The sequence below is a fragment of the Ptychodera flava genome, assembly GCF_041260155.1.
Source record: "Ptychodera flava strain L36383 chromosome 3 unlocalized genomic scaffold, AS_Pfla_20210202 Scaffold_26__1_contigs__length_13983176_pilon, whole genome shotgun sequence".
Lineage (NCBI taxonomy): Eukaryota > Metazoa > Hemichordata > Enteropneusta > Ptychoderidae > Ptychodera > Ptychodera flava.
In genome coordinates, this window is record NW_027248280.1 from 6,273,057 (window position 1) to 6,345,145 (window position 72,089).

A 72,089-nucleotide genomic window follows, 5' to 3' on the forward strand; every position below is an offset into this window, starting at 1 on the left:
ATTTAATCTTTAAAAATCTTCTTCTCAAGAACCAAAACACCGATTCGACTGAAATTTCACATGTAACATCTTAAGTGTGATCTCTTTCAAGTTTGCGAAAGGCGTTTCGATCAGTCACGTGGTTTGGCCGCCATATTGGATTTTGAGAAAATCGTGATTTAATCTTCAAAAATCTTCTTCTCCAGAACCAACACACCGATTCGACTGAAATTTGACATGTAACATCTTAAGTGTGATGTCTTTCAAGTTTGCGAAAGGCGTTTTGATCGGTCACGTGGTTTGGCCGCCATATTGGATTTTGAGAAAATCGTGATTTAATCTTCAAAAATCTTCTTCTCCAGAACCAACACACTGATTCGACTGAAATTTGACATGTAACATCTTAAGTGTGATCTCTTTCAAGTTTGCGAAAGGCGTTTTGATCGGTCACGTGGTTTGGCCGCCATATTGGATTTTGCGAAAATCGTGATTAAATCTTTAAAAATATTCTTCTCCAGAACCAACACACCAATTCGACTGAAATTTGACATGTAACATAAAAAGTGTGATCTCTTTTAAGTTTGCGAAAGGCGTTATGATCGGTCACGTGGTTTGGCCGCCATATTGGATTTTAGGAAAATCATGATTTAATCTTTAAAAATTTTCCTCTCCACAACCAACACATTGATTGAGCTGAAAATTTTATGTGTAACATCTTAAGTGTGATCTCTTTCAAGTTTGCGAAAGGCATTTTGATCGGTCACGTGGTTTGGCCGCCATATTGGATTTTCCGTAAAATGTTAAATTCCAAGTGAAACGTACAGTAACTATTAGATGATGTTCAAAATCCTACTTTTTCAAGCTCGAATTTTGCACATAATATCATTAGTGCAAGATTTTTCAACCATGTTAACCGCTTGGGCCCGCCAACGCTGCTTGCAGCTTTATTCTTCTTCTTCTTCTTCCGCTCTTTTTTTGTCGACCTAGAACTCAAACACCGCTTACCGCAAACTTCTGAAACTTGCAGGGCTAATAGGTACCTATGAGATCTCGTGCACCTGGGTATACAAATTTCGATTGGTCACATGACCTGGCGCCATATTGGATTTTCCAAAAACCTAAAAATGGCTTCTCCAGAAGACCCAGGGGTCTAGTAGATTTGAAATTTTTTGTATAGCAAGCATGGCCTAAGGTCTTCAGAATTTGCCAATAAAATCGCATGCGGTCACGTGACCTTGGCCGCCATATTGGATTTTTGAAAAATACCCATTTAATCTTTAAAAATCTTCTTCTCCAGAACCAAAACACCGATTGGACTGAAATTTCACATGTAACATCTTAAGTGTGATCTCTTTCAAGTTTGCGAAAGGCGTTTTGATCGGTCACGTGGTTTGGCCGCCATATTGGATTTTGAGAAAATCGTGATTTAATCTTCAAAATCTTCTTCTCCAGAACCAACACCCTGATTCAACTGAAATTTGACATGTAACATCTTAAGTGTGATCTCTTTCAAGTTTGCGAAAGGCGTTTTGATCAGTCACATGGTCTGGCCGCCATATTGGATTTTGCGAAAATCGTTATTTAATCTTTAAAAATCTTCTTCTCCAGAACCAAAACACTGATTCGACTGAAATTTCACATGTAACATCTTAAGTGTGATCTCTTTCAAGTTTGCGAAAGGCGTTTTGATCGGTCACTTGGTTTGGCCGCCATATTGGATTTTGAGAAAATCGTGATTAATCTTTAAAAATCTTCTTCTCCAGAACCAACACCCCGATTCGACTGAAATTTGACATGTAACATCTTAAGTATGATCTCTTTCAAGTTTGCGAAAATCGTTTTGATCGGTCACGTGGTCTGGCCGCCATATTCGATTTTTGCGAAAATCATTATTTAATCTTTAAAAAATCTTCTTCTGCAGAACCAACACACCGATTCAACTGAATTTTGACATGTAACATCATAAGTGTGATCTCTTACAAGTTTGTGAAAGGCATTTTGATCGGTCACGTGGTTTGGCCGCCATATTGGATTTTACGTAAACATGCATTTCCCACTGACACATACAGTAACTATGAGATGATGTTCAAATCATACTTTTGCAAGATCGAATTTGCACATAATATCATTAGTGCAAGATCTTTCAACCATGTTATCCGCTTGGGCCCCGCCAACGCTGCTTGCAGCTTTAATTAGGGGCCCAAGCCTACCGGCTGGGCCCCTATTGGTTTTATAGGAGTTCAACTTTCTTCTTCTTCTTCTTCTTCTTCTTCTACTTCTTCTTCTTCTTCCGCTCTTTTTTGTCGACCTAGAACTCAAGCACCGCTTACCGCAAACTTCTGAAACTTGCAGGGCTAATAGGTACCTATGAGATCTCGTGCACCTGGGTATAGAAATTTCGAATAGTCGCGCGATGTGGCGGCCATATTGGATTTGTGAAAAATACCAATTTAATTTTAAAAATCTTCTTCTCCAGAACTAACCTACAGATTTAGCTCAAATTTTACTCATGTCATCCCTAGGAGGATCTCTTTCAAGTTTGCGAAAGGCGTTTGATCGGTCACGTGATTTGGCGGCCATCTTGGATTTTACGAAAATCACAATTTAATCATTGAAAATCTTCTTCTCCAGAACCAACGCACCGATTTAACTCAAATTTTACTCATGTCTTCCCTAGGAGGATCTCTTTCAAGTTTGCGAAAGGCGTTTCGATCGGTCACGTGATTTGGCCGCCATCTTGGAATTTACGAAAATCACAATTTAATCATTAAAAATCTTCTTCTCCAGAACCAACACACGATTTAACTGAAATTTGACTCATGTCATCCTTAGAGTGATCTGTTTCAAGTTTGGGAAAGACATTTGGATCGGTCACATGATTTGGCCGCCATCTTGGATTTTACGAAAATCGCAATTTAATCATTAAAAATCTTCTTGTCCAGAACAAACACACCGATTTAACTGAAATTTTACTCATGTCATCCTTAGAGTGACCTCTTTTAAGTTTGCGAAAAACATTTGGATCGGTCACATGATTTGGCCGCCATATTGGATTTTTGAAAAATACCAATTTAATCTTCAAAAATCTTCTTCTCCAGAACTAACACCAAAATCTTTTCGCAAACTTTATAGGCCATACTACTAGATGCTCTATAATAAATTTCAAGGAAATTAACTTGGCAGTTTTTGAGAAGAAGATTTTTAAAGTATATTTTTCTGATTTTTAAATGACCTTTGACCTCCAATATACCTCTGCAGCAAAGCTATACAAATGGCTTATTCTGGCCTATGTAAGAGTCATATCTAATATAGGCAATCTAATAGAGCAAGAGGTCAGATTTTTGGTATATAGGGATAACTACGAAAAACAATTTTTTTAACAAAATGTCACATGACTTCAATGACCTTTGACCTCAAATATACATATATGTCCATAACTTAGGAACCACAAGTGCTACATCCTTCATATTTGGTATGATGGGAGACCTTATGACACCACATCCTGTACCTCATTAATTATGCGCATATCTAATTCTGAGCCAGCCAATAGAGCTAGAGGTCTGATTTTTGGTATATATGGATAACTTAGCAATACCATTTTTTGACATAATGTCACGTGACCTCGATGACCTTTGACCTTGAATATACGTATATGTCCATAACTCAGTAACCACAAGTGCTACAGCCTTCATATTTGGTATGATGGGAGACCTTATGACACCACATCCTGTACCTCATTAATTATGCGCATATCTAATTCTGAGCCAGCCAATAGAGCTAGAGGTCTGATTTTTGGTATATATGGATAACTTAGCAATACAATTTTTTTGACATGTCACGTGACCTCGATGACCTTTGACCTTGAATATACGTATATGTCCATAACTCAGTAACCACAAGTGCTACAGCCTTCATATTTGGTATGATGGGAGACCTTATGACACCACATCCTGTACCTCATTAATTATGCGCATATCTAATTCTGAGCCAGCCAATAGAGCTAGAGGTCTGATTTTTGGTATGTAGGGATAACTTAGCAATACCATTTTTTTGACATAATGTCACGTGACCTCGATGACCTTTGACCTTGAATATACGTATATGTCCATAACTCAGTAACCAGAAGTGCTATAGCCTTCATATTTGGTATGATGGGAGACCTTATGACACCACATCCTGTACCTCATTAATTATGCGCATATCTAATTCTGAGCCAGCCAATAGAGCTAGAGGTCTGATTTTTGGTATATATGGATAACTTAGCAATACAATTTTTTTGACATAATATCACGTGACCTCGATGACATTTGACCTTGAATATACGTATATGTCCTAACTCAGTAACCACAAGTGCTACAGCCTTCATATTTGGTATGATGGGAGACCTTATGACACCACATCCTGTACCTCATTAATTATGCGCATATCTAATTCTGAGCCAGCCAATAGAGCTAGAGGTCTGATTTTTGGTATATAGGGATAACTTAGCAATACCATTTTTTTGACATAATGTCCCGTGACCTTGATGACCTTTGACCTTGAATATACGTATATGTCAATAACTCAGTACCCACAAGTGCTACAGCCTTCATATTTGGTATGATGGGAGACCTTATGACACCACATCCTGTACCTCATTAATTATGGCATATCTAATTCTGAGCCAGCCAATAGAGCTAGAGGTCTGATTTTTGGTATATAGGGATAACTTAGCATTACAATTTTTTTGACAAAATGTCACGTGACCTCGATGACCTTTGCCCTTAAATATGAGTATATTTCCATAACTCAGTAACCACAAGTGCTACATCCTTCATATTTGGCCGCCATATTGGATTTTACGTGCAATTCCCACTGACACGTACAGTAACTATGAGATGATGTTCAAAATCATACTTTTCCAAGATCGAATTTTGCACATAATATCATTAGTGCAAGATCTTTCAACCATGTTATCCGCTTGGGCCCCGCCAACGCTGCTTGCAGCTTTAATCTTCTTCTTCTTCTCCTTCCGCTCTTTTTTTGTCGACCTAGAACTCAAACACCGCTTACCGCAAACTTCTGAAACTTGCAGGGCTAATAGGTACCTATGAGATCTCGTGCACCTGGGTATACAAATTTCGATCGGTCACGTGACCTGGCGGCCATATTGGATTTTCCAAAAACCTAAAAATGGCTTCTTTAGAAGACCCAGGGGTCTAGTCGATTTGAAATTTTTTGTATAGCAACCATAGCCTAAGGTCTTTAGAATTTGCCAATAAAATCGCATGCGGTCACGTGACCTTGGCCGCCATATTGGATTTTTGAAAAATACCCATTTAATCTTTAAAAATCTTCTTCTCCAGAACCAAAACACCGATTCAACTGAAATTTCACATGTAACATCTTATGTGTGATCTCTTTCAAGTTTGCGAAAGGCGTTTTGATCGGTCACGTGGTTTGGCCGCCATATTGGATTTTGCAAAAATCGTGATTTAATCTTCAAAAATCTTCTTCTCCAGAACAAACACACTGATTCAACTAAAATTTGACATGTAACATCTTAAGTGTGATCTCTTTCAAGTTTGCGAAAGGCGTTTTAATCGGTCACGTGGTCTGGCCGCCATATTGGATTTTTGCGAAAATCGTGATTTAATCTTTAAAAATCTTCTTCTCCAGAACCAACACACCGATTCGACTGAAATTTGACATATAACATCTTAAGTGTGATCTCTTTCAAGTTTGCGAAACGCGTTTTGATCGGTCACTTGGTCTGGCCGCCATATTGGATTTTGCAAAAAATCTGATTTAATTGTTGAAAATCTTCTTCTCCAGAACCAACACACCGATTCGACTGAAATTTGACATGTAACATCTTAAGTGTAATCTCTTTCGAGTTTGCGAAAGGCGTTTTGATCGGTCACATGGTTTGGCCGCCATATTGGATTTTGCGAAAATTGTGATTTAATCTTTAAAAATCTTCTACTCCAGAACCAATACACAGATTCAATTGAAATTTGACATGTAACATCTTTAGTGTGATCTCTTTCAAGTTTGCGAAAGGCTTTTGATCGGTCACGTGGTTTGGCCGCCATATTGGATTTTTCGAAAATCGTGATTTAATCTTTAAAAATCTTCTTCTCCCGAACAAACATCTCATTGACTGAAATTTTGCATATACCATCTTTAAAGTGATGTGTTTCAAGTTTGTGAAATAGGTTTTGATCGGTCTCGTGGTTTGGCCGCCATATTGGATTTTCCGTAAAATATTAAATTCCAAGTGAAACGTACAGTAACTATTAGATGATGTTCAAAATCCTACTTTTTCAAGCTCGAATTTTGCACATAATATCATTATTGCAAGATTTTTCAACCATGTTCACCGCTTGGGCCCCGCCAACGCTGCTTGCAGCTTTAATTAGGGGCCCAAGCCAACCGGCTGGGCCCCTATTGGTTTCGTAGGAGTTCAATATTCTTCTTCTTCTTCTTCTTCTTCTTCTTCCGCTCTTTTTTTGTCGACCTAGAACTCAATCACCGCTTACCGCAAACTTCTGAAACTTGCAGGGCTAATAGGTACCTATGAGATCTCGTGCACCTGGGTATACAAATTTCGATTGGTCACGTGACCTGGCGGCCATATTGGATTTTCCAAAAACCTAAAAATGGCTTCTCCAGAAGACCCAGGGGTCTAGTCGATTTGAAATTTTTTGTATAGCAAGCATGGCCTAAGGTCTTAAGAATTTGCTAATAAAATCGCATGCGGTCACGTGACCTTGGCCGCCATATTGGATTTTGCAAAAATCGTGATTTAATCTTTAAAAATCTTCTTCTCCAGAACCAAAACACCGATTTGACTGAAATTTCACATGTAACATCTTAAGTGTGATCTCTTTCAAGTTTGCGAAAGGCGTTTTGATCGGTCACGTGGTTTGGCCGCCATATTGGATTTTGCAAAAATCGTGATTTAATCTTCAAAAATCTTCTTCTCCAGAACGAACACACCGATTCAACTGAAATTTGACATGTAGCATCTTAAGTGTGATCTCTTTCAAGTTTGCGAAAGGCGTTTTAATCGGTCACGTGGTCTGGCCGCCATATTGGATTTTTGCAAAAATCCTCATTTAATCTTTAAAAATCTTCTTCTCCAGAAGCAACTCACCGATTTGACTTAAATTTGACATGTAACATCTTAAGTGTTGTCTCTTTCAAGTTTGCAAAAGGCGTTTTGATCGGTCACGTGGTTTGGCCGCCATATTGGATTTTGTGAAAATCATGATACATCTTTAAAAATCTTCTACTCCAGAACCAACACACCGATTCGACTGAAATTTGACATGTAACATTAAAATGTGATCTCTTTCAAGTTTGCGAAAGGCGTTTTGATCGGTCACGTGGTTTGGCCGCCATATTGGATTTTGTGAAAATCGTGATTAAATCTTTAAAAATTTTCCTCTTCAGAACCAAAACACCGATTCGACTCTAATTTGACATGTAACATCTTAAGTGTGATCTCTTTCAAGTTTGCGAAAGGCGTTTTGATCGGTCACGTGGTTTGGCCGCCATATTGGATTTTAGGAAAATCATGATTTAATCTTTAAAAATTTTCCTCTCCACAACCAACACACCGATTGAGCTGAAATTTTATGTGTAACATCTTAAGTGTGATCTCTTTCAAGTTTGCGAAAGGCATTTTGATCGGTCACATGGTTTTGCCGCCATATTGGATTTTCCGTAAAATATTAAATTCCAAGTGAAACGTACAGTAACTATTAGATGATGTTCAAAATCCTACTTTTGCAAGCTCGAATTTTGCACATAATATCATTAGTGCAAGATTTTTCAACCATGTTAACCGCTTGGGCCCCGCCAACGCTGCTTGCAGCTTTAATTCTACTTCTTCTTCTTCTTCCGCTCTTTTTTTGTCGACCTAGAACTCAAACACCGCTTACCGCAAACTTCTGAAACTTGCAGGGCTAATAGGTAACTATGAGATCTCGTGCACCTGGGTATACAAATTTTGATTGGTCACGTGACCTGGCGGCCATATTGGATTTTCCAAAAACCTAAAAATGGCTTTTCAGAATCCCAGGGGTCTAGTCGATTTGAAATTTTTTGTATAGCAAGCATGGCCTAAGGTCTTAAGAATTTGCCGATAAAATCGCATGCGGTCACGTGACCTTGGCCGCCATATTGGATTTTCGAAAATATCAATTTAATCTTTAAAAATCTTCTTCTCCAGAACCAATACACCGATTCGACTGAAATTTCACATGTAACATCTTAAGTGTGATCTCTTCAAAGTTTGCGAAAGGCGTTTGGATCGGTCACGTGGTTTGGCCGCCATATTGGATTTTGAGAAAATCGTGTTTAATCTTCAAAAAATCTTCTTCTCCAGAACCAATACACCGATTTGACTGAAATTTGACATGTAACATCTTAAGTGTGATCTCTTTCAAGTTTGCGAAAGGCGTTTTGATCGGTCACGTGGTCTGGCCGCCATATTGGATTTTTGCGAAAATCATGATTTAATCTTTAAAAATCTTCTTCTCCAGAACCAACACACCGATTCGACTGAAATTTCACATGTTACATCTTAAGTGTGATATCTTTCAAGTTGCGAAAGGCGTTTTAATCGGTCACGTGACCTGGCGGCCATATTGGATTTTGCTAAAATCATGATTTAATCTTTAAAATCTTCTTCTCCAGAACCAATACGCCACTTCGACTGAAATTTGACATGTAACATCTTAAGTGTGATCTCTTTCAAGTTTGCGAAAGGCGTTTTTGATCGGTCATGTGGTTTGGCCACCATATTGGATTTTAGGAAAATCATGATTTAATCTTTAAAAATTTTCTTCTCCCTAACCAACGCACCGATTGAGCTGAAATTTTATGTGTAACATCTTAAGTGTGATCTCTTTCAAGTTTGCGAAAGGCGTTTGGATCGGTCACGTAGTTTGGCCGCCATATTGGATTTTGCGAAAATCGTGATTTAATCTTTAAAAATCTTCTTCTCCAGAATCAACATACCGATTCGACTGAAATTTGACATCTAACATCTTAAGTGTGATCTCTTTCAAGTTTGCGAAAGGCATCTTGATCGGTCACGTGGTTTGGCCGCCATATTGGATTTTAGGAAAATCATGATTTAATCTTTAAAAATCTTCTTCTCCAGAACCAACACACCGATTCAACTGAAATTTCACATGTAACATCTTATGTGTGATCTCTTTCAAGTTTGCGAAAGGCATCTTGATCGGTCACGTGGTTTGGCCGCCATATTGGATTTTAGGAAAATCATGATTTAATCTATAAAAATTTTCTTCTCCACAACAAACACACTGATTGAGCTGAAATTTTATGTGTAACATCTTAAGTGTGATCTCTTTCAAGTTTGCAAAAGTGAAAGGCATTTGGATCGGTCACGTGGTTTGGCTGCCATATTGGATTTTCCGTAAAATATTAAATTCCAAGTGAAACGTACAGTAACTATTAGATGATGTTCAAAATCCTACTTTTTAAAGCTCGAATTTTGCACATAATATCATTAGTGCAAGATTTTTCAACCTTGTTAACCGCTTGGGCCCCGCCAACGCTGCTTGCAGCTTTAATTCTAACAATAATTTTATTTAACCTTCACAGACCTCCAAAGATAGTGAACCTCACACTCTGGAAGATACGTGTAACACCAGCGAAGAAGTTTGGGATGACAATGATATCACTGAAGCAGTAAATATGAATGATATTGGTCCATACATGAAGAAAGCAAGTTACCAGAATCGAAATTTCAACCTCTGCTGATTGCGTCTTTACTGTTCATCATGATGTGGCAGAACCTTTATGGTGTTTCAGACAGAGGAATAACTTTGCTACTGAAATTTATGGAAGCCTTTGTTTCCATGTTAGCTTCCCTCCTAGAAGTACCTATGCTGACAGAATTTGCAAAGATTTTCCCAACATCTCTGTACAAGGTCAGAAAACTACTAGGTCTGAATAGAGATAAATTTGTGAAGTATGTTGCTTGTCCCAAGTGCCATACAGTTTACAAATTTGAGGACTGCTACAGAGTCAATTCACGCGGTGAAAAACATCCATTGAAGTGTTCAGCAGTGAAATTCCCAAACCACCCACAGAAAAAAAGAAGGAAGCCATGTCATGCAGCTCTTCTGAAGAAGGTGATTTCAAAGGATGGACATGGGTACGTGTACCCAATCAATGTGTACTGTTACAAAAGTGTTAGGGAAACATTGGAAACCTTTGTCAGACGGCCAGACTTTCTAAAAAAGTGTAATGCTTGGCGGTTCAGAAATGTTCCAAATGGTGTATTACATGATATCTATGATGGACAAGTGTGGAAGGACTTCACAGATAACGGATTCTTCAAAACTGACTATGACCTTTCTTTCACTCTAAATGTGGACTGGTTTCAACCTTTTGAACACAGCCCCTACTCTGCTGGTGCATTGTACATGATTATCAATAATTTACCCAGAGAAGAACGATTTAATCCAGAAAATGTTATACTGGTTGGATTGATGCCAGGTCCCAAGGAAGCAAAAAAGAATATCAATTCATACCTGCAGCCATTGGTAGATGAATTGGAACAACTTTTACAAGGTGTCCATATTAATGATGGGACATTGTTTGGGAATAACTACAGAGGAGCACTTATGTGCCTGTCATCCGATATACCAGCATGCAGAAAGTGTGGAGGATTTGTTGGCCATGGTGCTATGCGAGGTAGGTGTAAACAGATTAAGAAGCTAGCGTCCCCTTATTGTGAAACCTTTTTATCAGTTTTCTCATAGATTGTAGCAAAAATGATGGGCAACTGATGGCGCACATGAAATCGTAATTTGTGTTACTTCTGCTCCACAGAGTGGGTTGAAATGCATGACAAGCAAGTATGTGTAGAATCACAACTTTCTTCCCATCATGCAACAGCACTTGACATGAGTTTTTTTCACTGTACTTCAGTTCAGTGTGCATTATGTGTAGTGACAGTTCAAATTGGCCACTCAAAAATAAAGGATTGTGGCTGACTAAGTTGTCACAGTGGAAAGACAAATGTTAGCCACTAATTGACTGGATAATTAGTAGGAATTTTGTAGAGCCAATACTATAGTAAATTTTACGGGGATTAAACAGAAACTTCCCTATAGTATAAAAGCTTGATTATCACAAATCTATGCAAATGTAAAAAAGTATCGCTACTGATCGGACATGCCGCACAGTAAGTGAGTCTACTCACAATTCTTCATGATCTGTACACATGGACATCACTCACTGAACTGAAGCAAATTTCTTTTGTACATGGAACAACTCGGTTCATATTTCAAAATTCTGGCAACATAGTTCTGATAATCATAATATTCTGATTTCTCACTGTGAATAATGAGAAGATCAACCCCTTTTCCGCGGAGGAGATAGCAATTTAGTAACTTTGTTGACATAGATTTTTGACAGCCATACACAATATTTTCAAGGAGACTAAGGGAATAATGTTGGCAAAAGAAAGGGTATTGATTTTTTTAATGTTTGTAACAAAGGAAATTTGTATGTCTGATAGGTGGTATGATGAGAACGTCTTAGTTGCTGATAACTTTATCTTGACAAGTGTGCAATTTTTAGCACCTCAAAAGTTTCAGGCGTTCATTGTCATTGAATCTTGCATATAAAGTCTGTGAATATAAAGCGACTAAACTTGTGTCGAAACTAAACTGAAAATTTGTTCCTTTTATGTCGGAGAACGAATATGTTTTAAAATGTGTTCACTGTACAATCATTTGACCCTTCTCTGCATATGTCATGAAAGTGCCCATTATGATTATTCCAATTTATCATACGGTCAAAGTGATGCTATTAGAATTCAAAAATTCCTGCCCAGTGTATGCAAATAGTTGCATCATCAGTTATCCCTTTATTTTGCGCCCACAGTCCTGTAACTTCCCGTTTAACCCTAAAAATATCAAAATAATTAGATAACAGGACAGAAGGTATTGTACTTGGGTCCCCACACCATTTTAAGATTTTAAGAACAGTAGAAATTGTACCGGGATTCCCACACCATTACCTTGTCATCAATCTCTTGTTTCTGAGTTTTTGTCCTTTGTATTATCAACACCTTGTTCAACTTCCTCGAATATTTTGAGATATGTAATCAAAATACCTTTGTTTCTGTTTCTTAGGTTGCAGTAAATGCTTACATGCATTCCCAAGAGCTGCTTTTGGAAAGAAAGCTGATTACAGTAATTTCTGTATGGAAAACATCGAACCAAGGACTGATGAAGATCACATATTCTTTGCATCACAAGTTCGTAATGCCTCGACGCCTGCAGAACAGAAAAAATTTGAATACGAGTATGGTGCACGGTGGACTGAACTCAACAGACTTCCATATTATCTTCCTGTGAGATTCCATGTCATTGACCCTATGCATAATTTGTTGCTTGGGACAGCAAAACATGTCGTGGAGGTATGGAAGAAGCAGAAAATTCTGACAAGTGAACATTTTGAGACTATACAAAGTAGGGTTGACAAGTTAAAAGTTCCAGGTAATGTTGGCAGAATTCCACGCAAGATAGCTTCAGGATTTTCGGATTCACTGCAGAGCAGTGGAAAAACTGGGTGATACTATTTTCTAGTTATGCTCTGAAGGGCATTATTGGAAATGACCACTATAATTGCTGGAACTTGTATGTCAAGGCTTGTAAGATATTGTGCTCAAAAGTAATCACATGTAGTGAACTTGAGAAAGCTCATACTTTTCTGTATCAGTTTTGCACATTTTCCAGTAGGCTGTATGGACCTGAATTCTGCACCATTAACATGCACCTCCACCTTCATTTGAAAGAATGTATATTTGACTATGGCCCAGTGTACAGCTTTTGGTGTTTTTCGTTTGAACGGTATAATGGGATTCTTGGTAATTTTCACACAAATAATCAGTCCATTACAGTACAGCTCATGAGAAAATTTATACAAGGTCAACAGTTAGATGATATTCAGTGGCCACAGAATTTCACAGAATTGCAAGGGCTTCTAACATCAGATAGAGTACACGCAGGGCAAGGCACTGTAGGTGAAAGTTTTGTTGAAGTCCATGACATTTGTCACAGTCATGAAATGAAAGTATCCCAAGACATGGAGAAAATAAATTTCGCAGAAAGTGAAAGCGTTGTAGCATTGCCCCCAGAAAGGAGGATGTATTTTGAATGTGATGATATTAATCAGTTGGCTGACATGTACTCACACCTGTATCCATCAAACAGAATCATTAGTGTCATTCCCATTGCAGAGTCTTATAATAAAGTCTTATATATGGGGAACATGATCGGCAAAGAGGATTCGAGAAACAGTCGTTCAGCTTGTATTCAGGCCAAATGGATAGGTGATGAGAATAGGTTTGGTTACTGCCCTGTTGACATTGAAAGTGAGCTTCGCCCAGGTATTGTCCAAGATATTGTGAGAAGTGAGATTATCATAGACATGGAAGGGAAGGCCAAGAAGGTTTCATTTATCCTTGCCAGAGTTTGTTTGTTGAAAAAGCATCCCATGAAACCACACTTTGGTAACCATGCGGAAGTATGGGGCACTGATGTTGAGTGTGTTAAGGGTGCAGATTCATCCCGATTCAAAGAATAAAGAACATGTGCATATGTGTGCAAGACAAGGTGAAATTTCATTACTGCCAAAATACTGGGGAAACTGTATCAATCATTGTGCCTCTTAACAATATGTCACTACCTGTTGATTTTATTTTGTGATCACAGAATGAGTGCCTCAATGATTGTTAATCTTTGACAATTTCAGTAGCAAGTGGCTTTTTTCTTAGGGGAAATAAATAAAAGCTGACGCAAAATGAATGTAATTCATTTGTATTACCCAAGACCCCATCCCTCTCCTCCAAATAGTGGGAAATCAATGATGTCATGTGATGTCGTTTTTGACAAATATGTACCTCTCCAATTTTGTGCATATACAAAACACCGAAAGTGCAGATTAATTAATCCCCATTTTAGGCATTTCACTTTTTAGGTACAGAACATTTTAATGTATTTCTCATGTAGGAAATTGTTTCACATGTTTCACGTTGAAATGATATGCCAGTTCTTGTTCTCACACTCATGTTTTTTGATAAATCTGCTTTTTTGTCTCCTTTTGGTCTCGCTCTGACACATACTCAAAATGTCGGTTGAATGTATGCACCGCACATGTCACTGCTCTGCTCAATACAGACAATTGTATCAATGTCAATTCAAAAACATAATTTTGTACTTCATTTTTTCAACTTTTTTTTTACTCCACGACCCTGCAGTAAATTGACTTCTGCATTTATACTATTTTCCCTACAAGTTCAAGTGGCCATTGTTTAAAAAAGAATAGATGAAAATCCGTATTGTTCATCAGCACTTCTACTTTTGCGGATGTAGAATTGTTTTGAAAAGTGGTTTGCCAGAGGGTATTTTGAAGCCTGCTCTGTAGCAAATGTGCATTATTATTGCTTGTGTCCACCATTTTGTGTGAAACATGTTCTTCCTGCTGCATCCCTGCACACAATTCACTCTGTTGTTAGAGAGAGTTGTAAATTCTTGACCAGGTTATCAGTATCGCCGAAAGAAGCGGTAGGTTTTGCTGTTTTGAAAGAAATAAATTAATTGCTTTTCTTGAAACTTGGTCAAAAAATCTGATGAACAATTTTTTTATCTCTGGCCTATTGTTAAAATTATTAGTGTTCAGAATTATTCCTTATTTCTAGACAGACATGTAGTCATCAACATTGACAATTCACAGAGAATACATGCTATTTCAACACAATATTTGAAGTGGAATAAATGTGTTCAATTTCTCCGAATTATGCAGGTTTTGTGCTGCTTGTACATATTGATTTCCTGGTTCATTTCACAGCATAACAGTCCATCTTTGTAAATACATGAATGTATTTTTGTAATCTCTTTCTTTGAAGATGCAAATAAACAGTTTTTAATTGTAATTTTACTAAGTTGCACTATTATTTTATCTTCCAAACATCAATCATCATGTCTCTGCACATGTCAAAGTCTTTCAATGTAAAGTTAGGTCTTCAACTTGATTGAAAATGTAGTTCATCATAACAACATGATTTAGACACTGACTTGGCTTTTGAGTGGCTACTAGAAAATCAAAATGTTAAAAAAGTTCTTGGAAAAAAGACAACAAAAAGAAAATCCCTTTCACATCACTTTTTGAAGAGACTGAAAACAGGACCCCTCCCTTATTTTGTTCCTATTTGTACTTTTCAACAGATAAGACCACATTTGCTGAACTGAAATTTTTCAGACCCACCACACTTTTTCTACTGTAAATAGGGCTCCTTTTTGTCACCTTTTGATGATTTCAACAAATTAAACCCCTAGAACTTGTCAGTAAAATTAATGTAGCCACTTCAGCCCCATTTGGTGTACCAAAGAGTTTGAAGCATAAATCTGCGCATGTCATCTGTAGGTATATATGTATCCATGCATGTGTGTGGGTAGGTTTGTGTGTATGTATGTAGTATGTAATAGAATCGCTGCACAGTTCATCTTGGTATTTGGTGTGTAGATACATCCTGGGCTATAGATGGATTGTGTACAAAAGAAGTTGTCATTGCCAAATTTCTGCAAATGAGACAAATAATGTAAAATGATCAAAAATAAATAACTCAAGAACCACAAGTGTAAGAATTCATGAAAACTTTGTGTGCAGTACAAAAGGTGGACCTCGTATAGTTATATTATTTTCAGTTGGATATCTTGGATTTTCAATTTTCATGAATTTTGGGGATTCTCAACAGATTTCTGGTAAAATATCCTTCCTTTTGTACACTCGCCAGTTCCTTTCCATGATGGGGAGCAGTGTACGAAACTCACGCGAAATCTCTACTGGCTAAGCGGGCCACAACTTTCAAAAAATCACTGGTCCTGAAGGAAATAACTAGTACTGGTTCGATCATCGGGTCAAATCCAAATATAGTAGAGATTTTTTACCCGCACTCAGTATAGAGGCCAAGAACATGCGATTGCAAAAAATAAAAAACACCTGGTCCACTTCAAAATCTTCACATCAAAGTTTTTTGTGTCTTTTAATTTTTTTATTCTTTTCTAATTCTTCAAATGAAGATGATTATCAAAACCAAGAGTTAGGGCAACTTATCTCAGTGTTTAAGAAAACATGAAGTCATTGAAAGGTTAAGCACAAGTCTAACACATAAGCGTTCTGTTTCCTAAATAGCCTTTCAAAACAATATTTCTAACATTGAAAAAAGAGCACAATCATGGGCTTGAAATATGTCCCACCACGGAAAGGCTATAAGCGTCCAGAACTCCAATCAAGGATGGGTAAGTTTTGGCAGCCGCAGAAGCACCGGATCACACACAAATGGAGCCGATACAACACTTGACTCTTCAAATACGATTCTGGCTTCTCCCCTTTGAGGGACTCGTCATCAAATTCAAGGAAGGGAATACAAAAAATGATGATGATGAAGAGATATAATACTTAAGTGTCCAAACCCACGTCAAAAGACGAATCATAAATTTATAATGTAAGCGTAATCTTTACAGTGACCAAGGCAAATGGCCATCAAGGTCAAAATACAATGAAGACGGTACTTTGCACAATGTTTAAATATCGGACATTTTTTTTCTAGTATTGAAGTTTGACGTCCGACATATTTCCGTCATAAATAAAACAGTCTCGGGTCTTATATCGATACTAGACAATACAAAAATGGCTTGCCTCCTATCGCGGCACGCCGGGTTTGAGAAATTGCCGATACCCCAGGCTAATAATACATATCGGCGATTTTGGGACTCTTCATAGTAAACGATACAAGGCAAATGTCTTGCCTTGCGTCTCGACACGCCGGATCTGTGAAATCACAGATATTTACTCGATATTATCGGCGATTGGGACTCTAATATCGTCACTAGAATGACTCGCCTTGTGTCCCCGACACGTCTGATCTATGTAAAATCACCGATGTTTAACGCGATTTCGGGGCAAATGTCTGATTTAAATATCGGAGATTTGCCACCTCAAAGATCTTGCCAAGCCTGACTTCATCATTTCGGCTCTAACTTCGATACTAGACGATACTATACTCTATACTTGTCAAATCGCGAGCAAATATAGACGTATATCTGGGAGATCACTACATCACAGGTTTGGCCACGCGGTCTTTAGCCAAGCCCGACTTCCGTAGTTCGACTCTAACTTAAATTATACGATACTAGACTTGCCTAAAACGATGGGTAAATATCCAATATCGGAGATTTCGCCATCTCACATTTTTGACCATATTTTTTGTCGAGGGTCTATGATCTGGCCAAACTATTCTAATTTCCGAGTCGATACTGTGTTGTCCAGCTATACATATCCGATATCATACAAAAGTGCAATGTTGAAGTGTCCTCGAAAGCAAGTTTACCTCGACACATGCAATACTGTCGATACGCTAAACCATTACTCTTTCATGACCACGACGAGATCTGGGGCGACTTGCAGCGAGTCAGCCGCGAGATCTCTATAATTCTAATTAACAAATGGGGAGCATTATTGAACAGTGCCACTACTCTCGCGAGGAAACGTGAGGTACTTCGCTTTGATGCAGTACCTATCAGTCTGTTCACTTTTCATTTGCGAATTTCATGTTATGCAAATTTCTTGACAGAATAAATTTCGTATCTTTGAATATTTTTTGTCAGGTATTTAGCTTAGCAAAACATTTAGGAACAGCAGGACATATTTCAAGAGTTACTGATCTGGCATGAAAACTGTTGATCCCGGGCCATCGGGTTAGCCTGAATTTCGCACGCTGATGGGGAGACTGGGATACTATTCAAAGTTAAAACGATTTTTTCTTGCAGTAAACGACCCCGGACCCGGCATTTATTGAAATGTTTGCCTGTTGTTAGATTAGCCAAGATACGAAGCCCTTCTACCTACAGTTTGTATGCAATGTTCTTTGGAAGGAATGTTTTGCGTATAGGGCCCGAAACAGTTTTCTTTTTGCAGATATTTGATTAATCAACCCGATAATATATACGATAGCCTATCAAGAACTCCAGTCACTCAAGTTTGTACGTCCGTCCTTGTTTTTTTATTCGAACGTCAGTGTCTTTTGTACTAAAAACAAGTGACATCGTATCACGGAGGTACCTCCATGATCCGAGTTGTATTTTAATAGAGCAGCCAGTGTTCGCTGTTTGAGCGATTGACGCAGTGACTATGCAATTTCTAAAATGTGAATGAGAGATCGACCGATGCAAAATAGACGACGTGGAGCAAAGCCATCGTGCCGACAACGGTGTCCGGCGCGGCAGGCTTATGATTAGCTGACCACAAGTAAAATTGACCGTTATGGCTACTTATTAAATTTGACTCTAGTTTTTTCAGGGCTGTTTCATCTTTTGTGAATTGAAATATCATCCGATATAACAATTTTACCAGCATTAACAAGTGACAGTGTAACTGAGAAGCCACGATCCCTGTCCGATTTTCCCCGACGTTTGAATCGTGTCTATTCGAGCATGAATAATACCTTGTGCCTATGGGTAACCGAATATTACCGAACAATGCCGAAGATCAACCGAGAAACATTCCCGGTGTGGCAAGGTTGGGTAATCACGGAAAAAGGGCTTGCGTTGAAAACGTTGTTTTCGTGCAGCGTTGTCGAACTAGGTCCGGTTCGCAGCGTTGTCGAACTATGTCCGGTTCGTAGGCAAGCCATAGAGTTTTGAACGAAGGCATTTTGCGTTTTCTCATTATTTCGGTCATAACGTCCCCATTGTTGCACATTTTCAACACGATCTTGTAGTCGCCAACATCACAATCACGTATATAGTAGTCACACGTAGAAATTTGCAAATCAAAAGAAACAAGCTGCAGTCGAAGACTATATCTCAGGTGACTGAATGGTTATGTCGCTTTCGGATATAGTTTTCATAATGGCACAACCTTGGCAAAATACAACTACACCCTAGTGGACTTCTAAGACACGGATAAAAAAGAATCGGCAGTTCCGATCGCAAATACATTTGTATGGTCCCTTCCAATGTTTTCTCTGAGATCGAATGAACGGCAATTTTCATAGCAATCCCTCCTCCAAAAAGAAAACTACGTATCACATTGATTCCCCACGTCATCCCAAACTTTGATGAATAATCACGAATCTGAAACGGAGGGGGAGGGGTGTAAAAACCCCTTAGTCCACTCACAGTCCTAGAGGGACTGTGGTCCACAATTTTGTTTTTTACAAAAGAGTGAACCCAAATTTTACAAAGCGCTGTGAAGTACGGAATAAAGTTGAAAAGCGAATTTAAAAGAAATAATTTGTTGTGCAATCAATGTGTTTTTAAGTGGACAGAACTAGTAAGGAGAGAAATTTGGCGTCAGTTTTGGCTTGTGTTTTGGTATTGCGGATCAATTGACCAAACGCACCCATATTGCAGCCGCATTTGATGTGTACTTGGCATTTTTTTCTAGCATTTTAAATTATATCTGTCATATGATCGTCGGAAAATTTTGTATTTTGTGCGTGTCGGCACTTGTGTGCAAGGGCAAATCAGAAATAGATAAGTCAACAATTCCCCTGCATGTGTATACAGCTACCTATTCGGATATCACTGATACTTGTCTTCTGTAGTCATCAAAGTATATAGTCACTCACATGAGTGACAGCTTGTTGTTTGCCTATTTGCATCAAATCTCAACGACGTCATCAAAAATTCATGCATAAATGCTTATCAAATAAGCTGGTTACCCGTGATTTTCACGGGTTGAAAGGGTCTCCAGCCGGTCAATGTATAGAACGTGACATGTATAGAACGACGCATTCTATTACAAAAAATGTATCACTGTTTTACGTACTTGTGAAGCCAAAACAAATTACTTTTATAGGCCTAATTGTTTGAGGTTCGTGCCTGAATCGGTTTATTGCAGTTTTTCATCGACCGCTACTCATTCTGTTTACGTAGAAAATCGTTTTAGATCATACTAGCTATTGTCTGGTGTTATATTTACAGGGCTTTGCAGCTTACCTTCCCGTTTGGATGTCTGGTATGCACACATTGTGTGCACAGAGCACATGATGTTTGTATCTAACACAAACAACAGGGTCTCTTTTCTGGATCTGGTTTCTCCTCAGATTACATTAGACTCATTAGAGTATGTGGCTGTGTTTGTTTATCGAGTAGGCTGTTGATGGAATCGGTAGTGACTAAAATGTAAGGACTAGTGAATACACCACCTTTTTGTACGGTACCCTGTGGTTTGTGTAAGATAGGGAACCCATGCGTTCTGTGCACACAATGTGTGCATACCAGACATTGAAACGGGAAGGAAGCCTGCATAGCCCTGTAGTTTAGCCTTACGATGGGCTCTATAACCTGGCCCAACAGAGTTTATTCAGGTGCATCCAACGGAGCTATTCATCGAAAAGCTATTCCAGGATCAATTTTCGAGGGCAGGGGAGATATTAATTTTGCATGGGCAGGGGACATATTTTTAGGTTGCAGGGGAGAAAATTTTAGTCTTTTTTGTCGGGCAAGGCTGAAATATCGGTTGATTGTCAGGGGACAGGGCTTCGCAAAAAACGAGGAGAGTGTAACTTGGCGCCACGTTGACGGATTAGCCTTATCTTTGCATAGGTAGTGTTCAGTGACTATTAATGTTCCGAAAACAAAAGATACGGTGACAAACGTGGACAAAAGCCGTTAATTTATTCAGAATCTACCACTTATCGCTTTCAAGGCTAATTGTCCAAAAAAAGTATCAAAAATCCAAGACACGTTTTTTTACACTTTACTCTCCTGTCGATTGCCGTAAACAGCTCACCCATGGTCATCACTCCCTCGCACTTGAGTGAAAGATCTCAAAACACACATTTTTGAGCAAAACAAACGCACGTACGCAAGTTTTGAAACATTCTCACAATTTTAGTATCTTCAATTGATGAGCTACCAAACAATACTGCATGTCGGGTGTATAAATTCATTTTAGGCCTAATGGTGAAAAATCAGTTTAAAGATAAGTGGCTTGCGATCATTTGGCTACTTTATGGCCACTCATCCATAAAAGGACCCGGAGGGTAACTCCCATAGATGGCTATACGGGGAGGGTCCGCGCGAAAGGGGTCGTTTTTTTGCACTGTTTGGTATCAGAAAGGGTATACTTTTCACGAGGTGCTGGTATGAGAAAGGGTCCGGTTTTAAACACAAACTGACATTTGTTAAAAAATCATGCTGTCAACACTGGAAACCCATGTATCTACATCCCAGATATACTATCAAAATTTCCGATCTGTCGGTTGGACTGTTGGTACCCCTGGTACGCAATGCGAGTAAGTCGTATCTGTATACGTAAGATAAACGCCATTTGTATTTTATTGTATGGTATCAGAAAGGGTAGGTTTTTTGCTCAAAACTGGTATCACAACAGTTTGGGTTTCCATGTTCATGAGGAGCCCCCCCCCCGTACTATTAGCCATGGAGTTACCCCCCCCCCCGGGTACAAGGTACATGCAAATAAACATAAACACTACACACGGCAAGGCCATGTCAAACATTCCTGCGTACATAATCCCGTGATAAAACCTTTTGGAGCTCTGATTCACAATATTAGGTCTTGCTTTTTCTTATTTTAACTGGAGCATGATACAGATAACTCATGCTGTACATTCTGAGAGCACCGGAAAAGTAAACAACACCGTAGCATTTGGAGAGCGAGCCACTCACATGACATGACGTTTCATTCGCTGTATCACGTGATACAGGGACTTAGTTCTGGCCCCGGGTCGGCTTTTCTATATTTACAGTGTTGTCGAGTTTGTAATTGTTGGCTGCAAATAATTAAATGAAATTTTAATTTTAAAGGGGGTGAGAAAGTTTTGTGGACGTAGCGATGACCATGAAATAATAAATGCTCAGTTGTGAGTTGCACAAAGGGGGATTCCAAACACTAGTATTTTTACTGTATGTCAATTTGCAGGCGACTGTCATTAGTAAGCATTTTTTAAGCCAAACACTCCTCTATTTTGCAGACAAAAGTGCTCGTTATGTTGTATAATAAGTAATGCGCAGTTAGCACATGAAAAAAATAAAGTGAAATTGGTTGTGACACCCCATATACCCATTCTAAAGTACCCAACAATCATAGAAGCCAAGTTCTGTACTTTTGCAGGTCTCCATGCACCACATGCCCACGTTTTTTTAACCGTTCGAAGGATAAGATCAGTGGCCATTTTCGATAGGGAATTCTACTGAAATTGAAATAAATCTATATATTTTGTTTAAGGTAAGGAAGATTTTGTCAACACTCAAAAGTCAATGGCTAGCCCAGCACATTTGAGGAAGACATTTAGCCGATAACAACATGACCATGATTTAGCTGAATTGTCTGGGCCTGACATGACGCGGTACACTTTGACAACTCACAGTATAGTTTTATCTCGATCTGGCACTTTCTCCTATGTTTTAATAACAAACAGCTGTTTGTTTTACCTTATGAAACATCTCACATTTTTTCCCAGTGGTGCTTCACTTCAGTCGGATTGAGTGGATTTGGACCGAAATACTCAAATAGTTGCAGTTGGGCTTATTTCTGCATCGGGCGGTCTCCCGTAGTCCCCGGGCACGTATTAGGAGTATTTAGTGGGATCGATATCATGAGGAGTTACCTAGTCAGTAGCATTTGTTGCATTGTTGTCAGAGTGCACGCTCGTAGTTGTAATACAACAACTGTGTAGGCTATGCTTTTTCACACTCTAATTGTCGCAATTCCTGGCTTTGACAACATCCACTCTCATTTTGTCAAGTTTGGGACCCGATAACATATTTTTATATGCAGTGCATATCATTGCTATATAATTCAACAGTATCCATAATGGATAAGTGTATTTTCTATACCTGCACTTCTTACACCCCCGCAGATCTGCAATGCATTATGGTTAGGGAATCCAGCAATATCCATAAAGGATTACGAAATGTATTCCTAAAATCAACTTTAGAGAATGATTAACTAGATACTAAGGGAATCCATTGTGTATTCTACAACTATATTCTCTAAACTGGATAGCAATGGATTCGCTTAAGGATTCCGCTGTATACTGATAGAATCCACCGAACTATATTCTGGTGGATTTTGATAGATACGGAACATTTGGCACAGTGAGGTCAGCAGTCAGGTAAACTCTGTTAAAGCAAGCCTGGCTATTCGCATTATAGTTCGTTGCGGATCCAGCAAAGACAGTCAATTTCAATAATAAGTTATTGTTTTCAAATAGTTTTTAGCCTTTTGGGCCGTTTACAACGACGCAGTTACATGAAGGGTTGTCTCCACTGATAGACTGGGCTATAATAACGTACGAAACGCCGTGAATTACTGGAGAAATGGTGCTGCCAAAATAATCACAGTAATCTTGTCAGTTGTGACAAGTCGATACATCTTGTCGTATTGTAACAAGGAATAATACAAATTGTTTTCTCTCCGCCTGGTAAAATATATGGAATTGTGCAACACACACGGTAAGCGAAGACACTATAATGGCGATATTTTATGTGGAAGTCAAGGTCTTTGGGACCACTTTCTGCAGTCAGCAGTCGATTCCTTAAACTTGATTGTTATGATTTACTTATGAGTGGTTTCAAAAATTAGATTATGTATCTTTGTATCTTCCACTGTGGCAATACGACTATTATGATGCTTTTACTTTCAAACAGTAAAGACCTGGTATTTCAGAAGTACGCTTTCTACCTTCTCGTCACTCCAAACATCCAATACGAAATATGTTCTATCGATGCACAAAATATTACTTTGGGCTACAATAAGAAGTCAATTTATTCGCCATCACTTCTTCAAAATTACTTTCTTCCTTCATACTGCAAGCAGTTTGAGTCATCATTTTTCAGTCAGCGAGTCAAAATGACTGTGGTTTTGGTTTGTTCCAATATGTAACATTTGGTGTTTATTTTGGTTTGCACGGACCATTGACTTCCCGCATGTACACACTCATTATTAATCCTTAAATTACGCTTTCGGGTGGTTTGACAAAATTCGCGTGCAATAGTTTTTTTTTGCTCTTAGTATTCTATTCTCATCAAAAGAACTCGCTAGGTTGTAGCCGCATGTTAAATCATAGACCCTTAAAAGAGGGTCCACGGATAAAACCTTGAACGTATAATGTGAATGGGAGCAGATTTCGACAGGAGTGAACGACACTTACAGTCAAAGATGTGAATAGGCAGCTTTATGCTGGCCGGCTTTTGTCTGGATTGTGTCAGTCTGAGGTCAGACCCAACATGATAAGACGGACTGTTGCGGGCGTGATCTGACTTCAAAGTAGTCAACATAATGCGACGAATTCCCAGTCACCCAATGAAAGTAAACCATGTCGTATTGGAACTACTGAATACTGCACAAAACCTCGTTTTTGCGCGTGCAGGTTCATTGTATAATTCACTTGAGACACTGGGGAAGCTGTCATTTCGAAAAAAATACAGGACTGGCGTCGCATTATTGAATCTTGATGTACTTTGTACAGTGTGTTTTCTCTCTACAACACAAATGGGTGGTGGGTTTATTTGCTGCACAAACCGTCGCTCTCAGTATAAATGGCCAAATACACCAGTTAAGGGATATCAATTGAGTGCCTGAGCCTGATTAGCTTCAGATAATGGCGATTTTTCTATACTGTTATTGTGAAGAGGAAAATGTACGTATATGAAGCTTTTATTTTTACTCGTAGAAACCCTTGTATTGACATCGCCTTATGGGCGTCAATGCACATGACGTGTTTAATTTTAACCCGAATGATATATGTTCACATGGAAAAAACTTATTTTTCACGAATAAATGTGTTACGCTCCCTTCACGAAAAAATCATTACGGTTGTTTCTTTTTTAGATAAGTTTATTTGGCACCACCTTTGGTCCAGAAAGCACGCAGGAAAATAAAGTCTGTGGTAATTTATAAAACATGGCAACAAATATTGTAAGTCCGTATAATCGATCTGACACCTCTACATCCACGGAGGAGGAACCTGTGCAAACCAAGAGAAGAGGTACACAATTTAAATATAATGTTTCTTATATGGTGCGGCGTATATTTCTGTGTCTATGAAAACACAATGGTACTGTATCTGTATTAATTATTGAGGAGTGTAGAGCCAGGGACGTATATTTTGCACATTAAGAGGATATTTGTGCAAATTAATGGTCAATTTGTTACGAAAATGTCTAATTAGTCATGTATAAATTAAATGCTTGCTTTAAACTGAAACCTTAGTGATTTTTAAATTTAGAACAAACAGTCAATTTCATGCTGCAGAGAGTAAATTTCGTCAATCGTTACATACGCCTGCAATTAAAGGTACCTTATCCTGTTTTTATGACATTTTATGTGATTTGGTATCAACAACTTCATAACACATATTTTCAGATCAAGGGCCCGTTAAGATTTTTTTCCCTAGATTAGAAAGATTTGTGGGTTTCGTATAAAAACTCGCCACGAAATGTTCTGACGCAAGCTCGGCTGGCTATGATTTACATCCAGTGAACAATTTCAATTGATTTTTAGTTTGATAATGGTCAACATAGAGTATGTACAACCTATCATAGACAAGAAGATACACTTGTATTTGTTGCCAATAAAAAAATCTTCATTTGCTCTGACAGAATTGCCGTTTGTGTTGAGACAGCCATCTCAAACATTCACCGGTTCTGGCCACAACACACAACTAAGAGACATAGCTTCCAACTTCGAAGCTCATATTCAAAAATACCTGGAAAACCACCTATGTTCGTACAGGTAATGCATCTTTTGTTTCTCATAATATTGATTTTGGTGACATTCTCTTTGCTTAGTGTCACAAATTATTATTATTACTAAGTAAATCTATCTTGATTTTGAAGATATTATGCGGACTCGGCGGATGTGGGAAAACGGAAATAGTGACACAGTATGTGTGGAATAACTGGCGAATGTACGATCATGTGTTCATCATAAGAGGGTTATCAAACGCGTATATCAATTATGGTCTTCAAGAACTGATCGAGGTAAGTGTGCCTGATCGAGTGACTTCGAGTATAGTTATGTGAATGCGTGCGTGTGAGTAACAAGTAATGTATACATGCATGCATGCATGCATGCATGCATGCATGCATGCATGCATGTATGTATGCATGTATGTATGCATGTATGTATGTATGTATGTATGTATGTATGTATGTATGTATGTATGTATGTATGTATGTATGTATGTATGTATGTATGTATGTATGTATGTATGTATGTATGTATGTATGTATGTATGTATGTATGTATGTGTGTGTGAATATCTGTCTGTATCTAGTCAAATATGTGTATAAAAGTATCTACGTCTGTATGCCACTCAAAAAATCTTATAATAATATTTTTGTCAGAATTGCTTTTTCATCGTCTTTTGATCACAATTTTTTTCCTGCACAGTGTTTTTCCGGTACCCTTATTGACCTTTTGGTTTCAGCGTTGGTTAAAACAGATACTTGTCTTAAATAATATATTCGTCATAAAAGAAACAAAAATAGAAACTGACTGACGATTGTGTTAATGACAAGAAAATACGTGAATATACCAATTTGGATGTAAACGAAGTTCGCATATGGACTCTCGTAATACAAAAAAATAACAGAGACAGCAAAGACATTATTTGCGTTTCATTAAGAGTAGAACCCAGATAGTGTACCCCGATGATATCATCTGTTGTTGTACGATGAGCAAAGGACATTCCTGGTTAGAGTTATTTGGTATATTGCTAAGTCCCGGGCGTGGCCGGTTTTCTACTCTCGTTGTAACAATTCGGTTTTGAGACTCTCATAAAAATGGTACAATAGTTCTATTTTTTCCAGCGTGGCACAAATATGCGACGATTGGACTTCTTTTGCTTCCTTTTGTTCAATCCAACAAGCCATCACCCTGTTGTAGGATAAGGTATCCACTACTCATTACAAATGAAGCAATGTAGTGCCCTAGTCAGGTGCACAGCACCATATTCGAGTCTAAATGACAGTATCTATACTTTGTACTTACTTTGCACTTACCATCAGACTGGTACCTTAACCACTTCCCCATGATACCTTCTTTGCTGAGATTATACTGTGTAGCATTTGATGACGTGGTGTGACGTAATCACTTGAAAGGAATGGCGGGGTCTACCATGTACAAAGTTTATGTCACCTCCTTTTAAGGTATATTTATAAAGCTTTTGACAAAAGAAGATCACAGCACCTCCTGCTTTGGAAATTCTGGACTGCGATGTATTTTATATTAGGAATTTTCTCTGTATTTCATCTTTCCATAATGACAGCTAACAGGGCAGGTTGGCTATCCAGGACAAAGCAGCACAGGCTGCATTTCAAAAAGGTTTTCGTATTGTCAGTTCATTGATTGCCGTGGCAACATCTTTCCTAATGAATTTTCTGTTATGATCACAATCACATGAAGACAGTTGCCTTTTCTACAACTTTTAAGTGGAACGTTTAGTAAATACTCTATCTTTTGAACTGTGACCCTGTGGTTCAAAATACTAATTTGCCGGTAGATTCACCTCGCTAACTCTGACTCTATTGTTCGGATAACTCCGGAAAACACCTGTTTATTTCTTCCTACATCCCACAGTCAATTGTAAACATATGTTCCGAAATTCTATGGTGGAAGGCAATACCTATTCCCCATTCTTAATCGCTAGGGCTGGTAATTGTCGTAAAGCACTGTAACCGACTAAAATCTGATTGTACAATATTTCTACAAAATGCTCGTTATATGTAGTGTTCACTTTCTGCTACCTACCTGTACAATACTTCCAGTTTTTCGTTTTCACCCCTTGAGATTAAAGTGTAATAAAACGTAGGCTATGATATTAAACTAATCGGGCAGTTCAAAGGCCACATAGATATCTTTCAGTCAAGTCATATTCATGTGTTAATGCTTTATTATGTAAGTTATGTGTGTAAGTTTTGATTGATTTTTTGAAAAGAAATATCCATTTAAAAATGAATAGATTTGACACATGGATTTGAGGATAGAACGACGTACACATCATCTATTAATGAATAATAAAAAATACAAACCAACCTGTCATAGGCAACACTGATGGTAGAATTTCGCCAGTCTCTGTTTGAGGTAACAGGATCGGAGTTAGCGTCAGAATGCCAGGTATTTGTTGTGCAGTGATTATATCAAGAGGCGAAACAGCTACTAGTTGGAGGAGATATGTCAATAGGTCTGCATGATAGCATGTGTTACGTGCAGAGAAACGAACAAGAGGGTGAACTCAGCAGTTTCAGTTTAAACAAAATTTATTTCGAAAATAAAACTAATTGCTATACTAAGTCAGGATAGAATACAAGCTTTAAAAGTGTACAGGCTATTTATCTCAGCTGGGACGGCAAAGCCCCAGTCTCAGAGTTGTAACAATCAGTCTGATGAATGGACAGTCCTTTGGCTTGCAGGCTTGAAGTTGCACAAAGTCCACAGTATAAAATCCAGCGTTGGCAGTGAAGGTCTTGAAAAGTCTTGAAAATTACTACTGCTGGAGTTTCCAAAGACTTGAAGTAACACACAAGAGACACAATCCCAAATGTCTGACTGGAAGCTGTGCACGTCCCTTCTATACCCATGTGCTTACATAAGGGCATATAAGAACAATCTAGAACTTTTATTGACATGCTAATTACTGTTCTAAAATTATCTCTCTTGCACAACTCAGTAAATTTCCAGAACATTCCAAACATGTAATTGAATTCAAGGTTGTGAGGTCATTAAGGGCAGTGACCTTGAGAATGTTCTAGACTAATCGAACTCAGGTCATGATGAGTGTGTGAAAATGACCTACAGAACAGTATGCTAATTACCATTTGAGTGCAAAAATTATGCGTCAGACCGATCATAACCAACTGGCCAAGGTTGACACGAGGAGTGCACTTATATGAACTTGTATAGGTGCTTGTATAGTGAATTTGATATTGAAAGTTCAAGCAGACTGTCCTAACAAGTTCATCTTCGAGGAACCGCAGAAGCAAACAATGTAATAAAAAGGTTTTGTCACTGTTAGGGAATGTTATCTCTATTCAGAGTGGTTGACCTAAAAGTGACAGAACCAGGAGACATTAAACTATAGCTCTTGCCATCAGAAACCTTTTTATGTGCCTCAGGTTTATACATTCACGAAATGGGCAACTACTGTAATGTTTTCTTGCAACAGAAAATGATTGAAATGTTTATGAATTTGGTAACTGTATTGGGTACCTTGTAGTCGCATTATACATTTTCCATCTGTGCCATTCATTCACACAACGTGACATTTATAGTACTCGTACCATATATCACGACCTGCGTGTTTATTTGTTGGAAACTATTAGTTTATGAAGATATCGAAGATGTCTACATTTCTGTATAATTCCCACCAACAATTTCACACTATATTTTACACCCTCTTCATGAAAGAAAACTACAGAAAATCCCGATGAAATCATTGACCTTTCACCAAATGAAGTCCGCAACCGATCATTAGAATGGCTTAGGACTCACGAGAAATGGCTGCTTGTGATAGAAGATGCTGACGATCCTTCGCTGATCAAACACATACTGCCTAACAACCCTCTCGTTTACCATGGCCACGTCCTGATTACAACACGACTGTCTAATGGATGGGGTGACTGGTATACCGACTGGCGTCGGAAAACTAGGGTGAATGTGTTGTCTACGTATGACTCAGCAATATTTTTGCTACGAGCGAAGAGATCGAGCAATGGATTTGAACAAATTTCTGTTGATGAAGCAGAAAGAAATCTTGAGAATCTAGAAACAGATGATAAGGAAGAGTATGATGCTTTGATGTGGCTGGGTGATAGTGGTGGCTTGCATGGTTTACCTATTGCATTACTTCAAGCCATACAATACATTTCAGCATTGCAAATAACATTTGCAAAGTATAAGGAACTGTATGAAATGTGTGACACGGAGGTTCTCAGGCATGTCCTCAGTGACCCGTTGGAAGGATGGTTGAAAACAACAGATTAGATCCTGGATTCGCACCAGTACTTCGAAGCGAGTTCAAGGGAGACTTACTGGCACTGAAAACCTTACAAGATGACGTTTCCCTCGAGGAGCGCCTAAGGCAGGGACATATCCATATGTCTGAAAAGGATATCGAACTTTTGAAAAATGCCTGTAAAGTAACAAAGGAAAGTGTGTTTTCTCAGATGGAAAACCCAGATAAAGGCCATGTTTTAACGACATGGAAGTTGTCTTATGAAGCTCTTTGTGAAGAAAAAGTGGTCGCTGAGTTCCTTCATCTCTGTTGCTGTTTATCACCATGCATCGACATTGCAATGTTGGTAGAAGGAGCCAGACACTTTCATCCTGGAGACCTAAGAAGTTTCTGCATAGGTAGGAGATCATTCAGAATGACACAGGAAGAACATATGCCCTGAAAGCCATCCATGAGCTAATCAGCAAATTGAGCAAGTATTCATTTTCTTCAATGATGATTGGTCAATCATCTGTAAGCAGAGAAACTCATCAACGAAGTTTGGCACGTCTCGGTACATTTTCTGTGCACCATATTGTGCAAGTTGTAATATTCAAACTTGCGAAGACAGAAGAGAAAATACACAGCTTAAATAATGCTATAAGCATGCTAGAAAATTTATTTCCCAAACTAGAGGAAGTACAAGCTGATCAAATTGAAGTGCTTTGTGATGATACCTTTGGAGGTCGACACTCTGTTATAGCTTCTCACACCTTAGCATTGGCCAGACAGATCCAGGCCCTTGAAGAGGATGATGTCCAGGGCCTCGACGATGTCAATAAATTGTTCTCTGTTGTGGCTGTATACTTTCGTCGAATGGAACTTACAGACGAAGCTAAAGTCCTCTATAGAGTGCTGGCGAGGCTGAGTATGTGGCAAAAACCGATACGTGAAGATTACCTAGCTGAGGGTATGTTTATATTTAATACATACCCTGCATTTATAGAACGCATTATTCGGCAATTGTCATAACTAGCATGGAATCGCTCACGTTCAGCGGTTTTAAAGTAGTCTTCTCTTATTATCTAGCTTATAAGCTCTGAAGCAGAAGATATTTTTTCTGAATAATGATTCATGTTATTGTTATAATTATTCCCCTATGTTGTAATTGTTACATTTAAAGAGCTTTTTTGTATATTTTTATTTTCGGTCTGCCGGAATTGATTGCGCAACATTTAAATTTCAAATCACCATTCACTGCAATAGTTCTCGTCAATACCTTCCAAGTGCTCAAAAGGATGGAAAATGCTTATAATTCAAAGAGTGCCCAGAACACATGAGCTTCTTCAAAACAAAAGTGAAAATTTAAAAAAAATCATTATTTTGAACACTCAGAGTAGCTAGGACATATACAAAATAATACTGAAGGTCGTTGAAACCATAGACCCTCGAGAAAAACGTTTTTCTCGAGGGTCTATGTTGAAACTCACATACGAAAGAAAAAGCCCTGTTATCCCACTAGTGAGCATCTACTACGTTATCTTGAAATGACAACTTTAAAACATAAAGTCAACTCCTACTTTTTTCAGTAATGAGGAACATTGGAAAAGTCAATTTTGATATGAAGAACTTTGAAGAAGCAAAGAGTAACTTTGAGAAAAGCATCGAGCTATTCACGAAGGTGTATGGTAAAGATGATCCTCACGTATTTTATGGTACAGTTGGTATTTCTTTCATTCTAGTAAATTAATAATGTCAACTTGCTCGTACTGAACATATGAATTCCTCAGTCGTTCATCGTTGTTCTTACTGTCCCCAAACGAAAGCCAAACATGTTCTTAGGTGATTTCAACGCTCTTATTATATTGAAACTTGTACGGTCTATCATATATAGATTGTACATTCGTGTTTATACATTTTTCTATTTTGTAAAGTTAATGACATCTCTTGATTCGGTCCCTTTAGCCATGCAAGGCCTTGGAAGAGTACTACACTATGCCATGGAAACTGAAGCTCAGAGCAAAGAAGTAGAGAAACACTTGCTTGAAACTCTAAGACGGAAGGAGAAGTACTTTCGAAATAGAGAACCAGGAGAGCTGGATAACTACAGCATTGCCCATGGTAAGACAACGTTTGAAAATTATCAGGGAGCAGGCAGTAGGATTTCACCTTAAAATTCCGTATTTTGACCCGTACTTTACTCCAATAAGGTGCATATTAAAAGATAGATCTCTTAATGACGCAACCGAAATTCTAAACTCTGCGATCACGTAATTAACGCTATTGTGATACAGTCTTGTCATGAATAGTAGAACCGTGACGTGCTGTATTTGCTGTCTCGAAGCTTCGTGAATTGCATGGAGAGTTATACAAAACACCTAAACAAACAAATATGGTGAAAAAGAGACTTGGAGAGACAACATAACCATCAAGAATCAAAGAACAATTACTAACTATATGACGAATCGTTATTATTTCGAATAGATCTAGCAATGAAATAAAGAAAGTGACCATAATTACCAGAAATTCGGTCAGGCTGTATGGATTAGAAAAAAAGAAACTGGGTTTTCCTTCCTTTAGCGAACACGCTGCACGATTACGGTTGAAATTCATGCATTGACAAGCCTTATCAATACCTTACAAATCCGTGTCTGCGATTTTTCTCCCAGACCCGGATTTGAAGGGTATTACCGAAGGGTATTACCAGAAGGGTAATTTGTATTCACAAATTTTAACCGGAAATCGTGCAGCATGTTCGCTAAAGGGAGGAGAAACCAATTTCTGGAAGGTTCCGCAAAACGCTTTTCACGTGAATATTATGCAAATAATGACTATGTACTGTACACGGTCGGATTTCCAAAAATCAGGGCTTTATTGGGGGTTTGGACTTCTATAACAGAGAAAAAATAAAAATCTGAATGTGTCTATAAGGTATCTAGCTACCTTAAATAACGTTATTTTCCATTCCCCTTTATTCTCCCTAGCAATGCAACAGCTTGGGCGCTACTACCAAAAGGTCGAGGACTACGAAAAAGCCCACCATTACTTTAATGAATCACTGGAAAAAAAGAAAAGGAATTGGCAGCGAAAATACGGTACAACCAAAACTGTAGATATAGCAGTTGATATGACTAATTTAGCCCGTAATTACCTAGTCAAAGACGGGGTAAACCGGGACCTCCATGAGGCTGAGAAGTTGCTGGAGGAAGCTTACGACATTAAAAGAGGCAAGATGTTACCAAAAAATGAATCATGTCAACTAGGTGAGTTTCTTACAGTTGGCTTTCCATGAGATGTTTTGACTTATAATTCTCAATTATTTACACGCACAAGCCGTTCAAATTACATGATGATAATAAGGTAAACACTTTTTATGCTTCTGATTCCCTGAAGAATCAAAACCATTTTAAAGATATGTGCTGAGAATTTGTACGATCAACTTATCCAAAGGGTTTCCATAATTTTTATGTAAAACATAAAAGTCTTCCTAAGAGTTAGAGGCTTGTGTCTATTGGCAGTAAAATCATGCAAATGCGACGATGATATGCATTTACTAGGCATTTAGAAAAATATGTACACTAACCTTTCAACATTTGTAATTAAGAGTGTTAAATATTTTTCAAACCGAGCAAAGTACACGTACATCCCTCGGCAAAACCCTTACAATTGATTGTTTTTTAGATCGCTCAGGCAGAAAATGTCTACTTGAATGTAAGTAAGCGAGTAATTATGCCCGGATCTATAGCAAATGGGTAACTAGTGGCATTTGCTCCAAGGTTTCTAATGTGTATTGTTGACCTTAAGTGAGGACGTTACTACAAACACTGCATAAAAAAAACCTATAATACTTACTGTATTAACATGGATTATTGCCTGTATTTAGCTGAAGAGTGCATATACAGATGTACAGTCAAGAATCCATTTTTTTGTATTCAGCAAGCCTGTATTCACGTAGATTCATGTGAATTCACGTGTATTATACTATAATACAGGCAACTCATTAATGTGAATTTATCTGAATTATTGGGTTTTCATGCAGTTAAACGCCCCCAGGAAGAATACTGAAATTGCAAATATGGCAAGTTGTATTCATAAAACTGCAACACATATATTATTGCTTCCAAGATGCATACTTGATTATGTTCTCTTCATCTCAGCTATGTACTACCTGGCAGTTCTCTACCATGAAAAACAAGATACTGAAAAGTCTAAAAAATACCAAGGCGAGATTGTGTTGCCATATCTTAAGGAGCTCTATGAGACTTTGAAGCTAACACCGATGTGCCATAAGAAAGGTGAGAAATTCAATATGATCTATTCCAGACTTTCTACGTTGTTTAACAAACGGCAGATTAGTTGAACCATTACTGTGTGGAGCTTATTTACTAGCACGAGGAAAACCACGTTTCTTTTGCCAATGATTTGTTCTGCATATTCTCTTAAAACGTGCAAAAATTAATAAGGAATGTTAGCATAGAAATATGTAAGGGTGAAACGATTCGCTTTTTAATTTGTATGTAAAGATTTTATTTTAAGCAAGCATTTTGTTTAGGCATGATGATGATAATGATAATGATAATGTTGTTGCTGTTGGTGTTGTTGTATTTATTATATTATTTTTCTCTCTTCTCTTTGTGAACAAACTTCTTTGCAATCGAAGTGTACCCTCCTGAGAAAACGTTTTGGCTGTGATTTTATAAAAAGTGACGCTACCAAGTCTGCAAGCAAGAAAAGGACTCCACTACACAACACGATATTGAGTGGTGCTGCGAAATAAAAAAAAATATTTTACTTGCTCTCTGCTATTGTATTATGAAACTGTAATTATCGACAAAGTTTTGGTACGTTAAATTTTGATGTAAACCAAGTTACGTAAACAATATAATAGGAAAGAGTTGTCAAAATGTAAAATATCTTCCCAATATTTTAATGAGTCGATGGTTTTAAAGCGTACTGTTAATAGCCCTTGCTTTGTAGCATACCATACATAGCGGTATGGTGATCTTTATATTAGCAACGAATGTTAATTTAACGGATGATTCGTTTAGGTTGAAAGGGTATGGAGGACAAGTTTAAAAATTTAAAACAGGGGTGGTATCGGTACCTTGGAGATTTTCACGGAGTTGACACGTTATCAAATATGCAACAGCTGATCACAAATGACCGTAGAGGCGTCAACATAGAGCATAGTGGACTTTATTCCCGAAGGGTTACAAGTGACCCCATTTAAAAAAATAACTACAATAGTACTTGAACGGGGATATCATTGTATAACAAGGAATGCAATAACATGTTCTAAGGTTTCCCTGTGAAAGATAATGTGTAACATTTTAGAAAGCAATTGTGATGCTTTGATACGTATATCAATATAATCTCTTTATAGCCTTCAGAGTGTAATGTTCAGTATTTAGCAGATATGGTATGTTCTATTTTCTTCAAATCATCCATTCATACATTCAAAGTCTTTACGGTAAACATGACATTATGACCAATGGTGTATAATCTTGTGTAGATCACATTTTCTATTAAGAAGTATATGTTATATAGCTTTCGTGATGGCATTATCATTGTATTGATATTATTTCGGGTTTTTTTGAATGGTATTCCGGGAATAGTTCAAGTTTAGTGTTGTGAAAATCAGAAGAAAAATGCTTTACATTGACAATACTTCAACATGTTTATAAGACATTTGTGTGCACTGTAATAGTTTATAAGTGTTTGGACATGTATAACAAAATTTATTACACTGAGTCTGTTGAATTTCATATTTTTTTCCGGCATAACAGGTATAGAAGTTTTGTGTATCGTATTTGTAAGGGACGATGTGTGGCGACCGTCAATCACGAATAATTATTTAGATACATGGCAAAAGATTATTGTTGTAATCAAAATAACCCTTGGGTACTTTTTTGGTGTAGAGTAGGAATGAAACATTTATTTTACCATGAAAAGACAAGATTTCAAGTATAACAACATTTTTGTAAGCTTTGTATATTATAGTGTGAACCACAGTCCCTCTATGTCTTTATTTTAAACACTTCATTTGAGACCGAATGTACTGTATCAATTACATTTGCATAATATTTTCCAGCTCACCGATCATTAATCACTAAATTGTAATCTTAACGGTTGTATATCAATTTACATATATACATAAAATCCTTATCAGAACGTTCAGAGCAATTTGAAAGTGTTCCATGCACTGCTGCCACACAGTAATAATTGATGACCTTTAAGCTTACTGCCCTCACCTCCAATTATATAAAAATTGCGTTTTTTTCGGTGAATAATTACGATATAAGTAATGCAAGTTGTTGCTGTCTTTTGTCCCGGTTTTCGACTTTCCCGTACAGACATGTTTTCAGTTATGAGGAATGGGAACTTTTTTATTGGTCTCAAGTTAACGGGATTGGAACTAATTTGGGATAGTTCGATCTTCATATTTTTCAAATTTCTCAAAAGTGTTAGGTGTCACATAGCTGAATGTTGCAATATTACAAATTACTCATAAAAACAAGTGTGTAACTTAAAAAGAAAAGCAGATGACCTTATATTTGCAGGTTAAAACGACCTTACTTCACCATCCAATTATCCCAAATTAGTTTCAATATCGTGTTAGTTATATTTGAATCTTTACCCACGACTACAAAAAAGAAGGTAAAGTTTCTTGTCCTTGCATTTCGAGAAAGACTACTAGGTCTCTTTTGCATTTCACATTCATACAGAGATGAACAGAGCTTCCGTTAGGATTTTCAAACCTGCGTAAGGCTGTACGCAAATGACTTTTTTATTTCAGTTAAATGTCTCAAAAAAGCGTACATTGACAACTACATGTGAGTATCTATACAATAGCTGTATACGCGATATCGAAAACCGATTCAAAGTCAATGAATAAAGTGTTTTTTCTTTGATGAGTTTTACAATCTGTGATACTGTTCTATTGTATTATATTCTCTATCGACGGTATTCATTTCTTTACTTTTTTCTGTCTACTAATTCCGACGATGTCTTTTCTGCCTGAACTCGCTGCTCTAAAGTCAATTCGCCAAGTCTTGGGCCTTCCATGGTTATCACCATTAGATCATTTACGACATCTTTACGCGGTAAAAGTTCACGATATTCGTAAAGAAGCGTACAGACCGCCATAAAATATTATTCCTGAGTCCGCGTAGCATTAGCTTGAAGTTGTTGACATTCTACGTGAAGGAAATAACTTACTCGACGTAACTGACAAGATGTAGGACAAGATGTTTCAAAATAATGAACAATTTTTCAAGCAAACATTTTTTTTCCAGTCATGGATAAACTACGCATTGGAGGAAAACCACGTGTGCTCATGTCTTTGTTACGGAGACTGTGTTCTTTTCAATGCGTATTGGATGTCAATCTAGTTTGCCAATCTGATTAAAATCAGATGTAGAGTACGGCGACGTCTGTACTTTCGCGGTATTCTCTTGCTGTCGCCTATATGCGTGAAATACGCAGGATTTTGCTTAAACGGAAGCTCTGGATGAAAAAGAAAAAAAACACAACGATGCACACAGTTAAGGAGAAAATGATAATGTTGAGGAATTACAATTACAAAGTGTATATGCACATGTACAATTTAATGCTGCACAATCATTTGTCAACGTCTTTCTCCTTCAGGTTGTCGCTTTTTTAAAAGTTAACAGTCATACTAAAATTAATATAATCAAAGTTAATGTTTTCAAAAAACGCATTTATACGACGTGTGTGCCGCATGCTTTGGTTATTGAATAAAACGGATTTAAGATCAATTACAAGGAGATTGAACTAAATTTAATCACCGTCCCTCCGGGCGGTGATTTAATGAAACAAGCTGGTCCATTTTTGTCGCCATACAATCAATGTAAGCGTTTCTTCAATTTCCCATTAGTGTTATCAACGGAATCATCAGTCATGTTTTTCGTTGCTGTGTTACTATTAGAAAACTTGAAGTACTATAGTCTACGTGGCTTAGAAAAATCATACCCACCATTTACTTTCTGTGGCAAAAATGCAGTCTCAATTATCCTGCCACGTGAAAAATGTGTTCAAAAGTTGGCAAGCTTTCTGAAAGCACAAATTAACAAATCTAACCAAACCTTTGCATGCAAACAGCCATCAGAGATTGACATAGAGACATTAGGTAACCTATTAACACAGGGCATAATTAGGTCAACTTTACAAAACATTCAGATAATAAGTGGTAGGCAGTGTAACTTTTCAAAATGCAAGTAGAGGTGTAGAACCAACACGACGACTTCTAAATGGATGCCAATAAAGAAATCTGGCATGACAAAGCCGGCCTGGGGAATCCTCATGATATCCTGAAGAAATGTTCATGTTTGAGTATCAAGTAGGAAGAAGATGTCCCTTGTCCCCATTCTAATTAATCCAAAGGACATAATGTCAGTCGTATAGAAGGTAATTCATGCAAGGGATGCAGTGCGCATTTGTAAGGCAATCTACACATATACCGTGTATGCCGGGCTCAATGTACATTGGAGTCACTGCATGCAGTGGAAGCTTCCGTCACAGATCTATAATGACTATCACACGTGAAAGAAATATTCGCAAAACAAAGCAATCATACATTTCGTATGCACATTACTAGAGATACAATATTTTACATATATCACATATTTCCAGTATTACATGGTATTGCATTGGCATGTTGAAAACAAATGCAGTGTTGGTGTTTCTTCAGTTCTCGCCGATATTGCGATGTGCAAATTACAATTTCGACCGCTTTTGACATTTCATATCACCATGGACTCGTATTGGTAGCGATGAACCGATCCGTCATATCAGAAAACCACTTATGTAAACCTCTGACGTCAGGGTTTGATTTGAAATAGACGTAGGCAATTATGGTATCATCTCCAATGATACGGACATAAACGAAATGAATGCCGATCTGTTCTGTGATGTCAGTGATTTAAGGTACGCCATTTTATTTTCTATAAATAATGGAATTCGGAAATATTGCAAAATCAGTCCCCAGCCTTTCAAGTGAACACTTTCCTGAAGATGGAAAGGATGGGTTACTGGACAGATAGCATAGTTGGAGACGCCATTTATTATATGAATGAGCAAACTTCTACCGCATATTGAAGTTCACATGTGGCACTGCGGGAGGTGAAGACGAATACAATGACAGGTCTAAGATAGGAGCTCAAAGTACAATAATTTGGGATACGTGAAAAAGCCAGATAAAAATAATGCTTTTCACCATAAAAGTGAGAAAATGGAGATTTAGGCCTATAGTTCGAGGAAGTGAAACGTGGAAGTGGCGTAAAATGGCAGAATAATTTACGTTAAAAGTTCGATGTGGGAAAGATGAAAACATGATTTTGTCAATTATGTTTCTTTCAAATGCATCCACAAAGGCAGTAAGGTTGCACTGGTCTGCTAAAGAGAATGACCATAAGACATAGGCACTCTGCACTGCTCATTCACTGAACTTGGACATGCTGCTACTGGTAGTAATGGAAACGCTGAGAGAATTGAGTGAAGTCTGAGGTATGGTATGAAATTAATTGAATCGAGGGTACAGTGCCCTCATTTATGAGTTTACAGCGGTGATTCACATACCTCTTATCGAGCTGCAGGAAGACAGGGATAATCTCCCAGTCTAGTCCCTAATGGAACAGGTGGGCAGCTATTACCGGAGCTCGAAAATACATTTGTTAAAGATTAATGATAGGAATGAACTTAACACAGAAAGCTTGATAGCAAGCGCAAAATGCTGCGCAAACACAACTATTCAAGATGTATACAGCGACAGACAGCAGTTGTAACCTCCATATAATAATTTCCACAAATGTAATATTAACCACAATTGTAATAAAATCAACCACAAATGTAATAAGCAGTCATTGAAGGTGAAAATTGCTGTATTCTTTCACAAGAGGGTATGATGATTGGCGCTCTTCTAACAACTCGAATAGCAATGTAAGTTATGGTACTTGCACTCAGGAATAGTAGCCCTCCATATATGGACAAGTAATACACAAAATGTTGTAAACTTTCATTATGTACTCACCAATTTATTTCACAAGGCCGACCAACTGACATATAACGGATTTCAAAGTAGTAAAGACGTGACGGGGAAATTATGAAACGTACTCATATAGAAATGTGAAGCTATTTGACCCCAGAATAATAATAATCATGGCAATTAGTAAGTTGTAAAGTGAAAATGGCTATGGACATGAACAGTTAGCGACACAAGACGGACAAACGTCTGCTAATACAAACCATCTATAGTACAAATCTCAAAATCCCATTTGCAATACCTTGCTCTATGTATGCTCATGTACCAGACCGCTGCCATTCTGCTTTAGACAGACACTTTATTAAAAGGTTAAGTCATATGTAAAACTTTCATTTTCATAACATCCAATAGAAATATAAAATGTCATTTTTGTCAATTAGCAGTCCGTACTCCGCACATTGCTACATGGTAAAGTTATCACCGATGACTCCCGACTGACGCGTCTCCCATACTGGTACAAGTAAGATACCGGAGAGAAAGTACAGGGGGGAGGGCCGTGGTGTATGAATGACGCATGAAAAATAGTGACCCTTCAAAGTGTTTGCCAGAAACTAAGGGCCTTCCCGAATTTCCATGCGCAAAAAAGTGACCCTACCCCTTGCAACTCACAACCGAAATCATTGAGATCTTAATTGACATATTAATGCTCATTTGAACCTTGAACTTTCAAAGAATACTATCTAATCTTCACAATTAATCACTAATAGAAGATTTCAAATAATTTGATGAAAAAGAGATCACATTTCACATTAAGTAATGCTATCAACTATTTGAAGTACAATTGGTCATTTAAAACTAAAAACAATAGCTGTAATGTTTTCGTTAATTTAGGCTCATTGTACAGAGAGCAGCATTATTGTATGTCAAGAATCTTCGTACAGCCTAAAAGTCAATATTTAACAACATATAAATATAATAATCCACAAATATACAAGTTTGTTGGGGAAAATCGTTAACATTTTACGTGTAGGCTAGCATGGGAAGTGAATCACCATTTTTTGGTCAAATTCAAATATAAAATATGTTTTTCACATTTGCATTCTCTAACATTTTATTACAATCAAGCACATCAATTGTCAAACAATTTACATCCGTTGTCAAACAGTTATGAAGATACAAATGACAGTTATAAAGATACAAATAACTAGTTTGTATTGCAAAAAATGTATTCGTATTTTTTTCGTATACTAGTGGAATAACATTATCTGTGAAATTCAGAAAACAAATTTGTTGTACACGTATGCATTTGTAACCATCTACATCTGTTCCGTCAAGTACATTGATATCAATTGTCAAACATCTCTAAATGCACAGATATCGCAGTTGTGTATTGGAAAACATGTTTTATAGTTTTCTTAGACTGCCATGTATAGCGAATCAACATTTCCGATGAAAAAAAATCAAATTTTTTGTACACACATACACTTTTTACCTCCCACTTCGAGCAAAGTACATTCACATGAATTATCAAACATATATAACAGTACCGATATAGCTTTTTTACGTGAAAAATGTTAATAGTTTGTACAATATACTCCCATGTATTATAATTTTGGTATTTTTGGACGAAGCACTATATCGGCATCATCTTGCCTTACAAGAATGGTGACCCTCCAAAACAGCAAGCGTTGAATTTCAGACACTATAAAAATGGTTGCGCGAAAATGGCGACCAACATCCAAAAACATCACCCCTATTATTTCTGTCTGGTCCCTAAATGAGTCCGGCAAAACGCAATGCATTTCATCTCTAGTAACACAAACGGCCGAACTATCATTCAAAATACATATTATTCTATAACTGATCAGCGGCGTATTTAATCTCTATCAGCCGTTCATCGGTTTACACCACCGCCTTTCCCGCTGTTGTACCCTTTGATCGAATGCTAAGTGTTCCTTCAAACGAGGGAGATGTTTTGATTCTTGAAAGGAAATGCCTCCCAGATCGCCGACAAAGAGTGCAAAGGTTGCACAAATCCGTCTGTGAAATAAGTAAATGAAACACGTACGTTAGAGTTTATTTCATTACAAGAGACAGACACTTATTTCCGACCATTGACTATCAAGGCGTTGTCATTCATCGAAGATGACTATGGCACGAATGATTTTATTTACATAGTTTTTTGCAAATGAACAGACAACAACAGATAATTCGGATAGTTTTCAGTCGGATTCGAACCCACAACATACGGCATCAGTCGCCTAGCTAAAAGGCCACAGACAGAACCAGTCGGCTAAATCTCCACTCCCAAAAAGAGTGGTTCAATAGCCGGCTAAGTTGTTACATTTTTCTGACTGAGGCCGCTCAACACGTTGTAGAGTTCGTGAAGCACTCACGCACGCATGCTCACTATCATACATCGCACATACACACTTTATCGAAGCGAAGAAACGAATTTCATCGCTTACGATTTCTGTCAAATCACTTATCTCGAGCTATGACCAGCGTGGTAGAGAAAATGTAGGGAATGCGGCATACCCTAAAACCTTCATGGTAGACGGTATAGATGAAAGGATTGATGAAACTGTTAGCCATGGCCAACCAATAGAAACAAATGTAAATCTTCTGGACCAATTCAAACACTTCTTTTGAGCTACTGTGGAAAGGTTTGCAGGTTGTCAAAAGCATGAGGAAATGTAGAGGCAACCAAAACAGTGCAAACAATATCACCACTGTTACCGCCATCTTTGCCACCTGTAAAGATCAAAGAATATTGATTAAATATGTTATGAAATGAGAACATGCGCAACTACTTATCACAATCAAAACTAATAGGTAAGTACACCAAAATCAGTGTCTTAACCCGTAAGAACAAGCGGGATATTGGGCTTCACCGTTTTGCCATAAACAGGGTGTATCTGCGCGTCAAGAAAATTCATAAAAGTGGTCGGCGAGGCGTAAGGTCGGAATGGTGATTGAAAGGGTTACCAGGCACATTGGCTGGTAAATGTACTGCTTCACAAACTTTAAGTTTGCATATCATATCCCACGGTTCCAATTTAAAAAAAAATATCAACTATTTCCGTGGGTCCTAGACTGTACACTGTCAGGACGGAAAGAAAGATTTAATACATAAAGAACTACCTCAGGAAAACATTTCCTCGTCAATTCTTACGCACATGTTTCTGTTAGTAGTTTCAGTAACACCTACTGAGATATACTTGTACAGGTGCACTATTTCATAGATAAAGAAGCTTAATTGAATTTTTTTACCAAAATGGATTAAGACTATATATTGTAATGCAATATATATTCCCTCAATTACAGTTACAGCGGTATATTTTACAATCCTTCATAACATTCATGTTCGGAAAAATGCAGTCACTGTTCGTAAATCACAAATTGAAGAAAAATCCGTATGGGTGTTTAAAAGGGTACCGACAAGCCAACGTTTGTCGTTCTTTGAATAGTGATGCGGAGATGTCTCATTTCATTTGGCCTTGACGATGACTCTAACACTGTCGTAGCAAATGTCTGACAAACATGTTATTTTATTTTCTCTTTGCCATATGAGGGCGCTTACTCCAAATTTCGTGTCTCACTTGCGTCAACAATCAGTCAACATCGATTCTGTACACTGTCCAGCGTTCCTTTGTAGCCTTTTGTCTCTGGTCTGCATCAAGTTGTAATCATCCTTACCCTCAATTAGGCAAAGAGCTCTTACTAACTTTATGTTTTACAATCTGCTTTCTCTGATATTTCAGTTTTTCACCGTTTTCTTTTTATCGTGTTAAACTTTGCCGTTCGAAAATGAAGTAATTCTCTTTATGAGTCTGATATAAAATGTATTTGCTGAAGAATAACGCTTCATCATCACTTTGATAAATCGGCTCGCAAAGATAATTTTACCTTCAACGTCACTTGAAACTGTACAACTGTTTAAATCATACTAGTGCCCGTAATCTCCCTCATAGACAGATTATGTCACGGATAACTGATTCGTCTAGACCATCTAGGAGTATGAAAGGGGAATTCACAAAACCGCTGAATGAGTAATGGAGTAAAATTACCCAGGCCAAACAAGAGTTATCACATAATCTGGAAAGCAATAAATTGACATTAATAATTATTGTACAATACCCCTGATTTATATCTGCTATAACAATGTCGGCTGCTGGGATCATTGAAGTTCTATGTGAAGATTTGATTAAGCTAATATTGCATGGTCGTAAATTCACCTTAGATTTTAAGCTTTCGTTTCATCCGCAAATGAAATATACTTTTAGTCCAAACATAATTTATTTGCTGCATTTCAAAAGAATAATCACTATCTCTGAATCGCCTAAGTATACGAAATGAAATCGCCATATGTCCAACCTGATCAGTGTTATTCGAGTAAGGTTTTGCCCAGGGAAGGTAAAATGATCATTGATTGAGTGTTGTAATTTCGTTTATAATTGCGTGTCGTCAGCCTTTTGAGTTGTTTTTTAATTTGACGTGGTTACAGGGGAATACGAGCTCCCGCAGACCCTTCTTAATATGTCAACGAAGCATTCAGATGCCAAGAAAGTGATATTTCATACAGTTATTGTATCATTAGATAGTTTATGGGTTCAACTTTGTTAATCATATAGCTATTGACACGATACCCAAAGTTCTTGGTTCAATGTGATATCAATAACTGTAAATATAATATGTAAAGTTCGACTATGTTCTCATTTGCAATTGCTGCAAGATGTGTATGTTTAAACTCGTCATTACTTGTTTCTTAAAATCTCTTAAGCTATACTGTCATTCGTTTTATTACTTTGCGATTTTCACCTTTGCACTGTCAAGTACCTACAAAGACAGGCGTGGACTGGGGTTAAAAACAACTTATTATCAATGGTAACGAGAGGCTTATATCTATATCCACAAAACAAATGTTGATTATAAATGGTTCTTTCCACTTCGTATGCATTAAGAAAGTAATTCTTGAGGAGGGAAGTGACTACGAAACTTTCTGATTTTTAAAGTACACTATCTAAAAAATCATTTCAAGTATCCCCTTTGCAAGTCATAATAATTTTGAGGTCCCCGAAAGTATACATTTCATTTTCTTTACTATTGTGTAGCCCTGAAACCAGATACGTAAAACCTTTTAGATCTTTTAGTTACCAGAACACAAAGACTTACGTAACAAAGAACGACTCCATACTATGATACAGCCATCCCGAGGTTTCGATTTGTTCCATTCCTATCTTCATCTTAACATCATAAACGCCCATCAGTAATGGTGGGTAAGCTAAAGAATCAGTCAAAGTAAATGCAACCATAGCAAGCAATGATGTGACCCCTTTATGATTCAGTTGAGCTCTGAGGGTGCAAGAACGGCTCCCCTAGAGCATTCCTCTTAGTTGCTTGCTTGTTGCAGAGAGGGAAATATCCCCTGCCTAAGTGAGAAGATGATTGACAATTTAAAATATTATAAAAATTGCACACCGTTGAGTGATCTATACCTTAGAAACCAAAAGACAATTTTTTGTTTAATGTGATTATGACCTTGGCCATTCACGTACAAGTAATGATAATAAACCGAATGACCGGCGTTCCAACAGAGTTGAAGGAATAGAAAATGTCGGAGAAAAAAGAAACAGGACTTCACATATACCTCAGTCTGAAGGTAGTTGAGAGGTTTGCAGGACCTGAAAACACAAGCATAATTCTCGACGATATCATGATTAAGTGATTTATTGTTGGTTAACAATCCTGAAAATTAGCTGGCAAACTTTGGTCATTTTGGCCACGCCAAAGTAAACATGCTCGAATGTCATCCGTGGGTGATAATTGGTTGCAAAGTACATCATCTGATTCGTTGTTGGCCTGTCACTGTGATTCCCACAAAAAGTAATGATATATTTCTTTAGAGTATATCTGAGAAATGTTTCGGGTCTCAGCAGATCTATGCAATCTCATGGATTGCCAACAAGTCCACACTATTACCATGGAGTTTCTCTGTAGTCTAGTGTGTATGTAAACAAGGCATGCTGCATACGGTCTATCAGACGAACGGTTGCTATTCAGTCTGGCAACTGAACAAACACCTTTAGTCTCATGTCCCTACTTTAGAATGATGCAAATTACTGTACGGAAATTGCAGTTATAAATTCCAAAACAAATTTGCACCTAACGAGAGAGTTACTGTAATTGCGATCACTATGTTTGTTTCACTCCCAATCAAGCAACACTTTTCTTGATGCAATAAAGTGGCTGGAACAGGTTCATGCGATTTGTGTTAACCTTCATGGGTGTGAGAAAGAACTGTTTTACAGTAATGTGTAAAGTAAATATACAACCGCGAATGTCTTTGTTTAACTTAATTTTTGTTTCAAATGACGTCGACTTTTTGAAATATCGGTCCGTTTTTATACCGTCACAGTAGCTATATTTTTGACGTCTCCAATGCATTCCGTCAGCATGTTCAGGACAATACTCTGTACGCCCATTTGTAAAAGTCTTCATAAAATACCTGCCCCCCCCCCCCCTACTGAAATGTTCGTCAACGGATAATACAAGACAGTAAATAGTATACTTTTGAAAGGCTGTTCTTATCAGCGAAATACGATCAACAGAAATGGAAGCATGTGAAAAACTGTGAGTAACCCGATGCGTAAGAGTTTAAGGCATTAGTAAAGGTCAAAAAGCTCATTATTGTTATTGTTACGGTAAAGGTTTTTACCTTTCTCTTCGATTTTGAAAGGCGGCGATCGCGAATTTCGTCGGGGTTACCTGGCAACTGTCGAACCCACAAGATCTTAACGACAACAAAGTATGAGTAGGAAATGACGGCAAGTGGCCCATGTACGTAATAGCTATAACGAATAGCTCATAGATAATCTTGTGCTGTCTATTAGTCCATACTTCGTCACATAGATAATATATGTCACCAGATTCTATCGCAAATGCTTGTCGTTTGGCCTTGAAAGTTGGACTATACCAAGGAGTGACGATATAACCCACACGGCGACATTCACAAATTTATTTATTTATTTATTTATTTATTTATTTCGAACTCCAACACAGATATGATACAGTTAAAAACCATATACATCCGCACTTACAGGAGGATTTTAGTAAAAAATACAAATAACATGATTTTACAGGACAAGAAAGCAAGTTAAAACAAATGACATGCACAACAAGGACAAAGTAAAAATTCAAAAGCAAATGCTTTTAGCTTTTCTTTTAAAACTCGAAACAGGAATGTTAAAAATTGGAAGACATTGATAAAAACTATTATATAGCTTTGGAATGCGATTAAAAAGTGAATTGCTAGTAAATTTAACTCTACCACCAGGTTCATGAAATGTCCGTTTCTGTCTAGTTGATCGCCCAGGAATGCTGGCCGCAGCAACCTGAAAATAACAAGATGAAAACATAACCACGCTATTTCGATTAAGTGAAATAGCCGTGCTTTAAATGGCCGCACCAAAACAAACCCAGTCAAGATAGCGGTTTACTTTCTTACGATATTAGTTTGTCCCATATGATGAATATTTAAAATAGCGCAAGTTATAACGATCGAAAGTCTGTTATAAACTTTAGATAGTATCATCTAGGATTAACATTAGGAAGCATGTAAACCATGCAAAATTAAACAAGTTAAAGGAAAGCTGAGTATGAAAAGGATTCGACGCGACAAAGAACACAGAGTTCCGGGTACTTTAGAGATGGCCGTTACTGTTACAATGGGCCTATAATTATCCACAAAAGTAAGATCCCTGGATTTATCCTTCAAGATGGAGAAATGATTGCGTACATTAAAGTCTCACGTAAATAAACCATGTGTAACATTACCGGTAAAACACAGACTCAAATAGCGCAAAGTATTGGGCTTGCCTAAATAAGATGATCAGCTGTGATATCATCATCACCAAATGCCTTTCCCTTCTCTGGCTAATTTATAAACTCTCTTATTTCGTTTGCAATAATCACCGTCGCATCATGGAAACCCGTTTCATTTGACGATGACAATAGCGATGCTTTATCCCGACAGTTCGTGAAGGAATTCAACATTTTCTCCTAGTGTTGTAAGGTGCCAAATATCAACAACATGTTTTTGAACAGCCGCGTACACTATTTGGAAGCGAAGAAAGACAACAACGAGTGGCTTGAACAGAATGCCAAAACTTACGTTAGGCCCCCACCTCCGTCATATTGTTAGCCAAAGCATCAGCCACGGCTTTATCTTCTTTTACACGCCCATACATCAGATTTGAATTTGCACGCGTCGCGTTTTGTGCTGGAGATCAAAAAGCGGACCAAACCTAGGCCTTTATACACCTACCTCTCTGGCCTATGCAGATTCATCGTACAGCAAGTTTCAGTGTCAGTACATGCGCAGAACAATTTTAACATTGACGCTGAGTCCAATCACTTTGGATGTTACTGGACGCTACTTGATCCATGACCAAATATATTTTGATCAAACTTTTGGAAATCTGTATTATAACTTTATTATCTAGCCAGCGCTAAACCATGATCGATGGCAAGTCAAAACATCCCTTGAGTTTGTGTGAAATAATCCTGCCGAACTGTAATTTCTTCATGTTCACCTCACTGCCTTGAATTTTCATGATCTACGCTACGCTTTGTCAGACATGCTAAACGAGTTCCTAGTCTGTATGCAATCACGTGACACACTGCACTCGTGACACCCTTGCGGCGAGTATAGAAAAGGTTAAGTAAGTTTTGATATACCTAAAATAAGCGTGTAAATTAAAGATTATCGACTTTTTAAACAACGTATATAACAACAAAATCCATTACTATGGTCACTTTTAGATTTTCCTTTTAGTTTTAGCGCTAACTGAGAATCCACCATAGCTGGACCGTCACACTAGTTTTCTTCTTTTCCCGACGACAACGATTTTGAATCTCAAGAGAGTGAAACGTCACGCCAACAAACTGAGTGATTGGACGATTATCGTCAACGAAGTACAATTTGGGCCTAATCTCAAGGTCAGCACAACACCAAACCAACACTGATGCAATCAAGTTTTCAAGCGAATGGCATTAGCTACAACTACATTATCGCCCCAAGGTTTGGCAATTTCCACATTCCAATGAAGAGAAGATTGACTTTGTCAGACATCAAATGCCAAAAAACACCCTTGAGAAGCACCAAGCTGACCTAAATCAAAGGTGCTTGCAGAATTGCTTAGATAGTCGATCGATTTGGGAGGTCGAAGGCCAAACTTCGGTATTGTAAAGAATAGAAGTATATAATGGCAAGATAAATCTACGAGAGGTCCAAAAGCAAAAAGAAAAACACATCAGCTCAGAAGAAGTAACATCGAACGGTCGAAAATACCTTCAAGAATTTAAATATTTAATAGTATCTGCATTTGACTGATACCTTCAAATACAGGCGAAAATTCACTGGTGGACAATTCTCCGCATTCACGTTGCCAGTCCGCCATTGCACTGCACTGAGTATCATTCAACTATTTATTGTGTTGGTTTTAGACTTTTCGCCGATATATAATACGGCTAGTTTTCAATCGGATTTTCTCATACTTTTTATTCTTTACACGATAACCGAGGTTCGGCCTTTAGCCTCCCACTTCGAACCCGGGCCTTTGATCAACTATGCAAGCAAGAATGCAATGCTGAAAGAAAATGAGACGTAAGGGATGGTAAATTTCTTCGGCCTGGGAGAGGGGCGATGGATTCCTGGGGAGTCACCATGTTTTTTACTTTGGTGATTGTGGTCGGGGGTCACAATGTTTTTGAAATGCTCAATACGGTTAGGGGGTGGTCAGTGTGTTTTTGAATAACAACACAGGCTCTTACCTGCCTAAAATACGTCGTACCTGTCAAGAATTGCCCCATTCACTTCTATTTATGGCGCGCCCTTCGGGCGCGTAACTTTAATATATCAGCCATACATCAGAGAGATCTGGATGTTTGCATATTGGACGTTTGTTTTGCAAAGCATTAAACCAGACGAAAATTACATCATTCAATGACAGTTTTCGTTGACCTATGCAGGTACGTCGTAAAGAAAGTTTCGGTGCCAGTAGTCACGCAGAACAATTATTATAACATTGACGCGGCGTTCAGTCACTTAAGGTGATAATGAACGCTAGTTGATTCATGACCCAATATATTTTTTAAGTTAACACCGGGAAACAAAATTCATTGAATCATAAACCTTTGAATTTGTGTGAAATAAGCCTGTCGAACTATAGCTTCTTCATGTTCACCGCACTACGTGCCATGAATTTTCATTATCTTCGCTAAGCTTTGTCAGACATGCTAAACGAGTTCCCAGTGTCTTTGCAATCTCGTTACACAGTGCACTCGTGACACACTTGCAGCGAGTATAGAAAAGTTTAAGTACGTTTACGCCCAAAATTAGCGTGTGAAATAAACATTTGCGACTGTTTGAACAAATATTTGTGACTGCAATATTCATTGCCATGTTTTATTAATTTCCTCTCGTTTTAGCGCTCACTTAGAATCCACTATAGCTGAACAGCTGTTTTAGCTCACGTGTTCACACACGTAAGCTAATGTCGCAGTGATGTATGTGTTGGTGTCTGTCTGTTTAAACGTTAACTCAAGAATGTCTTAACGGATTCAAGTCAGATTTAGTAGACAGTACCATTTGCTAATGGAAAAAAACATGATTACATTTAGCTTGTGTTGCTTGCATATTAATGAAGTTGTGAAATATTAATTTTTCCATATAATGGTTTCCTATTGAGATAGTAATCACATTGTCGACATATATCAAGAAATACTGCACAAAATTTCATGAAATTTTTCACTGATGACAATGTCAGAACATTATGAAGATACTGTGAGTGTCATGAAAATTATCTTTTCAAATGCGTATTTAATGATTTTCAGAAATTAGTGATATAATTTCAAAATTCCTTTACCAATGATCCTACCTGCTACAAATATTGATCTTATGGATATCTAATTGTACGGAGAAGCGTTGAACAGTGTCAAGTTAATAGACAGGTCATTTGCATAGTTAATAAAGTTTTGCAATTAGTTACAGAACACCGAAATCACTGACAGATATCTGCACTGACTGTGTGGTGAAGCATTAAATAGTTAAATAGTGTGTAGTTAATTGAGGGTTCATTTGCACATTTAATGAACTCTGTAGTTAGTGATTTAGCTCTGAAATTATGGCACAACATTTTGTCATACCTGCTACAGATGTTGATCTGGTAAATATATAGTTGTTATGTGAAGCATTGAGCAGTGTCAGGTTAATTAAGGTTTCATGTTTAACGGACTTTGTAATTATTTAACTCTGAAATTACAGCAATACATATAATGAAACGTGTTACAAATGTTGATCTGATAGATATCGAATATTGCAATGAAGCATTGAGCAATGTGATATTATTTCGAAATTTCGAAAGACAACGTTTCTCTTTATTTTACTTTTGACTAAGTACATTTCAAGCTAAATCCAAGGTCAACGCGACACCTAACCAACACTGACTCGATCAAGTTGTAAAGCGAATGGCATTAGCTACAGCAACATCATCGCCCAAAGGTATGGCAATTTCCGTAAAACACCTCCCGAAAGCACCAAGCAGACCTAAACCAAACGTGCTTGCAGTTTTGCTAAGATAGTCGATCGAAGGGTCGAGATCGAAGTGTGAGGCCGAAGGCCGAAGCTCAGTTTTATTAATAGGGGATCATTCGAGTACAAAGGATTCGGAGTAAAAGTACACATCTCCATGGCCGACTGGTGACGTGAGTGTGGAGAATTGTCTGACAGTAAGTTTTCGTGTGCATTTAGCATGTATCAATCAAGGTCATTAATCAGAATAAAGATTTGCACTGTTGAAGTTATTTTCGCTTAGTTATTGTCTCTGTTTTGTGGGCAGGTGTTTTATTGTGTGAGATTGGACTTTTCGCCAATTTGTCGTGGCAAACCTTCTATTCTTTAAACTACTACCGAGGTTCGGCCTTCGACGTCGACCTTACACTTCGATTCGATGCCTTCGATCGAAAATCAAGGCAACGTTGCAAATACCTGTGACCTAATCAACTTTGAATGCTGCTGACTTTGATCAAGTCTGAATGTTGGGAAATCTACTTAATCCTATAATAAGAACTTGACCAGATACTCAGCAAGTAGTTCTAGTGAGTGAAAAAAAGAGATGAAACCGAATCTGAACTTGATACATTGCACAAATTCCTGAATTGCGTTGATGATTTTTTACTTGAAAACTAATGCGATTTAAAAAATACCTGCTTGCTAAAAAACAGAACCCTGAAAGTTATGGACAATGGAAAAGCGCCAAATATAATATCATATCTCACTACAAGCGCTGTTGATGAACTGAAAACCAAAGATCAGCTCGAAATCTACTGTCGAACACTGCCATTTTTCTGGAGCTCTCTCCCCGTGTTGCTTGGTTGTTGCACTTTGACATGACCACCATCTTGCTTTCTTTCATATCCCGCACGTGTCTTAAACGACATACAAGTTCGATATCCCTATGTGCACCACTCTGGTTTCAAGAAAATTACAGACATAATCACACAGGTTTTTAGAATATTCAACATATCGTTTTCAAGAATTACCTAGACCTGATAATAATATTGTCAACATCACAGAATTCCAATAGCAGGCATATCGGCTATATCAGTGAATCGAAGAAGGAATCTAAAACTCCTTTGAAGTGAAGCAGGCGGCCTAGGCTTTAACCTCGTAATGTTTAAGGTCGCCATCTGTCATGTGTAGGTTTTCCTCAGCGTGAGCTGTTCACTCTCCCTAAAGTATCAATAATAGTTTGTTAAAATTACTTTCGGTATCTTTCTTACGTTGTTACTCTCAGTAGTTTTCCGTTTGGCCTCAGTTTACAATCTTGGGCAAAAATATTATAATCTACTGTGAAGACTCCATTCAGTAGTGCGCCAAAACCTCAGGGTGTCGTATCAAATATTGTAGTACCAGTGCCTATGTAAAAGATTTTTAGCGATGGTGTTTTTTTCTGTCTGAGAATATGTTTAGTTGCAATGACTCAAGTGTCAATTGCTTGCTACTTTCAGAGTCATGTTTACAATTGATTTACCTCCGAGTCAGTTGCACCCCTGCTATCGAGTATTTTAGGAAATAAGTAAGCAAAGACAAAGTTAATCATAATAAGACTGCCCTTTAACAAAGTGTATTTAAATTTGCATATGTGAACCATGTTTTCCTCTTATATCATAATTAAAAGATAAAAATTGTTCCTTATCATAAATTGCATTTTTGTACCCTCATGATTCCTTCAACAATAGCCCTTAAGCTTACAGAAATTTGTTTAATTGTGACTACGCTCACTGTGGCTATCTGCCAGTGAATGACGATTGGAAACATATAAACAAACAATGGTTAAAGCAACACCTATAGCATCATGAACTCTATACAATTATTGTATCATTTATTGCTCTCACTCACGGACTGCGCCTCTGAATGAGACAGCAACAGAGTCGGCTTTGCCGTTATTGGTACTGCCCGATGCACAGGAATTATGTTTGTGTCAGAATTCGTAATATCATTCGACAATAATACTCTGCCATATTCTTTTCGGCCATCGGGTGTTTTTGATAAAATTTTAGTTGGTTTGATTCCTACTTTCCTATAGAGGTCTTGCTTTTATCTAATGTATCCTCCAACGAGTCCCTTGCGTTTTCCTTAGGTGATTACAGTAACCTTCCCTTTACTTTTATGCTATTAGGTACCCTGACGAAGTCACGGGGTATACTGCTGCCCGGCCTGGCCCCTTATGATTGCATTTTTTTCAATTCTAATAACGGACCTTGTCATGCCTTCTATTCGAAGTGAAAAAGACAGTTATTGTGATAAAAGCCTCCGCACTATCCCTTAAATATTACACTTTTCATCACCCACGACGAAAATAACAGTTAAAAGTACTGGTTGAAACCATCCTCTATACATTCCAGTTTGCAAAGCTTTGTGAGGTCAGCATTTTATAACCTCCCTGACCATTCCTTGCTTGAACGCCCTTCAGTTTCATTTGCACGATTCGGCTTTCAGATTTTCTATTTAAAACTCTGGCTCTTTATTCGATCAGGCAAATTCAATGTGGCGTGCCATCCTTTTACACTCAATGCACCATCTTTATGAAATTTCAGGGGTAAATTCAGGATTTTCTAAAAAGATGTTATATTGTATCCCATCATTTGCGGTCACAACTCACCTCGACGGAATCAATAAAGATTTTTTTGTTTTGGATTTATATTTCCATTTCCATACATTTTTGTTTCATTTCAAAATTTCATGCATCATTACCATAATCATTTTACCACGCTTCTGGTGCCAAATGCAACTATGTTCGGAGTTATTGGGTGACAAATCGTTGGGCAATTGTGCTTGTAAGAGAGAAGATACCGTACAGTAATATTATTTCGATCGTCATAAATGCATGCTTTAATATCATAGGAGAAATGAATTGGAAATATGTTAAAATTGAATTGATAGAATGAACTACTAGTAAATTATTATATTCATAAATGCATGATTTCATATCTTCGGGTAAACGACTAACAAGTATATGAAAATCAAATTGACAGAAAAGTCAATTTTCTATTTCGTCATAAAAATGGAAGTTGTGTAAAGAAAACAGTTCTTAAAAATAAAATATTATCTTGATTCTATGACCTGTAAAGATAAGTAGAGTGACAAACAATGATAGTGGCAATTGCATATTTAAACATCTTGAAATATATACTCCAAACATTTATATATTCAAATTAAACAATCACATTGTCTGTTAAGTTGCAAAAATCATAGCAGGTTCTTAATTCCGGGAAGACAATTCTAATAAAAATTAACAATGATGATAGGACATGATGAAATTTAAGGGCGTGCATGTGCCAGATAGGAAAGTAAGTTCTGGTACATCATGGTCTCAAGTTTGTTCCAAAATACCGAGATCTGATCCGATGCGTTTTGACACATATTGTGCAAGTTAGATTGCTTTTTCTGTGATAGCGTCAAAGTATCACAGATCCCTTTTAACGTAATCTTGTTTTCTTATATTCATTTATCATCTTAACTCTTCCTATCATAGAAAAGCGATAATAAGACAATAGGCAACATAACAGAAGCGGACACAACATTTTTCCAGAGGCCAATCAATTGACATTGCCCGCCAAACTTAAAATCAGTTTCAAATTCATAGTCCCGGGTCGTTACAAAAATGAATTCTCTGCTCAACCTGAGCATGTAACCCCATAATGTTTTCTAGAATCCTAAATATTGGTAATGCTGTTATTTTTATTTTGTAATCATCGTTTCCATACGTATCATAATAATGTCGCCTTTTCTCAAATTTTTCATCCGCGTCAGCATCAATGCAGTTTTAATTAAAGCCACTGATAGTTTTAAATAATTGATGTAATATTAATTTTTGAAAAAAGTTTTGCTAAACATTAACAAAGAATAAGTTCACCAGACAGGGGTGTGTGACTGTGAACTTCAAAGTTACTTCTTCTAAAATACTAATTTATCCTTTTCAATTCGCTGCCCGACATTTTCCAAATGTCTCTTATCATATGGACGGTTATTACAACTGGCACGTAACTACTAATTGAATGTGGGTCCGTCTCGTATAACGCGTTCTATCAAATTTGTAATGCTATGATATGATACATTTTCAGGCAAGATAATTTCACTATCTTTGAAATAGTCAGACTGGTGTATATTTGTTCTCTCACAAGTGATATGCACAATGTCAAAAGGAGTTCTTAATTCATCTCAAGTCAAGAGGTTTCCGAGGTAATCTAAATTATCATACGGTTTGACGTACGTACCCATACACTTTGCCGATTAAAAATCACAGGGTTCGAACAGCCAATTCAGATTAGCTCCATCTTTTACTTAAATTTTCAATGAACGTTCAGTACTCTGGAAGAACTTGAGAAAAGGGCGATTTTGAGAGCTGTACGACTATAAAAGTTTAATGAACCTGTGAGCAGATAGTTTGACGGTAAGGATTGGTGTGAATGACAGCAGAAGCAAGGTGTATTTTGAACGAACAAAAGATATCTAACCAGAGGATCCTGTAGTTAGAGATTCGGGTCCCCGATCTCAACTTAGTCAGTACTACATACCGAGGATATGTTCTGACGTAGGTGTACAGAAGTTACTTTAGAATACGTTTAGATTGCAAAGATAACGCAAAGAATACGTTTACATTGCAAAGATAACGCAAGAAATACATATCAGTCACATGTGGATGATAAGGTGACACCACAGAGTCTGGTGAGAAGCGTGAACATAAACCAGCAGGGCATGACCATCGATCAATTGTAAAACAACAAATACTGAAATATAATAGCAAATGGATCGCAAGGCAGTACACCATAGAAATGCAAATCTAACAAATTTAAACAACGCCTGTATTTAGATTTTACAGCTTGCCCGGTCGACTAATGAAGAATGCTACACTGCGAAGCCACCACCTTGACAATCGCTGCGATTGAAAAGTGTACAGCCTGTATGATGACTATAAACTAGAGAACAATGAACGCCTCTCTTCAACCAGGTGTCGAAGGAAATCATCAGAATGATTGCTGAGGTTATAAAGGTTCTATAAAAAACTGACAATAAGACAAAATTCTGGAGTTGATTTTTCCCTGTTTTAACTCGTCAACTGAAAATGATGAACAATTAGTTTTTATTATGAAGTCGCGTGAAACAGCGTCGATGCAATACAAATTTCGTATTGTTTACATAGAGACGACGTTTGCCGTGAATAGCGCTTAATTAGCTAGCAGTCTTGTCAGCCTAAACTTTGAGATATTCGTCAGGCCAATCTTCAAATGTATCAGTTTTTTACTGTAAGAGCATTGGCACATGTACAAAAGTACAGGCAAGTGTCAGATATGCACGGTGGTCACACTAACATGCCCTCCATGTTACTCAAATGGAATGATTAGGTATGCCATGGATTACACCTTGATAAGAGACGCTTGCAATGCTCATAAAGGAAGATTGTCGCTTACGGACAGAATAAATGTTCGCTTGCAATAGTAAAGACGGTCGTGTTTGCTTCGCAAAAATTCGTCAGCCAGAACATGTTTTATGGCAATATTCAATGAAAATCCCAGATGTGAACGAATGAAATATAACAGTACTGCTGAATCATCTTCGAAAATCATACTATTTCCGAGGTAATAGTGTTGCGTAGTTTTGAAATTTCACAGGTCGCCATGGCGATAGTTACGTCACCTCCGATTGTTAACCACTGACAACGTATACATAACTCGCAAGCAAGAAAGGAGTTTGAAAAATGCGATTGGAATAAGGAAAGCTTAAGTTGCTAATATGGTTTTATTGTATGATTGATTTGATAGGCTTAAAAATTCATTTGAATACGAGGCTTAAAATAGACTTTATGGAGCATTAGCTACTATAAAGGACATGGTTTTACATCAAAAGTAGATTGGAGGGTTAATTGTGGTTTCGACTCATGCTTGGTGGAGATGTTATTTACGACGGAATATACGGATTGCACTTCAGTTAGCTTTTAATTAGATGGTTCTCCCTTTGAGATGACGTACTTTTCTGTACAACCCTTTGGGTGAATTTATTTTAAGTATTTCTGTTGCATTTCTATCCATAACGCGTACTGCTTTCTAAAGCTAAAATGGCTTGTCGTTGTTGATCACTAAATTTCCCGGAGTGAAAGCATCAAGTAAGGAAACTTATGATTCCTTGTAGGATTCATCAGTCATGTCGACCTTTAATAGCATATATTTTTCCTAAAAGTGTTCTTTCACGCCTGAGATATTATTGGAAAAGTAGAAGTCGGGATACAGATAAGGTGTCAAATATTTTACTCTGTCTCGGGCCTGGTCTATTCTCGTTTACGCTAGATCCTATAAACACGATTGGAACTAATTTAGGATAATTGGATTTTTTTATTTTTTAGATTCTCAAAAGTGTTAGGTGCAAGATAGTTGAATGTTTCAATAATACAATTAACTCATAAAAACAAGTGAGTAATGTAAAAAGAAAAGCAGATGAGATTATTTTGTAGATTAAATCGGCAATACTTAACCATCGAATTATCCCAAATTAGTTCCAATCGTATTTATACTTTAATGCTAGTACCAAAACCTTATGCTGTAAGCGATGTGCACATTTTAGAAGTAATCAAGCCGAACTTTAAGGTCAAATTTGAAACAAAAGCGTGGTAATCCTCGCTAACAGCAGCCTAGCTCGACCTTTTATCCCACCTTGGTGTGTGGCTGTTACGTTCTCATTTAGTAATGGAGGTCAGCTGGGCCGATTCTACCGAAAATGAGGACAGGAGAAATGTCAAATTTGATAAAATGTATGCGTATAAACGGAGTAAATGTATATGATATTTTGAAGCTTGACAAGCGCTAAGCTGATCATACCACACTGTTTAACGCCAGATCTCACAAATTGTCGTTATCAGAACTGTTTTCCTACCTTCGTCAGTGTATGAACTGCAGCAATGCCAGATAATGATCAATGTTATTCAATATAGTATGTTTTACGTTCTTATTGTTGTTGGTCACAAAATCGGTGTCAGAAAATGCCTTAGACGTGGTATACTCAATATTATTCTCCAACCTTCTTTATTGTTAGTTGTCAAATGAATAATGAAAAACGTCACATAAAGCCCTGGGTGTTAGAACATAACCATCCTTTTGAATCATCAATTTGTTTCACAGCTGGTTTCGTGGATGAGGTAGTGCCTTGGAATGCTGGACAATTGGAACCCTCGACGATATGCAGAGTCCAACTTCGCAAGGGGTAGATCTTTTTATACCCCTTATTTCAGTGCACAAAGTTCAAATGAGAATAAGGAATTGGGGACTGCGTTTTTAAAAACAATTTCGTCTGTCTTTGAAAGTCAAAACGGGCAGTGTAAATGTTTGATATACAGATCCTCTCAATCATGTGCCTTACCCAGTGTGGGAATTATTTAGGGAATGTAGGAGTCCTCAATCCCTGATTGTTGCTTAAGTGGTTGTTGATATTGACTATTTACATGATTTTAGTCCTTTATAAGATGTGCGCAGTTAGTCAATTCGCTAAGAGACGAAGCTAATAGAAGACCTGTGAGTGGTTGTTCAACCAATATGGAAAAAAAAAAAAAACCGCATCGCTTGGAGCACTGCATTGTGTAACTTTTGCGGTCCTTCTTAACTCATCCATTTTGTTTCATCGTTGATTAGTGCTGGTAATTGACTTCACGCAGGGGACAGAGATTTAAAAAAAACTTCAGGATAGACAGAGTCCCTATTTACGGTTGAAGAGTCCCAAAATATTTCCTGATTGGCTTTTGCAAGTGATTGATTGGACCTGTTGACTAAATATTTCCATGCGCCGCTAGGGCTTTTAGAGTTAGCATTACATATCGGAAACCTTTAACAGTAGCCATCCAGTCAGAAAATACATATTCCTTTTGAACGCATCGATCTTGTTCCACTGCTAATTAGTACAGACAACCGACGAAAATCGATATCGAAAATCTTGAGGAGTTTCGAGTTCCGCTTCACAGTTTAAAAATTCCGAATAACTTTCAGATAGGGTTTGGCACGTGCTAGGTCGATCTAATTGATCAAATACTTACGCGTCAGCTGAAAACCAAACTTTCAATTGATGCTTAGCAGAACATTTACAGCCCATTTCTCTCTTCAAAGTCAATATTATTACTAGAGTTCGCAATAGGTGTTGAGACTAGCATTTGCATTAATTTACTGGGCATCTTCAGTTCACAAATAAAATCACTTCATCATCAACCGGTGATTTGGAAAAACAATTAGTGGTAGACCTATCCACACGATTTCACGAGGCAGTTATTTCCCCCAGTATCTCCGATGCGTGGAGATAGAAGATTCTAGCAGATAATGAATAACTTTGTCCCTCGTTCAAAGACTTTATCTTGACTTTTAATGTGCGTATTGCATCTCAACATGTCGTAACTGATCATATTTTTAATTAGTATTGTTTTCAACAGATCACTTGAACAGTTATCGAGGAAGGTTAATTCTTTAACCGTGTTTGCATCTGCTCGTTGCCAATTAAGCGAAATTATTATAGGCTTTGCGCACTCTGATGTGATTGACGTCTAGAGTCAGCGAACGAGATGCTGTTCGAGATTAAAATTTCTGTCAATCACTTTGAAAGGCAATTCGGGAAATCAATAATTCCAAGTGTACAATGTGTAAGCTATCCCTGGCTCTCAAACATCACAAAGGGAATGTATTAGCAAGCTGTGCTTACAAAGAGCGACAGGAAATAGCAGGTTAAGGCTCCGAGGAAACGATGCTGATGACAGACTCGATACTCATCATTCTTACAGTGTTAGATATGAAATGTCTCAAGGTACATAACAAGTTGTGCAAAACGCGAATTAAACGACTTTTAAGGTAAACATAGACTGTCTTCATGCCAAGAAGATATATCAATAAGGGTAATATCACAATATCTTAAGGTTAACATGGATACGAAACTTCTTGAGCGCAGTGACATTTATAGTATACTTTCCGAAATTTACGAAATACTTTTGGTTCTCCGTTGCCTCAACGGAACTTTAAAAACCTCTCTATCCTAAAGATAATAAACCTTAGAGAACACTTGCCAATGCTGAAAATTTCGGAAAACAGATTTACATTTATGTAAACAGATTCAAAATTATTTAGCTTCATAAATTGAAAACTGATACTGATGCCTTTTTATCGGAAAAATGTAAAGTTAAGAAGTTTGGTCAGAAATGGTAATATTGTCTGTAAGAACGTATGAACTATGATAGTTTTCATCAACTGTCAAACCATTCTACGAATCCTGGTAATTATCCACCAGATGATTGTTTAGATTTAATGCCTGATAGTTGGATGAGACGGGGATTTGATGAGTGACGTCTGATTTGGTGAACAAATCAATATACCTGAAATTCCGTCCGCGTCATCTAAGTGAAAATAGCAGCCATTTTAATTAAGCTGCACTCTCGAGGGAAAAGCTCAGGTATGAATAAATTTGCAGTCTCGCAAATTGCACTTGTGAAAGGAACCCCGTGGGCGGCTGTCCTTTGAAAAAACTCATCGCGGACGATGAACGCTGCCGATAAAACGCCATTCTGACGCTCAAAGAGCCACGTGCTGGTACCTACTATGCAAAATCCGATAATAAGTTTTTTGTACCTCATACGTTATTTTTTATGTCGTCGTGATAAGCTCTGACTTTGGTATGTGTCATAAAGTGATGTGGTCGAGGAGACTTTTACCCGCCAAGTGTAGAAAGCACTGCGTGAAACACCAATATCAATGGACATGCTCGATTTTCCTTCTTAAATCTGCGATATTTCAACGAAGAATGTTCAAAATTGCTGCTACAAGTAACAACTAATGTCAGGTATTTCTTCATAGTATAGTAGTTAATCCTTGAGTAGTTACGAGTATGAAATGAAAATGCTGACGTCAACGATCTTTCTTAGAGTAGTAACGACGATTCACTTCGCTTATATTTCGAAATAAAAAGTGGCTAGCAAATCAATACAATAACATCTGTACCGTTGTCTTCACTATAGTGTATAGAATCTTTGGCATATGTATCTGTGTACACTTGGTTTAGCATGCACCGGACGCAACTCATATCTGTTTGTGCGAACCTTCCCTGTCAAGAAAACGCAAAAAGGACGACCGCAAGTCTGCTCACAAAGAACATTGCACTGAGATTTCATACGGTTGGCAGAAAATCGATGACGCCATGCCTTGATAGTGGGTGTCAAGTGAGAAGCGCTTCAATTGACAATGATAAATTTTCGCGATAATAATCAAAAGGGTTTCAGCCATCGGCCTGCATATATCGACATTGCACTTGGTATCTACGGCAACTTTTGATGTCTGTAAAGTAGTTTTGCTATCTTCATGAACGATAGTTTCTTGTACTATTACCAGAGATTTGTCAACTTGATAACGCAATCTACTAGTATATTAATGAAGTGTCCAGCTGCTGTAGAGAACGAGAACTAAAATCACTCCGGGCTTGGATTTATTGTTCATTGTACATAAGGTATTTGATCTAAGAGCTTACAGTTATCTATTATCTATCATGAAAAAACAAGGAGATAAATAATCAAAAAGGCATAAAACATGTAAAATTATAGTCCCTCTAGCCATGCATAAGATGTCAAACTATTCCAATTTGCTCTTTGGTGTCGCGGTATATTGCTTGTGAATAATTCACGATCATTCTGGCAAAAATTCTGAAGCTGTTTGTCAATTACTAGATTGGATTTGGTAATTTGTTTCTAAATTTATCCATTACGCATTAAATATTAATTACAATTAAAGACTGAAACAGCATCAGATCAGACTCAGCGAGGTGTCTGCTGGAAAGTGCTTTATTATTTTATTAGCAGCCATCAATTTCACTGGTTAGAACATATACACAAACGGGGATTGAACCAGAGGGCATGGAAATCCATCGAATTCTTGTGACAAAAGTGCAGTGCGGCCTAATTGCAAGTATACTGGCATACGTAGCTAAATCATTTTGTAAAAATAACTGAGCATACTAGCCATGTGCATCACGTTCTGAGAAGATCTGTGAAGTAATTACATTAAGTACTTCCATATTCGTTGATAATCCTTGTTGATCACCATCGGATGCGTACCGTTATTTTCTCGTAATTCTATGCAGTTTGCTGCGAATCATTTATAAGTGAATTCCGAACTCCCAATCATTGATACTTCCCGGGGAAATACATTTGTCATGCTTAGAAGAGCATCATATTGCCCGAGGGCTTTATAATATTAAGCGAGGGCGACATGCTTTTCATAATGCTTTTCATTAGCTAGCTAGCTAGTAGCCGCATGTAGCTATCTACCTCCCTAATGAAGATGTTTTCCAGTCGCTAAGTTTATTAGCTCCTTATATGAAATACACCAGCTTTGACTGTGGCCGAGCAGTTTTATCTAATATATCATAAGATGTACCTTCAAGAATGAGAAAACTGCAGGAAAAACATTTCGATCGATCTCGGAGTAGACGTCCTAGATGTATTCATGGGACTTTGAGAAACAGTATGTTGCGAATCAAACCAGCCAACTTGCCTGTTTAAGGTAGGTCCTGTAAAATACGGCTAGTTTTCAATCGGGTTCGAACCCACAACATACGGCATCAGTCGCCTAGCGGAGAGGCCACAGAGAGAACCGCTCGGCTAAATCCCCACTCTCAATAAAGAGTGGTTCAATAGCCGGCTAAGTTGTTACATTTTTCTGACTGAGAACGCTCCACACGTTGTAGAGTTCGTGAAGCACTCACTCACGCATGCTCACTATCACACATACAAACTTTATCGAGGCGAAGAAACGAATTTCATCGCTGTAACTGGGCGAACAATAACCTCGGGGACAATTCTGTCCACCAGCAGAGCTATCAACCCAAACTTAGACTTCATGTTTAAGGCCAGGATATGGATGTTTGTTAGCCTTGCCGCTGAAGTATCGGATTCATGTTCTCGTATTTACAAGATTGAATGCCTATCGATATGTAGCAAGACCCCTAGCGAAACGGTCTGAAGAAGGACAGGAATTCTACAATCACATTGAATTTAGCTTTGAATGTGGCCGGGCCGATAAGGGTAATCACTAAAGTGTCAGTTGTAATAAAAGAAAAAGTAGGAGAGAAAAAACTGAACATCGCCCGTCATATTTATTAACTATTAAGAAATGAAGCCTAACATTGGTTCTCAATTCTTTTATGCCACTGAAACATTCGCTCTTTCTCGTGGACAATAAGCTTAAACATAACATCTCATAAATGGCAACATTGAGATCAATCGTAGCTGAATTTAGAATATGCATTATTAAGTTCAACAGGACATAAATAATCGAATACCGCACAGCAAGGTCGAAATGTTGAACCTTTGTGATAAAGTCGTCTACCCTTTCATTGATGCTGATGTCATTCTGAATAACGATGTTGTTATTGTTCACAAACAATCAATCGTATAGCCGATTTTATCAGATCTGCAATCGTTACACTGCTGTGGTTTTCTGGAAGAAAAACATGTTTTTCTTGTTTAACTTACAATTTATGTTATGTCACGTTATGTTATATTATGTTAGGTTATGTTACGATATGTTATATTATGTTAGGTTATGTTAGGTTATGTTATTAGCTCACGTGTGTAAACACGTGGGCTATTGTCATAGCGATGTCTGTCTGTCTGTCCGTGTGTGTGTGTGTGTGTGTCTGTCTGTCTGTTTACACGATAACTCAAAAACGCCTGAACGGATTCAAGTCAGATTTGGTACACAGGTATCATATGCTACTTGCAAGAACTGATTAGATTTTGGTTAGTGTGGCTTGCATATTAATGAAGTTATGCAATATCGTTTTTTTCCGTACAATGGTTTCCCTATGGAGACGGTAATGACAGTGTAGACATATATCAAGAAATACTGCACAAAATTTCATGAAACTTTTCACAGATGACAATCTCAGAACATTATGATGATACTGTGAGTGTCATGTCAATTACCTTCTCATTTGCATATTTAATGAACTTTTGTTATCGATGAGATAACTCTAAAATTCCTGCACAAACTTGATGATACTTGCAACAAATATTGATCTGATATATATCTCATTATACTTAGAAGCATTGGACAGTGTCTAGTTAATAAATAGGTCATTTGCATATTTTATGAAGTTTTGTAATTAGTCATACAACTTCGATATAACTTCACCAAATGTGATGAAATCTGCTGCAGATACTGATCTGACTGATATCTAACTGTAGTGTAAAGCATTCAGTAGTGTGAAATTAATTAAGGGTTCATTTGCATATTTAATGAATTTTGTAATTAGGTATATAACTCCGAAATTACGGAACCCAAGTCTTTGAAATTGGGTACAGATATTGTTTTGACTCCAAAATAACTGCACCAAATGTTATGAAATCTGCTGCAGATACTGATCCGACAGATATCTAATTGTGGTGTAGAGCATTTACTTGTGTGAAGTTAATTAAGGGTTTATTTGCATATTTAATGAACTTTGTAATTAGTGATATTACTCCAAAATTACAGCGTTTAATTTGATGAAACTTGCTACAGATGTTTATCTGATAAATATCTAATTGTACTGAGAAGCATTGAACAGTGTCAATTTAATAATTAGCTCATTTGCATATTTCATGAAGTTTTATAATTAGTCATATAACTTTGAAATAACTGCATCAAATATGATGAAACTGCTGCATATAATGATCTGACAGATATCTAACTGTGTTGTAAAGCATTTAGTAGTGTAAAGTTAATTAAGGGTTCATTTGCATATTTAATAAACTTTGTAATTAGGTATATAACTCTGAAATTACGGCACCAAATTTTGTGAAACGTGCTACAGATATTGATTTGATAAATATTTAATTGTGCTTTGAATCATTGAACAGTGTCAAGTTAATATAGGGATTATTTGCATATTTAATGAACTTTGTAATTAGTGACATTACTCTAAAATTACTGCATTAAATTAAATAAAACGTGCTACAAATGTTGATCTGATGAATATCTAATTGTCCCATGAAGCATTGAGCAGTGTCAAGTTAATTAACAGCTCATTTGCATATTAAATAAAGTTTTGTAATTAGTGATTAAAATCTGAGAGTACTGTGCGATGTTCAAAAAAACCTGCTCCATTTAGTGATAACATATATATATCTTATTGTTCTGTGATGCGTACTACTATTAACGAACCTGTTGTAAAACACGTGAGCATATTCAGTTATTATGTTATATTATGTTAGGTTATGTTACTTTATGTTACATTATGTAATGTTATTTTACGTTATGTCATGTTATAACATGTGGAGGCAAATAACATATTTTATATCACGTGATCTTTACATCGGGCTATGTTCTGTGCGATGTATTTTATTCTGTTATGGTATCTCACATTGAATATTTTCTTTAGCATAACGCGCGCTTTGATTATATGTTTAAAGTTGAGTGAAGAAAACAAATATATTGCTGTCATTTGCGTCACTGAAGATGAACTTGAAAAAGCTCAACATCAAACGGAATGAAAAATATCAAACGTATGCACTCAAATAAATTCACGTAAAGCCTTCTTTACTTTGGCTAACAAAAAGACATGCCACAGTCACGAAGCGTAATTCATCATTCAAATGAAATGGCTACAGTAGCAACCTTCGTTTGTCATGACGGCGTCACATCGTTTAACACGTTACAATTGGATGACTTTGAGTAACAAGCGGGTCCTTTTCAGAGTAGAGTTGGTCGACCGGCAATTAACAAACACTCCGTACTGTCATATAAGTGTTAATTGGAAATGCAAGACTTGGTTGTAGACTAGCTTTAAAAAACGCAAAATTTCCATTGAAATCTCATTGACAAGTAAAACATGTAAACGACTGTTCATAAAGATAGCTACTCCATTTCACTATGCGAGTACAAGTCTTTCTAGGGTAAAGTGCAAGGTTTATGAGATTGCATATCGCACAACACCAAAGCGAAGATCCGCTCACCCTTTTATTTTGATAAATCTTTAAGCGAAAAGTTTGCTTCATAACTGACTACAGTTTTGATAATCATCGATGAAGTTTGAGGAAATTTAAGTTTCTCTATGTGGCTATATATTCACAGTACCGACGGAACAGAGACCTTTGGTGAAACAGTGTTTCCATAGACGTCAATAGTAGGTTAAAAGATTTGTATTGGAGCAATTCTTCTTCATATTGTCAGTGTTCAAAATTAAAACTGTTTCACTTTCATGATCTGCCTAATCAGGCGTCATTACGAGGTAATCGACAGTCAAATATCACGTGAATTGCACAACGAGGCATTTATACGGCATGAGAGGCAGAATAGTTTAAATATCAAATCAACCATTCGTATATAGCTAGGAATGCTAACTTGAAAGAGTATGGTCGATGCGAAAATCCATCATTTCAGACATACTTTTAGAGTTATTGAAACACTGAACATCAATCCATTATTTGTCAGATAGCTTCTGCATTGTCAAATGTTTGGTCAGGAGTTTTATTTTAAGTAACACTATCGAGGGGGAAATAATGGCACAATTTGGAACAAATGCTTAGGTAACAATAATTTCTAGTACGCTCATGACTAAAATATAAATGATATAAATACAACGATATACAAATATTGATCTCCATGACAACTGAGACTAAATGAGACGAATGCGTTACAGTGTCTGAACATAATTTGAGTTAATAGTTTATCAGGCCATGTCTTTCTGTTTGCATATGTATTGAAGCAGATCTATGGAGTTGATGTCTGCTATATTTAGGATATGATATTTAACAGAATTGCAGATAGCGAGAGTGGTCAATGAAGTATTTGAATCAATGTACAGTTAGGTCATACTTGCTTGGAGGATTTGTATCGGCTGTAGACTTATTTGATTAAAATAAATTGCTTCCCACGACGAGAATTCTTCACGGGAACCCTCGCGGATCCCCTAATAGCTTTATTTTAACAATGCTACAAACTACGTCACAGTCAGTTCACGTTTTGTTCAATTGTTTTGAAGCTAGAACGTTCGACAGACTTGCCTGATTCCTTTACAATGATATTCCTTCTGTATTATCCCATTGTGCCACATACTTCACCAGAAGTAATAATGTTCCATCCTTTGGGATTGCAGGTTAGTTTGGTTGATTTGCATGCTGATAAATGGTAACGGACAAGTACAAGTTCATTTTTCCTTCTCGGTATTGTACTGCTTTTCCGAAAATGATTTTCAACGGCATTTTTTCTCCGTAAACATTTCTCAAAAACAATTAAACACCATGAAACGCATTGTTGCTAAATAGTTAAAATGTAGTGAAACAAAACCGCGAAAGCCTTATTTCATTTAGGGTACTTCCAGTTTAATCTCTTAAATCCATAAAGGGTTTATGTTGGATTCCCCCACCTTGGCAGTATCGTCACAACAAGAAGGGCTAATGTATGACACATATAAGCACAGAGTAAGATAGACAGAGTGGTAACGCCTGCATGCCTTTTGTTCCATGGTCGTCTCGGTAGACTATTGGCTTTTCATATTAAAATGAGCTTCAAGGTGTTAAACTTTTTGGAGGCTTTGTTTGTGGTTGATAATTACACGAGATTATGCGAAATATACGACGAGATGGCATCGTACTGCCAGTCGCGTAGCAACCATAGTTACTTTGTGAGCTCTCAGGCCAGAAACACTGCTTCACGCCAATCAAAACATAACACGCCAGCAGTTTCATAAACATGTCCTTCCTTGACGCACGTGTAAAAGACGGTATGACTGACCGTAAACCATTGAGTAAAACAAGACAGTATCGATAAAAGACTTTCAAATTTGGTTCAAACACACTCATTATATATTCATAAAAATATGAGAGGAATTTTTAAAACGGTAAAACTCACTTTCCTGAAGCCTCAAAACACTCCCGTTTTCGCAAGCACGTCAATTCTGCTCAGCACCACACGAAAACAACAACACAAACTTTGCCGAACATACTTTCGCTTAACAATTGGCGAAAATCCGAAATTACCGAAGGGTTCATGGTCGGCACTCTTCGGAAAAGAGAGGCGAGAGCAACCGAGGCGAGGCGAACATGGATGGGTTACGTAACCGCTTCACGCCTTAAACAATACCCGTTGCTACTCTATCTATCTTTCTCTATGATATAAGTCAGTGTCTGTTTTCGTTATGACGTCGTTGATGGCTTTCCATTACAACTTCGCCGATGCTAACTAGCCATGTATGCAACCCCGAAATTTCGGGGTTAGTTAATATGCTAAGCCGGTCGGAAGGTGTGAATCACGTACACATCGATAATACCAAAATCAAACGACTCGAACAGCATTTGCATGCAAGGCAGTGTGTGGAAACCGCGACTATTTCTCCTGTAAAGTTTGATTGAATATTATTTTCGTCACAGTCCCTCTACAAGGGACTATGGTTTCGTGGTATTTTCGAATTCTGACACCACATGGCAATTGCGATGCGACATCGGTACAAAAGAACTGAAAAGACGCTTCCTTGTCTCTGCTACCTCCATGATTGTACCAACACCTAGCACAAAAGCTGAAAATGGTCGAACGACGTAAGCACGGTCACTCCACAAAAGCGAGTGGAATGACCGTGGCGTGCAGACTTCGCTCGACTTCTACAGCTTGTAGACTTGACTGCTACTAAAGTTCATATTTTACAAGTATAACTCCTACTTTCTTTCGGTCCGTACTTATGACGACATAGCGGCAGCTGTATACCTTACCTCATCCCACCTCACAAGAAAAACAGAGACATTGTCTATGTATTCGACTCGAGTGCATTGCATCCTGATGTAGCCTCGCCAGTCACAATCGTTTTATCAAACGTTTTGAATCAGACAAGGACTTCGTCAGAAGAAAATCGTAATGAAAATTTGTACCATTCTTGAGGTTGCTAATTCAGCAAACAACACAGGCGATAATTGTGATTGTCTCACAGTCTTCAAACACTCCCAGCAGAACATTTACATCAAGCAGTGGAGAACGAATTCAATTTTTAAATAGCCAAGTGTAGGTAAAGCTACATCCGAATCAAAAAATATAAAAATACAAAATTGAGAGGGGGCCGCGGGCCTCGAACGGAATGTCGTAGATAAAGGTTTTCGGTTCGGACTTTGATTTACTTGAATTTGTGGTGATTCGGACTCAGTATTTGCTGCATCAAAGGGTGTAAAGTGTAAGATGAACGCTCATGACTACGGTATATTTACGAGCTGGTCATTAAACCACGGTGACTTCACCATAATTTTGAATCCTATCTGCGGACGGCAGTGGATCACGTGGTCCATGCTGCTTATCTCTCGCCAAATGCCCTTGGCGAAAGGTTAGATCATGTTTTGTCTAAATAATGCATCAAAACATTGCAAATTTGTTGAAACAACATTTGATGGACATTCATGATGGATTCATGGAGCATGAAAAGGTGTCGAAATTATTCCTCTGGTAGTGATTCGCATGCTTTTTACAGAACTCGCTTTTACGTTGTTAGCCTTTTCTATTCAAATTAGATAAACATGTTTATGCCAGCATAAGCCGCATAAACGCTAGAAGCGAGGACTGCGTTCCTTTTTTGAACATAGCTTACAAACTGCAATTTACCGGTGGTACACATTATTTTTGAAAGTCCCCCTAAGCTGAAAAGACAGTGGAGTGACAGTCACTGAAGGAAGACAATTTTCACGAAAACAAGGATATCTCTCACTGCGAGTTGTCGTTGAAAGGCAACCAACGCCAATATCGTAATCCCCATCCTATGTTACTGCAGACATGCCTTCAAAATGACTCAGCTGAAACAGTTTTGTGGCCATCGCTGAATTTTTTAAAGGATATATATATATATGTCACTTTAAAATCTTATCATTTAATGGCCAAAACAGTGACCATGAATTTAAATTTCCATATCCACATAAATGTTGGTATTTTAGTCCTGTTTGTGTAGCGTAGCCTCCGTCGATTTTAAATTTCACTGAACGAGCGCGGCGAACAATGATTGCTTCCTTTCTCCCTGTTTCTCTTCGTCTCTTTGTCCATCTACATGTATCTTCTCTGTCTTATCTTCATACACAGTCGCTGTCACAAAGAGAATCTATCTATCCACCCACATGATCTATCTATCTAGCTATTTGTCTGTCTGTTTTTTATTTATGCTAATGGAAAATACTGGTCGAGAAGTTTTATAGCTTGTTCCTTTGTGAAAAAAACACTTCGAATGACAATCACTGGAAGAAACTGGATTGCGAAATGAATTGCCCGGTCAACTTCCGTTGTCGGACAAAGACGATCTCGTTTGTGTGAAACAGAGGATTAGGCGACATTTCACTTTTATATGATATCCGATATTTACGGCTACTAGACTATACAATATCGAATTAGATTGGCTTAGCCAGATCTATAAAGGGCTGAAATCTCCGATATATATCGGATATTTACGCGCGATTTCACTGAATCTAGTATCGTCTAGTATCGAAGCTAGAGTCAGTCCTTGGATGTCGGGTTTGGCCAGAACTGTGAGGTGGTGAAATCTCCGATATATATCGGATATTTACGCGCGATTTGACTGAATCTAGTATCGTCTAGTATCGATATTAGAGTCCCGAAATCGCCGATAAATATCGTGTAAATATCGGAGATTTCACAGATCCGGCGTGCTGAGACACAAGGCAAGTAGTTCTAGTATCGTCTAGTATCGATATTAGAGTCACCAAATCGCCGATAAATATCGGGTACATATCAGAGAGTTCACAGATCCGGCGTGCCGAGGCACGAGGCAAGTCATTCTAGTATCGTCTGGTATCGATGTTAGAGTCCCAAAATCGCCAAGAAATATCGGGTAAATATCGGAGATTTCACAGATCCGGCGTGCTGAGACACAAGGCAAGTAGTTCTAGTATCGTCTAGTATCGATATTAGAGTCACCAAATCGCCGAAAAAATATCGGGTATCCTAAATATCGTCGATTTCACAGACGCGGCTTCCCATGGAACAGCCGCAGTTCATTCTAGTATCGTCTAGTATCCATACTTGTCCCGAAATCGTCAAACTTCGATACTAGATAGTAAATATCCGATATTTAAAAATTGTGCAAAGTCGCGCCTTCATGGTGAAACACTGCCGCTCTAAAGATACCCAACGTTTTATTCAGATCAGAAGGCATCCATGACCCACTGGGTTTAATCTCCGCTCCTGCTAAACAATAGCATCTCGTTGGCGTGTACACATGGTAAAAATAATCGATCTTTATTTCTAAGTTTCTCGAAAGAAGTTCAGCATTGTAATAAAGTGAAACTTTGATCATGACACACTAAATTAATATCAAGAGATCGTAACGAGTAATGATTAGATGAGGTGATCATAGCCTGGTACTTTTTCGGCTGAGAAGTGAGCCTTCACGATAAGTGCAGGTATAATATGATTTCAAAAGAATGGAAAAAGTCCATGGAAATTTGCGGTGTACATTTTCTTCTGTAGTACTGTTTGATGCGGACCATCTGGTGCAGTCAGCCAAAAATAAAG

At 37.6% G+C, this 72,089-nt stretch overlaps 2 protein-coding genes across 3 annotated transcripts; both read left to right on the plus strand.

Annotated features, from left to right (window-relative positions):
• The first annotated feature begins 9,668 nt into the window (after positions 1-9,668).
• LOC139126140 (uncharacterized) lies at positions 9,669-14,950 on the plus strand. The gene is made up of 2 exons (XM_070692193.1): positions 9,669-10,698; positions 12,147-14,950. The coding sequence occupies exons 1-2, from the start codon at positions 9,780-9,782 to the stop codon at positions 12,587-12,589; spliced, it is 1,362 nt and encodes a 453-aa protein (XP_070548294.1). The 5' UTR covers positions 9,669-9,779; the 3' UTR covers positions 12,590-14,950.
• A 9,927-nt stretch (positions 14,951-24,877) lies between these two features.
• On the plus strand, positions 24,878-37,693 carry LOC139126056 (nephrocystin-3-like). Of its 2 annotated transcripts, XR_011550447.1 has the most exons (10): positions 24,878-25,036; positions 25,650-25,782; positions 25,887-26,030; positions 29,458-30,953; positions 31,573-31,698; positions 31,949-32,104; positions 32,968-33,246; positions 34,141-34,278; positions 34,644-36,375; positions 36,586-36,884. XR_011550447.1 is itself a non-coding variant. In XM_070692116.1 (9 exons), the coding sequence occupies exons 4-9, from the start codon at positions 30,497-30,499 to the stop codon at positions 34,673-34,675; spliced, it is 1,188 nt and encodes a 395-aa protein (XP_070548217.1). In that variant the 5' UTR covers positions 24,878-25,036; positions 25,650-25,782; positions 25,887-26,030; positions 29,458-30,496; the 3' UTR covers positions 34,676-37,693. The 2 variants fall into 2 exon arrangements, 1 of the variants encoding a protein (XP_070548217.1); XM_070692116.1 differs by having other exon boundaries at positions 34,644-37,693.
• The last annotated feature ends 34,396 nt before the right edge of the window (positions 37,694-72,089 follow it).

Excerpts from the sequence above, each read along its gene's own strand:
- LOC139126140 (XM_070692193.1), top strand. The coding sequence starts at position 9,780 with ATGATGTGGCAGAACCTTTATGGTGTTTCAGACAGAGGAATAACTTTG. Across the intron at positions 10,699-12,146 it reads TGGCCATGGTGCTATGCGAG|GTTGCAGTAAATGCTTACAT; the intron begins GTAGGTGTAAAC and ends TCTGTTTCTTAG.
- LOC139126056 (XM_070692116.1), top strand. The coding sequence starts at position 30,497 with ATGATGATTGGTCAATCATCTGTAAGCAGAGAAACTCATCAACGAAGT. Across the intron at positions 33,247-34,140 it reads AAATGAATCATGTCAACTAG|CTATGTACTACCTGGCAGTT; the intron begins GTGAGTTTCTTA and ends TCTTCATCTCAG. Across the intron at positions 34,279-34,643 it reads ACCGATGTGCCATAAGAAAG|TGTACCCTCCTGAGAAAACG; the intron begins GTGAGAAATTCA and ends TTGCAATCGAAG.